The 72089-nt window shown below is 41.2% G+C and overlaps 2 protein-coding genes and 1 pseudogene across 2 annotated transcripts; 2 read left to right on the plus strand and 1 right to left on the minus strand.

The window, feature by feature from the left end:
- The first annotated feature begins 7300 nt into the window (after nucleotides 1–7300).
- LOC132871854 (cilia- and flagella-associated protein 206-like) lies at nucleotides 7301–12608 on the plus strand. The gene is made up of 8 exons (XM_060906413.1): nucleotides 7301–7454; nucleotides 8877–9082; nucleotides 9254–9373; nucleotides 9452–9650; nucleotides 9872–10012; nucleotides 11629–11822; nucleotides 12137–12280; nucleotides 12387–12608. Exons 1-8 carry the CDS (start codon nucleotides 7340–7342, stop codon nucleotides 12606–12608), a joined length of 1341 nt encoding a protein of 446 aa, XP_060762396.1. The 5' UTR covers nucleotides 7301–7339.
- A 13721-nt stretch (nucleotides 12609–26329) lies between these two features.
- LOC132868753 (E3 ubiquitin/ISG15 ligase TRIM25-like) lies at nucleotides 26330–33166 on the minus strand. Its single transcript, XM_060901901.1, has 2 exons — nucleotides 32530–33166; nucleotides 26330–29328 (listed from the first exon to the last, which is right to left on the minus strand). Exons 1-2 carry the CDS (start codon nucleotides 33130–33132, stop codon nucleotides 28687–28689), a joined length of 1245 nt encoding a protein of 414 aa, XP_060757884.1. The 5' UTR covers nucleotides 33133–33166; the 3' UTR covers nucleotides 26330–28686.
- Nucleotides 33167–36696: 3530 nt separating this feature from the next.
- LOC132871861 (cilia- and flagella-associated protein 206-like) lies at nucleotides 36697–51644 on the plus strand (annotated as a pseudogene).
- Nucleotides 51645–72089: the final 20445 nt, after the last annotated feature.

Raw genomic sequence — 72089 nt, forward strand, 5'->3', positions numbered from 1 at the left:
GCCGGTGAGGGCCTTTCTGTGCGGAGTTTGCATGTTCTCCCCGAGTCCACGTGGGTTTCCTCCGGGTGCTCCGGTTTCCCCCACAGTCCAAAGACATGCAGGATAGGTTAACTGGTGACTCTAAATTGACCGTAGGTGTGAATGTGAGTGTGAATGGTTGTCTGTGTCTATGTGTCAGCCCTGTGATGACCTGGCAACTTGTCCAGGGTGTACCCCGCCTTTCGCCCGTAGTCACCTGGGATAGGCTCCAACTTGTCTGCGACCCTGTAGAACAGGACAAAGCAGCTAGAGATAACAAGACGAGATGTTGCTGTTAGAATGTGTCTGGATTTCTACAGCGTTTTTCTGTTTGTGAAGAAGTGAATCAAAATGTGTGTAAAAGGCGCCCTCTGGTGATCTGTAAGGGAAATATCCAGGTTAAATATTCCACTGTTCAGAGACATCCATCCATTATGTGTAGCCACTTATCCTGTCCTACAAGGTCACAGGCAAGTTGGAGCCTATCCCAGCTGACAATGGGCGAGAGGCGGGGTACACCCTGGACAAGTCGCCAGGTCATCGCAGGGCTGACACATAGACCCAGACAACCGTTCACACTGATGGTCAATTTAGAGCCACCAATTAGCCTAACCTGCATGCCTTTGGACTGTGGGGGAAACCAGAGCACCTGGAGGAAACCCATGCAGACACAGGGAGAGCATCCGAACTTCAAACAGAAAGGCCCTCGTTGGCCGTTGGGCTCGAACCCAGGACCTTCTTGCTGTGAGACGACAGTGCTAATCACTACACCACCATGTCACCTGTTCACAGAGATGTTTCTTTCATTTTTATTTGTGAACACACAGATCTAAAATAATTTCAGTTCAATGGACTGTTACGATAGAAATGAGAACGTATTACAATGAACACATTAATATAAACCTGTACAACTGTGAGAGCTGCTGCTCAAGAAAATTAATCAACACCTTCTGACCAATCAGAATAGAGATCTGTAACGGGTTTGCTGCTTTATTTGATTGAAAATGAAAAGGATTTTAAGAAAATAGGCGGCACGGTGGTGTAGTGGTTATTGCTGTCGCCTTACAGCAAGAAGGTCCTGGGTTCGAGCCCCGTGGCTGGCGAGGGCCTTCTGTGCAGAGTTTGCATGTTCTCCCCGTGTCCGCGTGGGTTTCCTCCGGGTGCTCCGGTTTCCCCCACAGTCCAAAGAAATGTAGGTTAGGTTAACTGGTGACTCTAAATTGACCGTAGGTGTGAATGTGAGTGTGAATGTTTGTCTGTGTCTATGTGTCAGCCCTGTGATGATCTGGCGACTTGTCCAGGGTGTACCCCGCCTTTCGCCTGTAGTCAGCTGGGATAGGCTCCAGCTTGCCTGCGACCCTGTAGAACAGGATAAAGCGGTTAGAGATAATGAGATGAGATGTTCAGGATGGGTGGCACAGTGGTGTAGTGGTTAGCACTGTCGGCTCACAGCAAGAAGGTCCGGGTTCGAGCCCCGTGGCTGGCGAGGGCCTTTCTGTGTGGAGTTTGCATGTTCTCCCTGTGTCCACGTGGGTTTCCTCTGGGTGCTCTGGTTTCCCCCACAGTCCAAAGACGTGCAGGTTAGGTTAACTGGTGACTCTAAATTGACCGTAGGTGTGAATGTGAGTGTGAATGGTTGTGTCTTTGAAGATTCTCAGTCATCCAGGTCATAGTAACTGTGGGTGGTAAAAGAGAGCAACTGGACTTGCTTGAAGATTCTTGAAGATGTTTCACCTCTCATCCGAAAGGCATCTTCAGTACTGTCTGACTAGTAGGGAGTATCAGGTATTTATCCTCTCATGGATGAAAAGCTCATCTAAGGTGTCGTTGAGTCATCCTGTTGGTGTGGGTCACTGGGGGCTGGATGATATCAACATTAATTTCACTCGGGAGGATGTCAAGGGGAATAATCTAGCCTTCTTGGATTGTGATGTACACATTAGACAAGAAGAAGCCTTAGCATCGAGGTCTACCGGAAACCCACACACACAGACCAGTACCTACTCTTCGACTCTCACCACCCACTGGAACACAAATTGGGGGTCATTAGGACCTTGCAACACAGGGCTCAGAACATCCCTACAATGGTAGAGGGAAAAGAGAAGGAGCAGAATCACATCAAGAAAGCACTTCAGAACTGCGGGTATCCCAACTGGTCTTTCTTCAAGAGCAGAAAAAGGAACATAACGGACAAGGAGGATAACAGGAACAAATGCAAGAACATTGTCATTCCCTACATTTCTGGTCTATCTGAGAAACTCAGGAGGATCTTCTACAAACACAACATTCCGGTACATTTCAGACCCAGTAACACCCTGAAGCAGAAACTGGTCCACCCTAAGGACAGAATAGCCAGACACAAACAGGACAACGTAGTGTATGCAATTCAGTGCAGTGAGGAATGCACGGAGTCGTATATTGGGGAAACAAAACAACTGCTTCACAGGCGCATGGCTCAACACGGGAGAGCCAGTTCCTCAGGCCAGGACTCTGCTGTCTATCTTCATCTTAACAACAAAGGACACTCATTTCAGGATTGCAACGTACGCATTTTAGCCAGAGAGGATCGTTGGTATGAGCGAGGAGTTAAAGAAGCCATTTTTGTCAACCTGGAATGGCCATCACTGAACAGAGGTGGGGGTCTAAGACATCATTTATCAGCCACCTACAATGCAGTCCTTGGCACACTTCCCAGACAACTGAATGCACACCAAAACCCAGCTGTTTTCAGTGACTCACAAGAGGACAGAGAGAATCAGCATTCCATTGATCACCCTAACGACTCTCGAGGCCGTTCACATCCAGCCCCCAGTGACCCACACCAACAGGATGACTCAACGACACCTTAGATGAGCTTTTCATCCATGAGAGGATAAATACCTGATACTCCCTACTAGTCAGACAGAACTGAAGATGCCTTTCGGATGAGAGGTGAAATGTCTTCAAGAATCTTCAAGCAAGTCCAGTTGCTCTCTTTTACCACCCACAGTGAATGGTTGTCTGTGTCTATGTGTCAGCCCTGTGATGACCTGGCGACTTGTCCAGGGTGTACCCCGCCTTTCGCCCGTAGTCAGCTGGGATAGGCTCCAGCTTGCCTGTGACCCTGTAGGCTAGAGATAATGAGATGAGATAATGAGATGAGATAATGAGATGAGATGAGATGAGATGTGATGTTCAGGATCTCAATCACATTGTAATATTTGAATAAAAATCCCAAACTCACAGATGAACCTGGATTTATAAGGTTCTATCTGCGGGCCAATCATCATCCAGGCTGAATATGGGATGAACACGACATCAGCAGCCTGAACCAATCATGTACTGCATGTTCTAATGGAGTTTAAATATTGTTCAATATTTTACAATCAAATCTCAGGGTTTAGAAACAACTTCAGATTTGAAAAAGTGAATGTGGATTTTACATCTTAGAATACAAGCAGAAAAATCAAATTCATTCCAAAAGTGATGTTTTATTTTTATATAGTGTGACCTGAACAGGTTTAAAATGTTGTTCTGTTCTGGCTTTATTACTGTTTATTAGTTATTTAATGAGACGCTGCTTAATATGAAACAAACAGAACTTTATAATGCGAAGGTCATGAGATCATTTTCTTTTTAAATTTGACGAGTTTCTTGTCTGACAGTTAATTTTTAACATTTCCTTTTTAATTATTTTAAATTATTCATCTGTTTTAATTTAAATATTAAAATGAGTGTTTTTGTGCAGCTGGATTGTGTTCTAGTGAAACAGACGAGTGAGCAACAACGTGGCAACGTGCAGGAATTTTACAGAAAACACTACACACTTTTATTCTGGATCACACAATCTCACTGTAGAACCAGGAGACGCTAAGCCTGACGATACCCGCTGTCTAAGTTAAAGTCATAGTCTAACTTGATGAAACCGGCTGCAGGATTTCACGATGTTGCGATTTGCAACTTCAACGCAAATTCAACCAATCCCTGCGAATTCATGGCGGTGCTGCAATTATGTCCAATCACCACAACTTTCCTGCAAATTTGACCAATCATTGGCGTCGTCTTGAGGTGACGTCGACAAACTACCTTCCGCCTTAGCAGCATGTGCGAGCAATGTTGCCAGATTGGGCGGTTTTAAGTTCATTTTGTATTCCAAATTTGTATTTAGTATTTAGATATTATAGCAAAATTATTAGCACCCATAGGATTCCTGTAGGTGGGTTGCATCCGACGTCACAGCCGCCTCATTAGATAGTGTATGTACTGTAAGACATGAAGTGGTGGTCAGCTGAGCTCACTGTCCACAAAGCGTTACTATCGCTGGGGCGCTTTGCTAGTCGTTAAAATGCCCTACGCTTGTGTTCTTTTGGGCTGCTTGAATCAAACAAAGCGTGAAACTCATAAAAGTTTCTTCCGGGTTCCTTGCGAAGTGATAAAGTGTGAAACGGCAAAGGATTTTACCAAAAGATGACAAGAAAGGTGCGGAAGGGAGCTGAGTTGAAGAACGTGCGAGTTTGCAGTGATCACTTTGTGAAATCTTTGTAAATTCCTCTGATTTGTTTGGTTTGGATTCGCAACTCACCAACTTTTCTCGCGTTATTTCGTAACGTTTTGAAGTTCAGGAGACGCTTCAGTCTTCAGATGTGTTTTTGTTTACTGGTTGATCGTGGTCACCATATTGTAAACTAACGCGTATATTTTCACTTTATTTATCACGATGTCCCAGCAATCTTTACAAGGACGTAAAGGATGATGTGGATTGGGCTCCTACACTGAACTAGAGAGATAAGATAATTGAAACGATCCACGGAAACACAAAAGCAGAGTTCACGAGTTAAGAGTGAGCGTGGCAGTTACAGCGAGCCGTGATAACTTCTCCGTCCTGTTTCGCCACTACCCAGGACTTTAAAGGAGAACTGAAGGCAAATTTTTTATTATCAAAATTCTATTTCTCATTTTATTAAATATAGGAATGCATTTTTGATCGCTATTTTGTCACTGCTATAGCAAGTTATGAGTTTTTGAAATATGCTCTGTAATATATCAGTCCATATGTGAAAGCAATGAGATTCGTTGAGACCTGTGTGAGACATCATAGGATGGAAGTAAAATGTACAGCGGAAATCAAAGTGACAAACATCTGCCAATGTTCCCTGTGTCCAAAATCGCTGACTCGGTCACTACTCCCTATATAGGGAATTGCTGTATAGAGGACTATATCGTGAGCTCATTGGTAAAATGAAAAAACTCTTTCGGACACTACTCCTTCACGCTGGTATTTACGTCATTACGGTTGCACAATTAAAATGTGCCAGATCAGTCAGCTGGTGGGTTTCAAAATAATAAACACACGCATGTGTTTTTGTGATAAATCCATATTATACTGAGCGCATTTCACACATTAATCAATACAAAGTCCCTGCAGCTTTCAGTTCTTTTAAATCAAGGCTGAATACTTTTGTTTCTTCTTCGCCGCTGCCTTTTATTAAATCAAATTTGAGACTTTGATTTCTTTCAGCACGACCGCAATGCATGATGGGATATATTGCTTTGGTTAGTCCCCATCGTTGTTCGCTACTTTTCGTGATGCATTGTCAGATACTTTGAGTGCACTGTATAGGGTGTAAATAATCCTCACTAAGGTTTCGGACAGCACTACAAAATGGCGTCCTCACTATATAGTGCCCTATATAGTGAGTAGGGAGCGATTTCAGACACAGGGGTTGTCAAAAGACGTGCGCGCCCTCTTTCGAATGCTGACGTAATCAAGCCGGAAGTTTTGTTTGTTTTGATAGCAATCAGGAAAGTTTGAAAAAAGTAGGCAGTAATCGTCATTTCAACTAATTTGGAAAACAGTTTTCAAAATGGCGGCACTGACACCTGGTTGAAGCTTCAAGTCTCGCACAAGTCTCGTGAAGATCGCGCGGATAAGCGACGCCTGCCATGGACCAAACGAACTCAATTCAACATGGTTAAAAACTGAATAGGCTGATAAGTATCATATTTAATTGCGATTAGCTGCCAATACGGGTCACGATATAAGGTTACTAAAACCGAAAACGTCATTGAATAGCACATTAATTAAGAAATAAAGCAAGTTTAAAAATGACTTCAGTTCTCCTTTAAAGGGGTTTCTGTGGATCTTTGTGATTGATTTATCTGGAAGAGAAGAGCAGGGAAGATTGCGAATCGAGTGGCTGTGGTTTGCTTTCGGCCGATACTAAACCGTGTAGCGTCCTAGCGATCATTGCAAAGACGCGTACAAAAAGCCTGAAACTGCCTCCTTACCCAGGAAAAAATGATACAGGATTTATCTTGTAGTGTCCTGATCCCCTGGGTCCAGTTGTTCAAAACATGGTTATCTTTTAACCAATGGTTCAATCACTATTTAACATGATGTTAAATATAACCTGCTGTTAAACTGTTGTTCAAAACTCCGTTAAAGTTAACGCACCTCCCAGCCTCCGTTATCTTTTACCCAAGTGGTTATGTACAACTCAAAAGGCAAACACGCATGTTCCTGATTGTTAATGCGCACCATCCAAAACAATTCAGACGAGGACCAAACGAGCTACTTTTATACAGTGAGGCAGAACTTCGACATCGGTACTGATTTGATAGAGAATCTCTCCGTTATATATTTGATTTGTTTCAAGAAGATTTGGAATGCCCAACGTGAAGAAGCCATGCATTGTCCGTTGAGGTGCTCATTGCCCTTAGATTTTATGCAAGCAGCAGTTTTTTTTCCAAGTCAGGAGACTTGGTAGGCGTGGCACTGTGGGATTGATTTTGACACGGTGTGATGTTGGTTAGGGCTAAACCAATTGGTTTGCTCATGGTATGGTTCAATTAGCTTCAAGAAACGATTTTTTAACTAACGGTAAGTTAAAATTTTAACGGAAATAACTGTTTTGAACAACTGAACCCAGATCTTTAACCCAGCTGCATATAAAAAGTTGTACGCCTCCATGATCTTCCAGGTTTTCATTTATTTGTCTGTCTTGAATGATGTCTGTAGCACCAGGTAGTTTGAGATGTCAGGGAACTCAACAGATGGATAATTTTCCAACTCATACGGAAAATCCTTCTTTACTAGCATTAAAGGATCTAATCCCATCGCAAAGATCAACTTTCTGAAGGTGTCTTGACCATGCGTTGGCCTCTAAACTGTGAAAATAGTCGGAGACAGTTTTACTATCTTTTTTGCAGAACGGCAGCCAAATTGGTTTCTCGGACCACCATTTCACCATAGCACAAGACCTTCCTCTTCTTACAGTATGTCTGTGTGTTTGTTCTAGCCGCACTGCAGAGTGTGTTCCCTCCATCAGAGCTGGCCGCCTTCATGTCTCTGCTCAGGCGTGATAAAGAACAGCAGCTGAACGAGCTCACCATGATCGTCACCGGGATTCGCCTCTTCAACAAGGACAGCGGGAAAGGAGGAGAGAGCATCGAGGACCGTGAGTGCATCTCACCTCGCGTTCTGATAAACGCTCGCCATCGTGATTCATTTTATAACAGCAGCTCTGACAGTCATGCAGATTTACGTTAACGCGCTCGTTTTGGGACATTAACATTCTGTTAAATGACGAGATGCTCCACGTAAACTGAATTGAAAATCATTGAACGGTTCTCGAAGGTAAGGAGACGTTTATTCAACTTTCCCTCATCTTCAGGACAGAAGAGTTTACGATGATGTTTTTTGACGTTCATTATCCGCAAAGGCAGGAATGTGAGTGAGAACGGGAACTCACTTGTTTCCCACAAGTTCAAAAATGTAAATAGAAATGGATAGAAAGTATGGTGAATTGTTCTGTAAGACATTTATTGATGTAATCGTCAATAAATTGCTGTGGTGTAAGACAGAAGGGAACCGTCAGGGCCTTCTCGGTGTTCAGAGAAGCCCAAACGTATCAGCGTTTCAAATGTTATGTTTAATTTCTTTCATAATTTAATTATAATTATTCTCTCTTAATTCTAATTCGGCCTCATTTTCTATCACATTTGCTTCAGAAGTGAAAGGGTTACTGTCCTGAAAACATTAAAATCGAGTTCTCCAATGAGATTGTTTTGCTTGTTGTGTCTAGGCTGAGAACAGTTCAGAGCTGCTCACTCATTGGTTAGGACTTCATTGCCGGGACAGAAGGCCATGGCAGTGTATGTTTATGTAGGAAGTGACAGATGAATTAATTAACCAATCAGATTTTGATTTATAGTTGGAGGGACTAAAAATTTATCACCCTCAGCCTTCTCGAAGGCCAATGCGAGCTTAACTGTGAGTCGGCGCAGCAGTGAAGTCACCTTCCAGCCAGTGTAGCGTTCATCAGTAGTGTTAGCGAATGCTAATAAAGCAGTCAAGCCAGTGCTATCTATCGAGAGCTACAGGCTAACAACCGAGAAACTAAGATTTCTGTCTCCAGACTCTTCTTCCATGCTGCACGCTCGCTACAGTATTTTTCACTCATACTTAAGTGTAATTTACTTTGTTACTTTTAAAATCAACATCGACAGCTACACACAACGGAGTGACCTGGCAGCCTGCCACTAATCCCTTACAAAATCTTTTGCCCTGTTGCTTTTTTGGTGTGTTTGGTTAAGTTTTGGCTGAGCTCAAGTCCTATGTCTAATAGTAATAGTTCGCCGCAGGTCTAAGAGGAACTCGGTCAGGTTTATGCATTTTTGTGACACACTGTACATTTATAATTAGGATTTAACTTAATTATTGTAACAAATGTTCAGAAATCCACACATATTGACAGAATACAGGCTTGTAAGAAACTATACATGTTTATAGAGCAAGGTTTTTTTGAAGTAATCGTGGTAATGTCTTCTGTGTTACATTGGTGATGTGCAATCCTGGTCGTCGTGGCTCTCTCGTGAAGTGCTGGCCGTCCTGAACGAGGCTCTTCCTGCTGCCAGCACAGATATAGAGCGTGAACTGGAAGGGACGCAACGTTTGGCTTGGCGCTACACCACTCTGCTGGAGAGACGCTCTGAATCCGACACTGACGCTGAGCTAAACAGGGAACTGCTCACACAGGCCCTGTACAACGTACGCCAACATGAAGCCTTCCTCAAAATCATACTGGTGAGTTACAGAGATGTCTAAATGTTCAAGCCAATGATTAGAATAAAAGTTATTGGAAAACATTTAAATTTCTGTTACTATTTTATTCTTATTATGGCTAACTTTCGCTAATAATCATTAAGAGTAAAAGTCACGTAACGTAATAAAACGTAGTTCGTTTGTCTCCGCCAGGCGGATGTGATCACATGTGCAAAGCAAGTGGAGGCTCTTCACACTGACCTCATGTCGAGGATGAAGGTGCTGAAGGCCACAGTTCACGCCAAAACTGCAGTACCAACCTCCCAAGTGTTCGTAAGTGTTCCTTTGCTCTGTCAAAAGCTCTTTGCTAGCATCATTTTCAGTCTGATCATTTTAAATCCCTCCCATTAGCCTCATTTCACAGCGTTGGCCAGGCTGTGGGCAGGGCTTCAGGATGAGATGGTCTTGTTGAACATGCTCCGGAGCATGGCGCTCAGCCTGAGGCCGTTCCTCTCGGCTCAGTCGCAACTTCTCGAGAACGTTCAGTTGGATCAGATGCTCCGCGGTGAAACCGTCAAATCTGACGCAGAGAGAGCTGCTGAGAGCTCAGGTACGTTCTGACATCACGAGCTTTTTATTCATTACAGAACAGCATCTTGTGAGTGGGCAGCTTGTTATGTCCAAGAAGTGTAGCGTAAACTCCTCTGGCCTGAAGACATCGGAAAAAACTTGAGCATTACAGCTTTACGTCTTTGAGCGAGCGCATTTCATTTCTACATTATCACTCATCATGTGTAGTGTGTAGTGTAGCGCTCATTTTCTCTTTTTCAGAGGAGCGGCTTGATCCAGAGGAGATGAAATCGTCCGAGTGGATTCTGCCCGAGACCACGGCGAACTTTGAGCAGCTCTTCCTGCAGTACAGGGGTGTGTGTGGATACACTCTTGTCGAGAAGAACGGCCTCTTGCTCCCAGGTTCATAGTGAAGCTTTTCTTTCTCCAGTTTTACACTCTGCTTTTTTTAGAGTCCGAATATTAGAGCGTTCATACGACTAGACAGTGTTTAGACCAAGACATATTCAGCTCCCCAAAAGAAACAAATTTGTGATGTAAAGTGACACTACAGCATTAAAACACTGAAAGTGAAACATCTCTGGCTGAAGCTCCTCGTTCTTCAGTCATTAATTCGACCTACTTTGTTTGTTTCCATATTTGCTTTTGGTGTTCGACGAAATCTTTTTCAGGGAAGGCCTTCCTTATTTCAGCAAGACCGCTTTCTGCACATATTAAAACTGCATGGCTCTGTAGGAAAAGAGTCCAGGTGCTAAACTGGCCTGCTGCAGTCCAGATCTGTCTCCCATGTAAAACAGTTGGTGCATTATGAAGCGCAAAATACGACAAAGGAGACCCCGAACTCTTGAGCAACTGAAATTGTACGTCAGGCAAGAATGGGACAACGTTTCTCTTTCAAAACTACAGCGGTTGGTCTCCTCAGTTCCCAAACATTGATAGAGTTTCGTTAAAAGTAGAGGTGATACACAGTGGTAAACACGCCCTTGCCCCAACTTTTTTTTAAATGTGTTGCTGACATCAAATTCGAAATGAGCATAGATTTTTCAAAAAACAATAAAATTTCTCAGTTTCAGCATTTGATATGTTGTCTTTGTACTATTTTCAATGAAATACATGGTTTCCATGATTTCCAAATCGTCATATTTTGTTTTTATTTATGTTTTACACAGTGTCCCAACTTTTTTGGAATTAGGGTTGTAATTAAACTGACTTTTAAATATAATTAATAAAGGACACGCTTTAAAGGAACAGTCCACCGTATTTCCATAATGAAATATGCTCTTATCTGAATTGAGACGAGCTGCTCCGTACCTATCCGAGCTTTGCGCGACCTCCCAGGCAGTCAGACACGCTGTCACTCCTGTTAGCAATGTAGCTAGGCTCAGTATGGCCAACGGTATTTTTTGGGGCTGTAGTTAGATGCGACCAAACTCTTCCGCGTTTTTCCTGTTTACATAGGTTTATATGACCAGTGATAATAAACAAGTTCAGTTACACAAATTGAAACGTAGCGATTTTCTATGCTATGGAAAGTCCGCACTATAATGACAGGCGTACTAACACCTTCTGCGCGCTTTGGCAGCGCATTGATATCTGAGCTCCGTATCAATGCGCTGCCGAAGCGCGCAGAAGGTGTTAGTACGCCTGTCATTATAGTGCGGACTTTCCATAGCATAGAAAATCGCTACGTTTCAATTTGTGTAACTGAACTTGTTTCATATCACTGGTCATATAAACCTATGTAAACAGGAAAAACGCGGAAGAGTTTGGTCGCATCTAACTACAGCCCCAAAAAATACCATTGGCCATGCTGAGCCTAGCTACATTGCTAACAGGAGTGACAGCGCGTCTGACTGCGTCTGACTGACTGGGAGGTCGCGCAAAGCTCGGATAGGTACGGAGCAGCTCGTCTCAATTCAGATAAGAGCATATTTCATTATGGAAATACGGTGGACTGTTCCTTTAAGGCAAGACGTCCATATTTCTGAAGCTCAGTCTGCTGCTGTTCCTTTCCAAAGGCAATCCGAACATCGGCATCCTGAAGCACAGGGAGAAATATTACAGCTTCAGCTCCAAGCAGGCCGCGTATCAGTTCGCCTCAAACGCAGACGAGTACATCGAACTGATCGCGGAAAGAGCGAAGAGATCTCCGGAACTGATCCAGCTGCTCGAGCTTCATCAGCAGTTTGCCAGCGTCACTCCGTACTCTCAGGTATCATGGACGTGTGACTTACTTGCATCTTCTCCTTCACATACTTGACCTACTCGCTGATCTCCACCACAAACTCCATTCCCCATGAACACTCTTAGCCTACAAATATGGCTGATCCAGCACCTACATACTGATCCAACACAATCAGTTGCGGCGTATGAAGACTCCACACACACTCTGCACATTAAAACTGCTCAACTGCAATCCCATCCTTGTCCATCTCATCTGTGAGCCTGAGAGTGACAGGAAAATAATCAGCAACAATGCGGTGAGCCAGTGCAAAGCAGCGTTTCTTAGAAAGTTTGTCTTCACAGATGCAGTCAGGTGAGAAATTGTTGGTGAAACCCATCAGCAAAAGTGAGAGCAGCACACAGACGGACACACACCTGCTGGAGAGCAGCATCGTCAGATCTTACGAGTGGAACGAGTGGGAGCTGAGACGGAAAGCCATCAAACTGGTAAGCAGCTCCACCTGAAATACACTGGCATGATTAGATTACGCTCAAGCTGTCCGAAAAGCCCTGAAATAAGTTTAACACGTTATTTTGTTGAATGCACTCCAAGGCGAACCTGCGCCATAAGGTAACCCACTCGACGCGGACTGACCTGAGCCACATGAGGAGACACAACACCACGCAGACGTTCCTTCCGAAAGAAGCCGCCTGCCAGACGAAGAGAGACGGACAGAGTAACGTACCAAGACCTCAAGTCTACCTGGCTGGGCTGAGAGGAGGACCAACCACTCCCATGACCAAACTCGATTTAACTCCAGATGTGCATGAATAGTTAATTTGTTTGTTTGTTAGTTAGACCTAGTATTGAATGTTTGTATTGAATTGTTGCATTCTGGTTTCTGATTGGCCAGAAAATACTGATTAATTTTCTCTGAAAGTTTTGCAGGCGTATATTAATGCACTCGTTCGAATTTATGGTTTTCATAGTACCAGCTCGTTCCCAGGGATTTCTATGATGGACGCTAGACATAAACCGATTTAAAAAATCATTTAAATGGTGATGTTTTCGTAACTGAAGGGAGATGTTCATTTAGCATTTCTGGAAGGAGTCTCCAGTGTAACAGTCAGAGGTAAAGTTTTGTGACACCTTCAGGACAGAGGAGTTTATGCTTCGCAGTTTCTTGGTTACAACATGATTTTTTTTTGTCTTATTAACTTTAAGAGAAGGATAATAGGCAGGCTGGTGAGGGAACGACTGTTAATGTAACTATAAATGGATAAAAAAAACTATGATGTGAAATTTGTAATTGTTGGCAAATTGCTGTGGTAAAAGAGGAATTGTGGGAGATGCTACTTTGGTACCGAATGTCAGTCAAAGCAGCGCGCACACAATTATGAAAATGATCTTATTGGCTCTAATAATATTAAATATTATTATACATACAGGAGACTTTTTCAATGGAATAAAAATATGTGTTCTATTCCCTTCTAGTGGGTTTCATTCATTCGGTTTGGTAGCATGCAATATTGTTAGCGTATCGCTTATCCTACATGTATTACGTCACTCTACCCACTGGAGAATGAGCGTTGAATATGATTTACGATATTGCATGGTTGTCAAGGCAACATGACGTCACACGTCGGAGACGTAAAACTTCCACGTGAGCGAGCGAGCAACTGTGACAATTTGTGAACAAACATAGCTTCTACGATTGCTTTGTTAAATACAGAAGATTTTGAGAGAATTTTGAAAGAGAAAGATGCGTTGAACACCCGGAAGGAATTAATAATAATAATAATAATAATAATATTGACTGGCTTTTTTGTGGTCTATCAGATATATTCCACTCAGCTACTCGTCTTTGACTCATTCATTATCATGCTAGCTGAATGGAATATATCTGATATACCACTCAACGCCAGACAATATTATTTAATTATCCTGAGGAATAACACAGCAGACTGTGAGGTTACACAAAAATAATCCACGCCAGCATGGATTTACCACTTTACCATCTTTGATTTATTAAAAAGTAGCAGGTGTATAAAATGAGATTGAAGCTTCTGCACACACACACACACTGTCACACAGCCACACCCCTTTTACAGTCTGCACTCCTACTCTTTTTAAAGCTCCACCCACTCTGGCTCTGTGATATCGTATCTCACAGTGCAGCAGGACGCTCATTTCAAAGCACACAATTCCGATCTCTACTGTATGTGTCGCTCTCTGGAAAAATGGCTGAGGCCAGTATTTCAGTAGCTCAGGACCAGTTCATGTGTCCAGTGTGTCTGGATCTCCTGAAGGATCCGGTGACTATCTCCTGTGGTCACAGTTTCTGTAAGGCGTGTATTAATGGCTGCTGGGATCAGGAGGATCAGAAGGGCGTCTACAGCTGTCCTCAGTGCAGAGACACTTTCACTACAAGGCCTGTTCTACGCAGAAACAACATGCTGGATGAAGTGGTGCAGAAACTGAAGAAGAAGACTGAAGTCTCATCCTGTTTTTGTGAACACAACACCGAGTCAGGTGCATCAGACAAAGAACAGGTGAGAAGGAGAAATGGTTTCAGACTGAATCCTTCGACATTTTGTTTCTAATCCTGCTTTACTCAGGTCATATGGTGTAAAAATGTCATGACTTCTATTGATTATAAATAATAAATATGTTCCATGTATCCTGTAGATGTGAACAGTTTTACAAGCACATACTGAGTACCTTTGACCTCACTCAGAGAGAGCCAGGATATGGATGATCTTTAACTTGAATTGCAGTTAATAATCTCCCACCTTCGACCTGTCTTTGAGTGAACACTTTACAGTTAGTAAAGTTAGTAATTAACTCAGGATGTAACATCATTTCATTCATTCTTGTCAGAGTGAGTTAAAGTTGAAGGAGGAGCAGATGAAATCCCAGCAGAGAATCCAGGAGAAGCAGAAGAAGGTGCAGGAGCTGAAACAGGCTGTGAACACTATAAAGGTGAGCAGTGAGCAGAGACAGAGCTGCTCCTAGAAACACACACAACATGGACAACGAGTCATTTACAGTCCCAGTAAGAGAGGGAATGATAGATGAGCTTTACATCTTGTGTGTGTGTGTGTGTGTGTGTGTGTGTGTGTGTGTGTGTGTCCCCTAACAGCTCAGTGCACAGACAGCAGTGGAGGACAGTGAGAGGATCTTTACTGAGCTGATCAGCTCCATGGAGAAAAAGCGCTGGGAGGTGACGGAGCTGATCAGAGATCAGGAGAAGGCTGAACTGAGTCGAGCTGAACGACTCCTGGAGCAACTGGAGCAGGAGATTGCTGATCTTCAGAGGAGAGTCACTGAGCTGGAGCAGCTTTCACACACCCACGATCACATCCATTTCCTCCAGGTAACACTCATTGTCTGATATCACTTGCACTGTGGTCTGAGAATATTCGTCCATCTCGTACACCACTCCGTTTCCAGTCTCTCAGTGTCTCTTCTGGACGTGGTGACTCATCCATCATTACTGTCCATCAACATGTTTCATTTGATGGAGTGAGGAATTATCTCTCAGAGATGAAAAAGCAATTCAACAAAATCCCTTCATATGGTGAGAGGAAGTAAAATGTTATAAATCCACGCATATACATAAAAAAAGATTTATTGTACTTATCTGAACTTAACATTGTCGCAGCTACCATCTGAAAGATATTGCACTTATACAGTTCATCAGTCATATTAAGATCATTTATTTTGCCAATATTCATAAATTCAAACATCGTGTTTCCTAAAATCACACTCTGATCATTGTATATTATTCCACCTCCATTTTCTCTCCGTCACAGCAATTTGGATGAATTTACCTTCAGAGCTGAAGACTCGAGAAGATTTTCTACAATGTATGTATGCATCTCTCTCTCTCTCTCTCTCTCTCTCGCTCTCACACACACACACACACACACACACACACACACACACACACACACACACACACAGTGCTGCCAGATCATTAAGAACATATGTTGTTTTTGGAGACGTTTCCTTCCACAATAAAGAGAAGTGAAGAATGGAGGTGTCATGTTGAGTGTCGCTGACAGCACAGCGCTGGTGAAGTTCGATATGTTTGATCCATGAATGTATATGAAGGTTAATAACATTCTAGTCATTTTCTTTCCTGAAGTTTATACAAGAAGCAAGTCAAGTTTATTTGTATTGCACTTTTAACAACAGACATTGCCACAAAGCAGCTTTACAGAAAATTAAAGACTTTGACCATGAGCTAATCCATCCATCCATTATCTGTAGCCGCTTATCCTGTGCAGGGTCATGGGCAAGCTGGGGCCTGGCTGGGTACACCCTGGACAATTCGCCAGATCATTGCAGGGCTAACACATAGAGACAAACAACCATTCACACTCACACCTATGGTCAATTTAGAGCCACCAATTAGCCTAACCTGCATGGAGCACCAAGAGAACATGCAAGCTCCACACATAAAGGCCCCCATCGGCCACTGGGCTTGAACCCAGAGCCTTCTTACTGTGAGGCGAGAGTGCTGTACCACTGTGCCACCACATGAGCTAATTTTATCCCTAATTTATCCCCAATGAGCAAGCCTATGGTGACGTTTGCAAGGAAAAACTCCCTCAGGCGACACGAGGAAGAAACCTTTTGAGGAACCAGACTCAAAAGGGAACCCATCCTCATTTGGGTGATAACTGATAGCATGATTATAAATAACTCTCTTCCATAACTGTGTCCTACAGAGCCACAAATTATAACTGTGTAACCAGGAACTTCATTATAGTTTTAACACGGTCTGTTTTGTTGAAGTTATAAACTGTTCATTGATGGAAACTTGAGTGCAAAACTGTTCAAGACAACTGCAGTCCTAAAGTTAGCAAGTCAACTGTAGTTCTCAGACATAAATATATTACTGTAAGTGTCCAGAGCGTCTTCTAAGTATGACTTTCGACTGTCCATATGGGACCATCCTCCACAGGAGTGATGTGATGAGACTCCAGCCAGAAGTAGGGCATCAGGATGGATCAGGCAGGTCCGAGGAGCAGAAGAGGTCAGCATCACTGGTTTCTCAGGATTGACATGTAACTCAACAGAGACAGACAGAAGGAAGATATGAGAGAGAGAGAGAGAGAGAACAAAGGTTGTGAGGTATGCCCAGTGTCACCTTATGAATAAGAACAGTATATATTTTGCTCTGAGTGCAAGCAGGGACTCTGGCAACACTAACCATGACAGCATATTTAAAAGGGAGAGCCAGAAGGTAACACAGGCATGAGGGAGCCCCGGGACATAAAGCAGCAGCCACTCCACCATCAACAAACCTGAGTGAGTGAGTGAGTGAGTGAGTGAGTGAGTGAGTGAGTGAGTGAGTGAGAGTGGGGGACTGACAACATCCATATATCCCAGTTTACCAAAACACTCTATGCCTGAGGACTCACCAGAGTTACTCCTTTACCGAATAAAAAACTATCTTGACTGAAAAGATATATTTTCAGCCTAGACTTAAACACTGAGACTGTGTCTGAGTCCTGAACACTACTTGAAAGGTTGTTCTATAACTGTGGGGCTTTGTAAGAAAAGGCTCTGCCCCCTGATGTTGCCTTCACTATATGAGGTACCAACAAATAACCTGCATCTTTTGATCTAAGTAGGCATGGCGGGTCATAAAGGACCAGAAGTTCGTTCAGGTACTGTGGCGCAAGACCATTCAGTGCTTTAAAGGTCAATAGTAGGATTGTATAATCAATACGAAATTTGATTGGGAGCCAGCGCAGTGTGGATAAGACAGGGGTGATGTGGTCATATCTTCTAGTTCTAGTAAGGACCGTTGTTGCTGCATTTTGAACTAACTGGAGCTTGTTTATGCACTTATTGGAACATCCAGACAGTAAGGCATTACAGTCATCCAACCTGGAGGTAAGAAAAGCATGAACTAGTTTTTCTGCATCTTAGTGACATTAAATTTCTTATCTTGGCAATATTTCTGAGATGAAAGAAACCTATCTGGGTAATGTTATCATTATGAGTTTCAAATGAAAGACTGGAGTCGATGATCACACTGAGGTCTTTTACTGCTGCACATGAAGAAAAAAGCAGTGGACCTAAGACAGAACCTTGTGGAACACCAAACTTTACCTCAGCATGCATAGAAAAATCACCATATACATCAAGAAACTGATAGTGATCAGTTAAATAAGAGCTGAGTCAGGAGAGGGCCGTTCTCTTAACTCCCACAACATTTTCTAGTCTACCCAGGAAAATGGAATGATCAATAGTGTCAGAGTCTGCACTAAGGTCAAGCAACACAAGCAGCGAGACACAGTCCAGATCAGATGCCAACAACAGGTCATTTACTACTTTAACCAGTGCTGTCTCTGTGCTATGATGAGGTCTAAATCCTGACTGATACATTTCATGGTTGTTATTCCAATGTAAATATGAGCATAACTGCTGTGCCACAGCTTTTTCTAGGATCTTGGAGATAAAGGGGAGGTTTGATAATGGCCTTTCATTGGGCTGACAGGGGTCGAGGTCAGGTTTTTTAATCAGGGGTTTGATAACTGCAAGTTTAAAGGATTTGCATATGTAGCCAATTCTAAGGGAAGAATTGATTATTTCTAGAAGAGCTTAAATTGCTTCTGGTATTATCTGTTTGAAGAGACATGTAGGTAAGGGATTAGTACACAAGAAGAAGATTTTGATGTGGAAATTAATTTGATTTCTCGAAGAGGAGTAAAACATTCTAATTGCTTAGCTTATACAGTTATATTGTTAACAACTGGGTTATTTAAGTTGTCTGGGCTTAAATGAGTAGTTTGAATTTTTTTTGTTGGATATTTTCAATTTTGTGATTGAACAAAATTATGACGTTGTTGCTGCTGCATATTGCAGGTGCATGTGTGTCTGTAGTGGTCTTTTCTTAGTTAATTTTGCTGCAGGATTAAAAAGGAATCTAGGATTATTTTGTTATCTTTGATTAGGGTGGAGAGATACATTGATCTTGCAGCACGAGGAGCTTTTCTATACTTCAGGAAGCTCTCCTTCCATGCTAATTTGAATACGACCAATTCTACAAGGAATATCATCTAATTGTGTAATCTCCTGCGCTCTCTCTCTCTCTGATATAATGTGTAAGAAACTGAGGGTGTGAGAGAGTGTCAATATGAGGCACTAATGAATTACTGGTTTCATTATGACTCATTGTACCCCTGTGTTTACAACCTCGATTCCAAAAAAGTTGGGACAAAGTACAAATTGTAAATAAAAATGGAATGCAATGATGTGGAAGTTTCAAAATTCCATATTTTATTCAGAATAGAACATAGATGACATATCAAATGTTTAAACTGAGAAAATGTATCATTTAAAGAGAAAAATTAGGCGATTTTAAATTTCATGACAACAACACATCTCAAAAAAGTTGGGACAAGGCCATGTTTACCACTGTGAGACATCCCCTTTTCTCTTTACAACAGTCTGTAAACGTCTGGGGACTGAGGAGACAAGTTGCTCAAGTTTAGGGATAGGAATGTTAACCCATTCTTGTCTAATGTAGGATTCTAGTTGCTCAACTGTCTTAGGTCTTTTTTGTCGTATCTTCCGTTTTATGATGCGCCAAATGTTTTCTATGGGTGAAAGATCTGGACTGCAGGCTGGCCAGTTCAGTACCCGGACCCTTCTTCTACGCAGCCATGATGCTGTAATTGATGCAGTATGTGGTTTGGCATTGTCATGTTGGAAAATGCAAGGTCTTCCCTGAAAGAGACGTCATCTGGATGGGAGCATATGTTGCCCTAGAACCTGGATATACCTTTCAGCATTGATGGTGTCTTTCCAGATGTGTAAGCTGCCCATGCCACATGCACTAATGCAATCCCATACCATCAGAGATGCAGGCTTCTGAACTGAGCGCTGATAACAACTTGGGTCGTCCTTCTCCTCTTTAGTCCGAATGGCACGGCATCCCTGATTTCCATAAAGAACTTCAAATTTTGATTCGTCTGACCACAGAACAGTTTTCCACTTTGCCACAGTCCATTTTAAACGAGCCTTGGCCCAGAGAAGACGTCTGCGCTTCTGGATCATGTTTAGATACGGCTTCTTCTTTGAACTATAGAGTTTTAGCTGGCAACGGCGGATGGCACGGTGAATTGTGTTCACAGATAATGTTCTCTGGAAATATTCCTGAGCCCATTTTGTGATTTCCAATACAGAAGCATGCCTGTATGTGATGCAGTGCCGTCTAAGGGCCCGAAGATCACGGGCACCCAGTATGGTTTTCCGGCCTTGACCCTTACGCACAGAGATTCTTCCAGATTCTCTGAATCTTTTTATGATATTATGCACTGTAGATGATGATATGTTCAAACTCTTTGCAATTTTACACTGTCGAACTCCTTTCTGATATTGCGCCACTATTTGTTGGTGCAGAATTAGGGGGATTGGTGATCCTCTTCCCATCTTTACTTCTGAGAGCCGCTGCCACTCCAAGATGCTCTTTTTATACCCAGTCATGTTAATGACCTATTGCCAGTTGACCTAATGAGTTGCAATTTGGTCCTCCAGCTGTTCCTTTTTTGTACCTTTAACTTTTCCAGCCTTTTATTGCCCCTGTCCCAACTTTTTTGAGATGTGTTGCTGTCATGAAATTTCAAATGAGCCAATATTTGGCATGAAATTTCAAAATGTCTCACTTTCGACATTTGATATGTTGTCTATGTTCTATTGTGCATACAATATCAGTTTTTGAGATTTGTAAATTATTGCATTCTGTTTTTAGTTACAATTTGTACTTTGTCCCAACTTTTTTGGAATCGGGGTTGTAATACACGATAAACTTTATTGCGCAACATCTCTTTTCTTTCAGATTTCTGTTATCTGACTCTGGATCCCAACACGGCACATGGTTCCCTCCGTCTGTGTGAGAAGGACAGAGCGGTGAGACGCAGTTATAAAGAGAAGCTGTTCCCTTATCACCCTGAGAGGTTTACCTCCATCGCTCAGGTGTTGTGTAAGGAGAGTGTGTGTGGACGCAGTTACTGGGAGGTGGAAAGGAGCAGTGAGGGATGTGTGTACATCTCAGTCTCATATAAAGGGACCAATGAAAAAGAGCAGCCCAGACGGACCATATTTGGGTACAACGATCAGTCGTGGAGTCTGGTGTGTTCTCGGACTCCTCTTCATTTCTATCACAACAACATTAAGACCGAGTTCGGAGTTCCGTCACCTTCCAGAATAGGAGTGTATGTGGATCACAGTGCAGGAACTCTGTCCTTCTACAGTGTCTCTGACAGGATGAAGCTCCTCCACAGAGTCCACACCACATTCACTCAGCCTCTATACGCTGGGTTTACTCTGTGGGCTCCTGAATCAGTTGTCAGGTTTTCTGATCCACAATAATGGATCATTAATTTATAGTATCCTGTACTGAGTGCTGCAGAGTTCTGGTCTGAAGGTGATTAATTCCCTATAACAGCAGCTCTGACAGTAGTGCAGCTGCAAATCATTAGTGTTTCTATAGTAACAGCTCGTGTGTGTTTCTCACAAGCATTTCACCTAAAATACTCTCTTACTGCCACTCGACATGAACATGGTGCTCTCTGAAAGACTATACAGGCATCTGCCCAGGAGGTTGTGCCAGTTTTAAGGCTTGAGCAGTTTTTCGTCTCGTGTCTCTCATCCTTTGATTTCCGTCGATTGGATTCAAAGGTCTCAACTCCATTGCAGACCACACGCCTCCAGAGCAGTCCATCAGTTGATGCTGTAGCCCAATCAATAATCCCACACTCTTTAAAAGTTCTTTTTAGGGCATCCTTGTATCTCTTCTTAGGAGCACCAATGCTTCTCATTCCTGTGGATCGCTGACTGAAGAAAAGCTGTTTTGGAAGTTGTTTTGCATCCATTTTAACAACATGTCCATACCACCTCAGCCTATTTTGCTGAAGCATAGCCTCGATGCTTGTTAAGGAGGCTCTATCAAGAATTGCAGCATTGGTAACACAATCATACCATTGGGCGTTCATGATGGATCGTACCGTAGGCATCTTCAGTGAAATTTCTCAAGTTGTTTTACTTGATATTGGTACGTAGTCCATGTTTTTGACCCATACAGGAGCATTGGTATTATAGTGGCATTATGGACTCTTATTTTAGTTTTCAACTCAAGTTCGTGATGATCAAAATCATGCTTACGTAGCTTGCCAAAAGCTGTTGCTCCAGCACTGATGTTGTTATTAATTTCATGGTCAAGGGAAATATCACCTGACACATAGCTGATGAGATATTTAAAGTGTGGGATTACCTTAAGAACAGTTCCATCCACAGAAATTTCAGGTTGGGTGGTGATTGGGATGGAGGTGTCAGAGGCAGGTCGACACACAACCTCTGTTTTAGTGCAGTTCAGTGACAGCCTGAGTCTTTTGTAGGCTTCTGCAAGGCATCTGTGATCATAGGCGCCAACTTCATGTCAACATTGGGGGGGTCAGAATTATGTTCTTGCACCGTGACGTCATGACGTCGGCAGTGTATGTAGTTGAATATCAAAGACTCAGTTGTAAGTCATTTTCATTCATTACTATTCACCATTGCAAGTGGGAAGCGCCCATTTTAACGATAACTTATTATGATGCATTAAAAAATCTCACGACTTTAAACATTGTATGAAACACAATTTATTCAATAAACAAATTTAGTTTCATGCAATTTTCTTTGAGATGAATTCGGCAGACAACTGTACATGAATGTAGTTTCTGTTAAGAGTTAATGGATATGACAAAGTTAATTTTAATCTTACTTACAAACTTTAACAACACATCTCTTTCATGGCGACGGAAATTAACAAGTAGGCAGTGAGAAAATCATATTCACCCTAATAGCCCATCAGCCCTAAAACTTCGCAAAAACATCACTCCTTCTGTCACAAGCGCTGAACTCATTGGTAATTTTTTTCAAATCAATGTGGTCTGTATATTCCTTGTGTGTGTAAAGAACAGCCAAGTAATTCAGTCTCGGAGCAGTCATGGTGCTCCGCAGGTAGGTCTTAAGTCTGCGCAAAGCACTAAAGGACGTGTAAATTTTGCGTAGTGCAACCTGTCAATCACTCACTGCCAACCATTGGAATATTGCAAGTGGAAAAGGGGGCGGGTCATGTCCGATCATAACATTTTAGGTGACGTTTCTATAGATTACTTATTTTGCATTCAAAGCTAGGCTATTATTTGTTTAGGTGGTTTCAATCGTCAGTTAACATGAGTTCATCTGTACTGTTTACTACTTTTTTCATTATTGGGGTGTTTTTGCCCCCCCAACTTTATCTTTGGGGGGTCAAAAAGGTCCGTGCCCCCCGCAGATGGCGCCAGTGTCTGTGATTCTCTGCAAGCCAGCTTCTGAGTATGAACAGAGCGCAGCATCATCAGCATACTGAAGTTCCACAACTGAGGCTGTAGACACCTTACTTTTAGCTTGCAAATGATGTAGGTTGTACCATTGTATTGATAAACTATCTGTATTCCATGATAAGAAGAAGAACAACAACAACTTTATTCATCACATGTACACTTGTGAAATTCCTCTCTGCATTTAACCCATCTGAAGTAGTGAATGCACACGTGAGCAATGAGCACAAACACGTACTCAGAGCAGTGGGCAGCTGTGCTACAGCAGCCAGGGAGCAGTTAGGGGTTAGGTGCCTCGCTCAAGAGCACCTCAGCCTAAGGGCACCCCATGTTAATCTAACGACATGCCTTTGGGCTCTGGTGGAAACCAGAGCACCTGGAGGAAACCCACGCAGACTCCACACAGAAAGGCCCCCGTCAGCCGCTGGGCTCAAACCCAGAACCTTCTTGCTGTGAGGCGACAGTCAAGTCAAGTCAAGTTTATTTGTATAGCGCTTTTAACAAACATTGTCGCAAAGCAGCTTTACAGAATTTGAACGACTTAAAACATGAGCTAATTGTATCCCTAATCTATCCCCAATGAGCACGCCTGTGGCGACGGTGGCAAGGAAAAACTCCCTCAGACTACATGAGGAAGAAACCTCGAGAGGAACCAGACTCAAAAGGGAACCCATCCTCATTTGGGCAACAACAGACAGCATGACTATAATATTAACAGTTTTAACATGAGGACAGTTTCGTTGATGTTATAATTCTTCATTGATGGAAACTTGAGTGCAAAACTGTTCATGATAACTGCAGTCCTAAAGTTAGCAAGTCAACTTTAGTCCTCAGCCATAAAAGCATTACTGTAAGAGTCCAGAGCATCCTCCAGGTATAGTCCAGTAACAGTGCTAACCACTACACCACCGTGCTGCCCAGATAATGCAGATTCGGCTTGGCTACATGCAGGACAGCACCTGTGAAGAGAGCAAACAATGTAGTGGCTACACAGCTTTGTATTACACTAACTTTCACAGGAAAAGGTTCCAGTTCTTCATCTTCACAGAGAACAGAAACAGTCATCCCATCATGGAGAAGACGAATCATTGTGATCAGTTTATCTGGGCACCAGGAATTCTCCAAAGAACCTCTCTATTCACTGAGAGCAAGAGATACTAAGAAATACTGAATAACGTAGAACTCCAACATCATGAAGCTGAGAAATTTACTGGACTTATTGTCTTTTTTTTTTAACGAGACTAAAAAGCTGCTGTTCCATTAAACCCAGTTACAGTATAACACACAGCAGGGACCGAATAAGCCATTCATCTCATCATGAATCAATATTGTTGATTATATTTATGATAAGATAAGTTTTCAATCTATTCTGATGTGAGTTCAGCAAAAATATTGAAAATGGTTCATTTCTTGCAGCGTCACGTGTCTATGAGCGTCCTCTAGTGGTCAGAAATGATAAGACAAGTTTAAATTGCAGTCATTTAAATTTAATGAATAAATCACTCAATTTTTCATTTTCTGAAAATTTATAAAGAAATAAATGGCTAAAGTGAGATAAAGGAATTCTTTAAAGTGAATTTGATTTTATTGTCGCCTACACATGAATGTTAAATGGTAAATGTGGCCAGAGATCGATTTCTGTACTTCAATAGAAAGTATCATGTATGTCATTTATGTTCTTTTCCCATTTTGTCCTTTCTTTCTGTCCATGAAGTGTATGCGGTGAAATCACATTTTAAAATCAGAACTCCAGATAGAATTCTATAATATGCGAATACAATCGAGTTATTTGGAGGCTCAGTTTTACAGAGTAGCACCACATCACTGAAAAACAACAACAACAACAACAAAAAAAAAACCCCAGCAGCCTTTCAACATCAATTCTGTATCTTCACTAAAAGACACACAAGAGGATTTACAGCAGGACCGTGTCTTACTACAAGCACTAAAAACTACCACATTGTGTTCATTAAGGATGGAAATAAAGCAGAAATATTTCACTGTCATCTGCACTTCAGTGTCATTTGTTCTGCTGAAATATTTTCCTCATTCTGTCAGTTTGGAATTTAGTGAGGAGTGAAAATGAATCGGAATAAATGACTCTTTATTACCACAAGGGGAGTCAAAACCTGATTTGATTTATTTTGCATTGTTTATTGCTAATAGAAGTCCCACTTTCTCATGAACAGATTGTTGAGATGGAAATGAAGTTGGTAGATGAATATGTTTGAGATCAGAGATCCTGAGTCGCCTCAATCAGTCATTAGACGTGTCTTTGAGAAGTAGGAGAACACTGGAGAACCAGGAGGAAACCCACACTGACATGGGTCATTTTACCTTTGGGTCATTTTAACATTGTTAACAGACTGAAATGAATCTCCTGAAAGGCAGAAGAAAGAAATCTGCGAGTAGTGTTAACACAAGACTTTATCTAATCCCAGTCAGTGCAGGGTTCAAACCCCATCCACCAGAAATATCATTAAAATCAAAGGGAAAGGCAGAGACGAGGCGAGATCATCAACAGGAGATCTATCCAGAATAAACACGGCTCACAACTGAGGAGATTTACTAACACACTGGAAGAGTTCACAGTTACTGTAGGATCATTGTGCATTTTTCAACAACAGACAGGAAATGAGTGGAGGAAGTGAAGTTATTCAAAATGTGTAAAGGCGCCCTCTGGTGGTCTGGAGGAGAAATGTCCAGGTTAAATATTGCAGAGTTCATCCACGTTTCTTTTATTTTTATTTGTGAACCAACAGGTCTAAAATAATTTCACTTCAATGAGCTGTTACTATAGAAACAAGGACGTATTAGTGCAAGTCCATTAATATAAACCTGCATTACTGTCAGAGCTGCTGTTATAGAAAAATAATCAACAACTTATGACCAACCAGAATAGTCAACTGGAACAGAATTATTTTTTTTGTTTTATTTGATTGAAAATTAAAAGGATTTTTAAAAAATGTTTTTCCAACAATCATGTTGAGAATCTAAATCAGGAGTCAGAGCACAGACAGATCCAGTTCACAGAGACAGATTTATCATTATTCACACAGACAATATATGACAACATTAAAAGAGATGTTTTTTGGAGGAAAAAGTCAGTTGTAGGTTTACAGTGATTTTCACAAACACATATTTAAGACACTGTAGTTATTTCCCACAGATTAAATCATCTAAAAATATCCATCCAAAGTGGAGAAAAACCCCGTTGCGTATCAATACAGCAGCTTGCTGACATCCTGACCTCAGTATTAAAAGCTTCTGTCTGAAAATGAGTTCAGCACAGAAACTCCATCACTGGGGGAAACTTTATTCTCCTGTGCTCTTATCTTTTATTCTGCAAAGCTTTGATTGTAATATTTGCATGGATTAAAGCAAAAAAAAAAAAAATTTGACTGAAAATTTATGGGGGCGTTATGGGTGGATTTCGATGAAATTCTGAGAATGGTTAACTTAGAACTGATAACTTTATCAATTAATTAATGGATTAATATATTCAATTTATTGTTGAGTGATTCTTCACCATTGTTTGTTTTTGAGATAAAAGCACAGACACGTATTTTCTGTGCACAGACACGATCAGTCATAGATGGACTGACCTCCGTTGAGGTGAGATTTGCTCCTGGGAAAGAAGAGGTGTGCTGAAGACCCCTTACATTGGCCTTGTGGCTGGCTTCCAGTTGATGGCACGACAGCACTTTCTTTCTATTGCTTCCGTATATTATTTTTTTGTGGCAAACTGCACAAATGTTTAGTTTTTTTGCACCATGAACTAAATGGCTTTCCGTTTTCACCTATTTCGTACAGCCAAGCCCACCTCCACTTGTTTTTTACACCTTTATCAATGGCAGACACATCAGTGCCTTCTTTCATGCAAAGCGCATCCATGCTGCCGAAACCGAAAGCAGAATGACATGCTCCTCTGTGCCGAACGTCAATATAGAAAAATTTTGGATCTTCGCTTAAATTAAAATTGGGGTTTGACCTAACTGTGTTGAATACGACTTCAAAAACAATTCAAGATTTTATTAAGAGAAATATTGTGGCCAACACGAGTGTTAATTACCTAAAAGATCGTGTGAAGTTGGCTGCTATCTACTTTGCGTTCGTTCTCATTTTCCTCCATCATTTCATAGGCCAGAAACAGATGTTTTGACGTAATTTAACTTAGTAGGCTATGATTATTATTTAACCGTAGTCTTCTAGACATTTTGACTGTTTGGGGCATTGAACGCTGGTGTATGATTTTCAGGGAATAAAGTTTAGCGCATGTCGGAACATCATTGCGCTTGCAGCCTCCAACTCCTCAAACGTCCTTTAAATTGTGATATAACGTAGGCTATAAGGCACGGTTCTAACATACCTTACACATTGGCCTAATGAAAATAATAATTGTTGGGGCATCTGCTGATTTGTTAGCTATAAATTTAGGTCTGGGCGGCACGGTGGTGTAGTGGTTAGCGCTGTCGCCTCACAGCAAGAAGGTCCTGGGTTCGATCCCCGGGGCCGGCGAGGGCCTTTCTGTGTGGAGTTTGCATGTTCTCCCCGTGTCCGCGTGGGTTTCCTCCGGGTGCTCCGGTTTCCCCCACAGTCCAAAGACATGCAGGTTAGGTTTACTGGTGACTCTAAATTGACCGTAGGTGTGAATGTGAGTGTGAATGGTTGTCTGTGTCTATGTGTCAGCCCTGTGATGACCTGGCGACTTGTCCAGGGTGTACCCCGCCTTTCGCCCATAGTCAGCTGGGATAGGCTCCAGCTTGCCTGCGACCCTGTAGAACAGGATAAAGCGGCTAGAGACAATGAGATGAGATGAAATTTAGGTTTAATTACTTCTGACAGTCTGCAAGCATTGCACCGTCGGGTCTTCAAGTCTGGCTGAAGCAGAGGAGCGGGCTTTCCGGGGTTTATTTTTTCGTTTTTTTTTTAACATGCTCTATTTCTATATGTCCAGGTTTGAACTAAGTAATTTTGGCAAGATTTAATTTAATACAAAACAGAAATGGTCAGACACAAGCACGCCAAGCACATGGGAATGTATTTTGCCAATTTTGACAGCGCATGTTTTTTTTAATGCCGCACTCTAGACAGCAAACGTTTAAACATGATCAAACATAGGAAATGAACGACACAAAGCATGGCTCAAAAACAAAAAAAAGTTAAATAAACCCTACTGATAGTTGATGGTGTTGCAACACATCAGTGTTATAACCCAATCTCTACCCACCCACCCGTCATTTTAATTCTCCTCAGATCAGCGCCGACCTCACGTTTGGCCTTATTTTTATCCAAATAATTTGAATAAAAATCCCAAACTCACAGATAAACCTGGATTTATAAGGTTCTATCTGCGGACCAATCATCATCCAGGCTGAATATGGGATGAACACGACATCGGCATATTTTATAATCTAAATATTAAAATGAGTGTTTTTGTGCAGCTGGATTGTGTTCTAGTGAAACAGACGACTGAGCAACAACGTGGCAATGTGCAGGAATTTTACAGAAAACACTACACACTTTTATTCTGGATCACACAATCTCACTGAACCAGGAAACCAGAAGAGCCCGAACCTGAACCCAAACCCAGCGTATAGAGTCTGAGTGAATGTGGTGTGGACTCTGTGGAGGAGCTTCATCGTGTCAGAGACGCTGTAGAAGGACAGAGTTCCTGCACTGTGATCCACGTACACTCCTATTCTGGAGGCTGATGGAACTCTGAGATCAGTCTTAATGCTGTTGTGCCAGAAAGAGAGAGAAGAAAAAGAAGAACAGCACAGACTCCAGGACTGATTGTTGCATCCAAACCGACACTCTTTACCCCGTCCTTTCCTGCTGATGTCTTTATATGAGACTGATATGTACACAACATCATCACTGCTCCACTCCACCTCCCAGTAACAGCGTCCACACACACTCTCCTTACACAACACCTGCTGCCAGGAATCAAATCTCTCTGGATGATCAGAGTAACGCTGCTCTCTCTCACTGCGTCTCACCGCTCTGTTCTTCTCAGACAGAATGAGGTGACGATGTGCCGTGTTGGGATCCAGAGTCAGATAACAGAAATCTAAAATAAAAGAGAAAAACAAACTGAACAATGTGAACATGAATATCCGCGCTGGGGGCGTGGTCACGAAAACAGCAGTTCGGTTGCAGTGAAAACTTTTCTCTGTAGAACCCTGTCACTCCCCCCTCCCCCCACTCTGGGCTCAACAACACAACAAAAGGGCAATAATATAACAACCAATCTGAATCCAGATACAACAACCAATCAGAATTCAGACACAACAACCAATCAGAATTCAGATAGATTCAGTTGCCAAGTAAAATTGTAACCTGTCAAAGTTCTCGAGCCCTCGTGCTGTTTTACCGTTAGGTCAATCACATATCAGCTTAAACTAGCATTCTAAAACTAGTTAAAGATCCCACAGAAGAGAGCGACTCCCCCTGCCAGCCTCATGGAACTGAATAAATTGACTTAATTAAAAAGTTTACTGTTCTATGAAAGGGTGTATTTGCATGATCATTATTATTTTACTCGTGGCATAAAATTGTCTTGAAAAGACGTCAAGAATAATGTTTATCGCAATAATTTCTGACACAATATATCATCCAACAAAATGTATCATCATGACAAGCCTAGCAGTGTGTGTGTGTGTGTGTGTGTGTGTTTTAGATTTACATTTCAGAAACTCTTCTCTGCTCTGTGGTTCTGGTTCTGAAATGATCTGAACTGCTGCAGCTGTGGAGAGAAAAATAGAAACATGAGTTTGTGTAAAAGATGGAAAGAGTTTAAAGTGATCCAGTCAGTTTATTCATTTTAAATCAGTGTTTTAGTTCAAAGTGTCGGGTGAATAAAGTGTCTGCAGAAAAGAAAGCAGGAGCATCGCTAAGAAATAACACATCACTGTGTTTCTCCAGCAGGAACAGCTCCTCTTACCATGTGGAGGGATTTTGTTGAATTCCTCCTCACAGAATTCCTCGAGTCTCTTTTTCAGATCTGAGAGAGAATTCCTCACTCCATCAAATGAGAGATGTTGATGGACAGGGACGCTGGATGTGTGAAAGTCTGTTCTGTTCCACTGAGGAGAGCGACGTCCAGAAGCTAAAACCTACAGAAAGCAAATGAAATGTAAAACCCACTTGTGATGTCAGACAGGGACATTTATTGTTCCCTTAATGAGAGGTGTTTTAGAGAGTGTGTGAGGAACAGCTGGCTCTGTAGATCAGACAGTGAGTGTTACCTGGAGGAAATGGATGTGATCGTGTGTGTGTGAAAGCTGCTCCAGCTCAGTGACTCTCCTCTGAAGATCAGCAATCTCCTGCTCCAGTTGCTCCAGGAGTCGTTCAGCTCGACTCAGTTCAGCCTTCTCCTGATCTCTGATCAGCTCCGTCACCTCCCAGCGCTTTTTCTCCATGGAGCTGATCAGCTCAGTAAAGATCCTCTCACTGTCCTCCACTGCTGTCTGTGCACTGAGCTGTTAGGACACACACACACACACACACACACACACACACAAGATTTAAAGCTCATCTATCATTCCCTCTCTTACTGGGACTGTAAATGACTCGTTGTCCATGTTGTGTGTGTTTCTAGGAGCAGCTCTGTCTCTGCTCACTGCTCACCTTTATAGTGTTCACAGCCTGTTTCAGCTCCTGCACCTTCTTCTGGTTCTCCTGGATTCTCTGCTGGGATTTCATCTGCTCCTCCTTTAACTCACTCTGAGGACAAATAAAATACATTCAGCTTTTTATACAGTACGAGCAAACTGGTTCCATATTAATGTCAGTTCAAAGTACATTCATGTTTCGCTCTGAAGGTTATGTACTCTGTGTGTGTGTGTGTGTGTGTGTGTGTGAGAGAGAGAGAGAGAGAGAGAGTGAGAGAGAGAGAGAAATGTTCACTAACTGATCTGGGCTGGGTTTCCCGAAAGCCTCTTAAGGCCAAGAGAGTTTTAAATGACCTCTTAAGATCCATCATCAAGCTAACGTGGTTTTCCTGAACAACATCGTAGCACAAGTCGTCCTTTAGTTTGCTCGGAATTTACGAGAGACCCGGAGCACTCGTTCAAAACAAAGAGCGACTCGCTCGCTGCCGAATCCACAGAATGCGCATGCGGCTCTGAGGGACTCTCACAGTCAGCGGGGGAAACTGGGGTTGAATCTGCTGGTGGTGTTCAATTAGTTTTCTTCTACATTGCAAGTACATCGAGTTAATTATCAGAAGTGGACAGTAACGAAGTACATTTACTTGAGTTCTGTACTGAAGTACACTTTTTGAGTATCTGTACTTTACTTGAGTATTTTTTTTGGAAACTTACGACTTTAACTTCACTCCATTTGAAAGACAAATATCGTACTTTTTACTCCACTACATTTCTATCAAGGTCCTCGTTACTCATTACTATGAAGCTGCTTTGAAAGTGGATGTTTTTTTCTTTTCTAAAACGTGATTGGTTTTTCCGCAGGTGACACTGAGACAGTCTATCAGTAATCACTAGGGTCACGTCACGTCCATAGACTGGATAAAATCAAGATCAATGATTTCTCCGCAGCATTATTTAACACGATCAGTTGATGGCAGAATGGAAGGAGGCGGTTCTTCTGGGGAATGCACACACCCACGGTTCTATAGCTAGAGCCCATGATTCAGTTTTCTGAAAGGAATAAAGAGTCATTTTGCTTTAAATGTTTGCTTTGTTTGCCTAAAACAGAGCACATCACAGCCTACAAAAACTTGCCATCCCACCTGTGGAAGCATATTGAGGGATATAAACGTTTTATTAGCTTGCAGTGAAGTTGTCTGTGCATTTAGAGTTAGTGATAATGTTGAAATAGCTATGCAGTCTGATTAGTCAAATGATTTTCTGTGGATTTGCCCGCCAAGTTGCCATAGTCTTGTCCATGGCTAATGTTTACACACAGCTAGTTAACTTGGACACTGTTAGTTATGTCCAATACGATTGCCTTTAGCAGCTACTAATGCCTATATCGGGGACGCGAACTGCAAAGACCCACTTTGTCCTGTTGCTCTTTAGACTCCTTCTTATGAGTGAATTCCGGAAAACCACACACAGAGACAACGTTCATTCTTTAAGAGAGTCTCTCAACTCTCTCTTTAGGTCTAAAGGGCAACGTTATCAGGAAACCCACCCCGAACCAGATTACAACCATCACTGAAGATAAATTTAACACTCTGTTCACCAGAACACAGACAATTTTAATCAGCTTTTACAGAATCCTTCTGATTGAGACACACATTGAAATTAAAGTTCAAATCATATCACTGACTAAAGCACCTGTTTCTAGATGGGAAACTATAATTAAGATGATTTAATTCTGGAAAGATTTCTAGTTCTCACCTGTTTTTCAGCTCTTTCTGTTGCAACTGAAACAGCGTCATGGTTTTTATGTTTCTCCAACATGCACAAATAACAGATGCAGGTTTGATCAGTACGACAGTAGATCTCAATCAGCTTGTTATGTTCAGAGCAGATCTTCTCTTGGAGTTTTGCTGAGGCTTCAATTAATGTGTGTTTTTTCAAAGCAGGACGTTCAAGATGAGGTTTCAGATGAATTTCACAAAATGAAGTCAAACAAATCAGACAGGACTTGACGGCTTTGTGTTTTCTCCCGGTGCAGAAATCACACTCCACATCTCCAGGTCCAGCGTAACAGTGAGCAGGAGAAGCAGCTTGGACTTCAGTCTTCTTCTTCAGTTTCTCCACCACTTCATCCAGCATGTTGTTTCTGCGTAGAACAGGCCTTGTCGTGAAAGTGTCTCTGCACTGAGGACAGCTGTAGACGCCCTTCTGATCCTCCTGATCCCAGCAGCCATTAATACACACCTTACAGAAACTGTGACCACAGGGGATAGTCACCGGATCCTTCAGGAGATCCAGACACACTGGACACATGAACTGGTCCACAGAAAGCTGATCTACTGAAATACTGGCCTCAGCCATTTTCCTGAAATCGCAATGAGAGAGAGAGAGAGATCAGTTTTGTTTTCTCTGAAATGACAAGTTACTTCCTGGTTCTGTGTGTGAAAAAGAGAGAGAGAGAGAGAGGAGGATCACAAACACAGAGAGATCATGAACACTCCTCTATTAACCATTTCATCTCCCTTCAGTGCAGAAATATAACCCATGTAGCTGCACTGATTAGGATTAATTTCATGAAATACTCACAGAATGGATCTTAATTTTCTGGACTTTTCCACCTACTGACACCTCAAGCACAACTTTCAGCCTTGTTGATAAATTACAATTGTTTCACTTCAACAGCTTTTTCCTCGTGACATCGTTAAACTGATCTTCATCCCTAAAGAATGTTGGAGCCATTTTAAAAGTGAGGAGGACGCAGCTGTCGGGAAGGAAAACCATATTTTATTGATTTCGCATTGTTTATTACGAAAAGAAATCACAAAAGTGGACCTTTTTTTCAACATAATCTCCATTTCACTCAGTATGAGCGCTCCAGGCTTAACAAGAGCCTGAACTCTTCATGACCTGCTGTTTGTGGAAACTAATCCACTTTGTGTTGATTCACATCCCACCACCTCATCACAGATTAATTTCCTGGAGCAGCATGCCTCATCCTGTTTTATTCCTTACATCATGATTTATCAAGAACATTATTCCTGGTCGATGAAGAATTCTTTCTCATGAACAGATTGTTGAGATGGAAAGTTGTTAGGTGAATATGTTTGAGATCAGAGATCCTGAGTCGCCTCAATCAGTCATTAGACGTGTCTTTGAGAAGTAGGAGAACACTGGAGAACCAGGAGGAAACTCACACTGACACAGGTCATTTTACCTTTGGGCCATTTTAACATTGTTAACAGACTGAAATGAATCTCCTGAAAGGCAGAAGAAAGAAATCTGCTAGTAGTGTTAACACAAGACTTGATCTAATCCCAGTCAGTACAGGGCTCAAACCCCATCCACCAGAAATATCATTAAAATCAAAGGGAAAGGCAGAGATGAGGCGAGATCATAAACAGGAGATCTATCCAGAATAAACACGGCTCACAACTGAGGAGATTTACTAACACACTGGAAGGGTTCACAGTAACTTCTTCTTTCTTGTGTTGAAAGGCAGTCAGCATCCTTATTGTTGCATTGCTGCCACCTTCTGGATCAATTCCTTGCACCATTATACAGTGTCTTGCAAAAGTATTCATCCCCCTTGGTGTTTGTCCTGTTTTGTCGCATTACAAGCTGGAATTAAAATGGATGTTTTGGAGGGTTAGCACCATTTGATTTACAAACCATGCCGACCACTTAAAAGGTGAAAATTGTTGTTTTATTGTGACACAAACAATATTTAAGATAAAAAAGACAGAAATCTGGAGTGTGCATAAGAATTCACCCCCAAAGTCAATACTTTGTAGAGACACCTTTTGCTGCAATTACAGCTGCAAGTCTCTTGGGGTATGTCTCTATTAGCTTAGCACATCTAGCTCCTGGGATTTTTGCCCATTCCTCAAGGCAAAACTGCTCACACTCCTTCAAGCTAGATGGGTTGCATTGGTGTACAGCAATCTTCAAGTTATGCCACAGATTCTCAATTGGATTGAGGTCTAGGCTTTAATGAGGCCATTCCAAGATATTTAAATGTTTCCCTTTAAACCACTCTAGTGTAGCTTTAGCAGTATGTTTAGGGTCGTTGTCCTGCTGGAATGTGAACTTTTGTCTCAGTCTCAAACCTCTGGCTGACTCAAACAGGCTTTCCTCCAGAATTGCCCTGTATTTAGTGCCATCCATCTTTCCTTCAGTCCTGACCAGCTTTCCTGTCCTTGCAGATGAAAAAGATCCCCACAGCATGATGCTGCCACCACCATGCTTCACTGTAAGAATGGTGTTCTCAGGGTGATGGGTTTGCGCCACACAGGGTGATGGGTTTGTGTTTCCCATGATGGCCAAAAAGATCAATTTTGGTCTCATCTGACCAGAGCATCTTCTTCCATGTGTTTGGGGAGTCTGCCACATGCTGTTGGGCAAACTCCAAACATGTTTTTTATTATTATTTTTTTTTTCTGTAAGTAATGGCTTTTTTTTCCTGGCCACTCTTCCATAAAGCCCCGCCCACTCTGTGAAGTGTATGACTTAAAGTGGTCCTATGGACAGATACTCCCATCTCCGCTGTGGATCTTTGCAGCTCCTTCAGTGTTATCGTTGGTGTCTTTGTTGCATCTCTGATTAATGCCCTCCTTCCCCGGTCTGTGAGTTTTGTTGGGCGGGGCCTTCTCTTGTCAGGTTTGTAGTGGTGCCATATTCTTTCCATTTTGCTATAATGAATTTAATGGCACGCCATGGGAAATTCAAAATTTGGGATATTTTTTATAACCCAACCCTGATCTATACTTCTCCATAACATTGTCTCTGACCTGTTTGGAGGCTCCTTGGTTTTCATGTTGTTTGTTTTGTCATGTTACAGAGTCAGGGTCCTTCCAGAATAGGTTGATTTATATAGACACCATGTGACAGATCATGTGACACTGTGATTGCACACAGGTGGCTCTTAATCAACTAATTATGTGACTTATGAAGTGAATTGGTTGGACCAGCTCTTATTTAGGGGTTTCATATGAAAGGGGTGAATACATATGCACACTCCAGATTTCTGGGGTGTTTTCATCTTAATTATTGTATGTGTTACAATAATACAACAATTTTCACCTTTAAAGTGGTCGGCATGTTGTGTAAATCAAATGGTGCTAACCCTCCAAACATCCATTTTAATTCCAGCTTGTAAGGCGACAAAACAGGACAAACACCAAGGGGGATGAATACTTTTGCAAGACGCTGTCCAGCAGCTTGCGGACATCCTGACCTCAGTATTAAAAGCTTCTGTCTGAAAATGAGTTCAGCACAGAAACTTCATTGCTGTGGGAAACTTTATTCTCCTGTGCTCTTCTCCACGTTGCTACCCCTTCTTGCTCCCTCCGATCCTCCTCCTCCATCATCTTTTATTCTGCAAAGCTTTGATTGTAATACTTGAATAAAAATCCCAAACTCACAGATAAACCTGGATTTATAAGGTTCTAAAAAAAGTAAATTTTATTCAATGAAACACAACATGCATTTAATACAATTCAATACAACCTCTCTCTCTGTCTCTTTCTCTCTCTCTTTTCTCTCCAAGTCTTCATAACGGATCACCACCAGAACATTAGTGCATCGATGTTAACTGGACTTCCTGCATGTTTGCACCACCTTGATAACTGAAGCTTGATTGTGCATTTTCTGAATCATTTAATGAAACGATGTCAGCTGTATGTAATTCGGCTAAAAAGGAGCAAAAAACAAACAAACAGTGACGAGCCATTTGGGAGCTGAACAAGTCAATTCTGACTGTAAATAGATGTTCAGTCCACATTATGTAGAACATTTTGGAATCATTGTTCAATTCACTGCTTATTCATGCAGTGTGACATCTTCACGATACACAACAAGATCTGTTTTTTGTCTTGTTAACTTCAAGAGAGAGAAAAAAGGAGGCTGGTGAGGGAACAACTCACTTATAGCTGCTATAGAGAGCGTGCACGTGACATCACGAGGTCACATGATATTTGTTTATCCGCCATTTTGGACGGCAAGGTCGCGCATAGAACTTAGACAAACCCGTTCTAATTTTCAAGTGTGTGGGAGTAGATCTTTCAAGAATGGTTATATCTTGTTCAGCATTTGGTTGTACCAATAGACAGGGCCAAAAGGAGGGCCTGTCATTTTATAGATTCCCCGCAGACGAGGAGAGACGCGCAAAATGGGTGTCCGCTGTGCGAAGAGAAAACTGGAACCCCAGTTCTACCAGCCGAATTTGTAGTGAACACTTCATATCAGGTAGGTGTAATCTTCTAATTCAATACTCCTAGTACATCTGTTAAGTTGATTTTCGTATTGAATGATAACTGCATACTTAGAAACTAGACAGTCTCTAACGTTTAAAATGGCTATGCCTAGCCCTACTACCCTGGCCTAGTCTATGACAATGTTTTATCTTTTTGGCTCATATATGCCTTTGAAAGGCCAATCTATAGTAGGGATGGCGAAAACTAAAAAAAATCTTGACCGACCACCGAGCCTCATTAGCCGGTTAAAGTAGGTTAACCTTTGAGTTTAAACAGGGATGCAAACGGCGGATGCGCCTTTTGCACGGCTGAATCGCGCAGATCCGATTTGGGGGGGGGCGTTGGAGTGTCTGAATAATTTCATCAAAGTAAATTATATATTAAAATTACTAAATGAGCAAATGCTGTTACAGTCCATGAAACATAGGAAGTATTAGTATGAGAAGAAGGCAGTTGGTTAGAAAGCTGCGCACATTTGCGCAGCTTCCGCGCAGGTGCGCGCAGCTGTTTTTCAGACAAAAACATACATATTTACAACCCTGTCATTATCTGGAACTGAGTTTAGATTACGAACATTCTTAAGATAAAACGTCCTGCATAGTCTCTTTATGATAAACGTCTTAATGCCACTTACCCGTGAGGTTATCAAGTAGACTTCTTTCTTCGGAACCTTCCAGAGGTATAGTTGGGATACCCATCCCACAACAAAATATTTATAAGCTTCCAGGCTCTTGTAAGCTTTGAGGGCTTTGCCAGTGTAACACGATTAACAAGAAAATTGTAAATGTCGTGGTAGGCCAGATCGGGCAAATCGCCGGCACCGCAGCTCCGAATTTCCCTGAACAAGGATTGCGGCAAGTTGTACGGATCTGCAATCCCCAACCTGGAACACTTTTCCACGTAACGCTGCCTCACGTCACCTTCAAGATGCTGAACAAACTTAGACAAGTAATCGCGCGATGTAGATGGGGTATTTTCCGAATTTTCTTGGGGATTACTCCCTGGATCCATTACGCTCGCGCAAGGTAAACTATCCTGATGCCGTCCAATGTGGCGGAGTACACACGTGCGGGTCACGTGACTGCACATCCTCTATAACGATAGTGACGACAGGCTCTAACTCGTTTCCTGGACGTTCCACAACATTAAATGTAGTTATAAATGGATAAAGAGTATGATGTGTCATTTTGTACACTGAAAAATACAACGGCAATTCCAGAAAAGTTGGGACGCTGTGTAAACTGGAAATAAAAAGAGAATGCGATAATTTGCAAATCATGGAAACCCGATATTTCATTGAAAATAGTACAAAGACAACATTTCAAATGTTGAAACTGAGAAATTTTATTGTTTTTTGAAAAATATACACTCATTTTGAATTTGATGTCAGCAAAATGGTTCAAGAAAGTTCAAGAAAGAACGGGGTGTGTTTACTACTGTGTTGCATCACCTCTACTTTTAACAATTCTCTGTTAACATTTGGGAACTGAGGAGACCAATTGCTGTAGTTTTGAAAGAGAAATGTTGTCCCATTCTTGCCTGATATACACTTTCAGCTGCTCAAAAGTTTGCGCTCTCCTTTGTCATATTTTGTGCTTCATAATGCACCAAATGTTTCCAATGGGAGACAGGTCTGGACTGCAGCAGGTCAGTTTAGCACCCAGACACTTTTACTACAGAGCCATGCAGTTTTAATATGCGCAGAAAGCGGTTTGGCGTTGTCTCGCTGAAAGAAGGAAGGCCTTCCCTGAAAAAGATTTTGTCTGGATGGCAGCATATTGCTCTGAAACGTGTTTATAGAGGAGCTTTCGCATGGGCCGAAAATCTGGAAACCCATCGAGTACACACAGGGATCCCAGCCGTGTTTGTCCAAAATAAGTAAACAAATTTTATATATGTGCAAATACAATGAAGGAACAGTAATGGTATGAGTGTCAAATTAATGAAAATTATTTAACATGAGAACAAACGAAGAAGACATTTTAACATTTTGAGTCATATGATTAGCACTGTAGTGCTGCCTGTTTTTAGTCTACAATGCTCGTTGTCAAATCTCACATCAGTCAATATAAATCTTTTTTTTGTTAGAAAATCAGTAAAAATAACATACAGTGGTGCTTGAAAGTTTGTGAACCCTTTAGAATTTTCTATATTTCTGCATAAATATGACTGAAAACATCATCAGATTTTCACACAAGTCCTAAAAGTAGATAAAGAGAACCCAGTCAAACAATGAGGCAAAAATATTATACTTGGTCATTTATTTATTGAGGAAAATGATCCAATATTACATATCTGTGAGTGGCAAAAGTATGTGAACCTTTGCTTTCAGTATCTGGTGTGACCCCATTGTGCAGCAATAACTACAACTAAACGCTTCCGGTAACTGTTGATCAGTCCTGCACACCAGCTTGGAGGAATTTTAGCCCATTCCTCCATACAGAACAGCTTCAACTCTGGGATGTTGGTGGGTTTCCTCACATGAACTGCTCGCTTCAGGTCCTTCCACAATATTTTGATTGGATTAAGGTCAGGACTTTGACTTGGCCATTCCAAAACATTAACTTTATTCTTCTTTAACCATTCTTTGGTAGAACGACTTATGTGCTTAGGGTTGTTGTCTTGCTGCATGACCCACCTTCTTTTGAGATTCAGTTCATGGACAGATGTCCTGACATTTTCCTTTAGAATTCGCTGGTATAATTCAGAATTCATTGTTCCATCAATGATGGCAAGCCGTCCTGGCCCAGATGCAGCAAAACAGCCCCAAATCATGATACTTCCACCACCATGTTTCACAGATGGGATAAGGTTCTTATGCTGGAATGCAGTGTTTTCCTTTCTCCAAACATAACGCTTCTCATTTAAACCAAAAAGTTCTATTTTGGTCTCATCTGTCCACAAAACATATTTCCAATAGCCTTCTGGCTTGTCCACGTGATCTTTAGCAAACTGCAGATGAGCAGCAATGTTCTTTTTGGAGAGCAGTGACCTTCTCCTTGCAACCTTGCCATGCACACCATTGTTGTTCAGTGTTCTCCTGATGGTGGACTCATGAACATGTAGGTGTATTATGTTTATGTGTATGTAGATTGGTGTTAAGTGATCAATCTTTAATAATTAAATTGAATCAATCCCATTGAATCATTTAATTTGAATCATTTGAATTTAATCATACCATTGAATCAGTCTCATTGAATTGTTTAAATTGAATCGTTTAAATTGAATCATTTAAATTGAATCATTTCGTGAATCACTTACCAAGCTGCAGCTAATAGTATTCATATACACCTTAAGAGCTCTTTTGAGATATGGGCAACTTCAAGAAGTATCGGAACAGCAGACAAACACACACAGTTTCAATAATAATGGAATTTATTATAACAAAGATAAAAATTGAATAGCAGCAGATGAAATCTTCTGTAAACAGTGTGTGTGTGTGTGTGTGAGTAGACAAAAGATTAGCTTTGTAGGCTAATTAGACAAAGGAAAGCTAGCTAGCATGTGTTTGTGTGTAAACAAATGATTAGCTTTGTGTGCTAACTAGACAAAGGAAGGCTAGCTAACATGTGCTTTTGAGGCCCAGTAGCCACATGGTGTTTTGAGGCCTAGTAGCCACGTGGTGTTTTTGAGGCCTAGTAGCCACGTGGTGTTTTTGAGGCCTAGTAGCCACGTGGTTGTGTGTGAGCGTGTGTGTGATAACAAAATTAAATGTTAACAATTAAAATGCATTCAAATGGTCATCCGTGATATATGTAGATTTGAATGTGGGCACGGGAGAGTGTGCTATAAAGGTTGAATTGAATCAGGACTTAGAATATTATCTAAAGTTGAGACAAAAGACCTCGTGATAAAGAACAAGGGGGTTACCACGTGTCTCCTTACAGAACAAAGAGAGTTAGCTCTGGTTTGCTAGCTAAAGCATGTGTGAGGCCTAGTGTGTGTGACCACGTGGTGAATCCTGGTCCCTGGAGAAAAAAAGGGTTTCCCTAGACAGCTAACCCACTAGCTTTATAGTATTATTCAATTTACTGAAATCTTAATGAGGTCAAAATATGGGTAAATAATGAAATTAAAATGTTAGGAAGAAAGAGAGGGCATGCAAAACCTATCTATTAAACAATTGAGACCAAAAATAGAACAAATGATAGAAAACCAAAATCAGTGTGCACACTTAAACAATCCCTGAGTGTAAATTCACACTAAGTAAACAAACTAATTCCTAAGACTAGTCTTCTTGCCCAAACACCAGTCTTACTTCAAAAATCTCGCCTTTTTGTAGAAAGCAGAGAATCCTGGGAGAGGGTAAGTTCACAGGAGCTTGGAAAAACTTCTGTGGGAAACAGAGGAGAGGCTTCGTAGCTCGTGGGAAGGAAAACTCTGATCAAACAACGTGCACTAGTTAGAAGGGTCCAGCCGCTTCTTAACTACAAATTAAACTGCCTTGGGCTGCAGTTTCGTACGTACTCATAAGGAATAACTGAAAACCGGTTATAACTCGCTTGAGTTAAAGATCGCGTGTTTCCGGAGTCTACCGTGATCAAGGGTAAACAAAAAGGAAAACGTGCTGAAACGTAGATCTTGCAAGAAAGAAGTCGTGGTTTTGGACGGTCCGATAGTGAGTGCCTCCTTTTAGGTCTGTTCTGTGTGGTTTCAGATGCCAAAGAGAAAGATATGGCGGACTTCCAGGTCCTTTATGGAATCATGGAGGATGTGATGCAAGCGATCCCGCACAGGCGTGACGTAGGTCAACGCGGAAGTTGGCTGGGAGTTGTAGTTCTTAGACAGTAGGTGGCAAACTGTACCTACAGACATTAACATTAGCCAATGTGAGAGAGGCCTTCAGTTGCTTAGAAGTTACCCTGGGGTCCTTTGTGACCTCGCCGACTATTACACGCCTTGCTCTTGGAGTGATCTTTGTTGGTCGACCACTCCTGGGGAGGGTAACAATGGTCTTGAATTTCCTCCATTTTGTTCACAATGTGTCTGACTGTGGATGGGTGGAGTCCAAACTCTTTAGAGATGGTTTTGTAACCTTTTCCAGCCTGATGAGCATCAAAAACGCTTTTTCTGAGGTCCTCAGAACTCTCCTTTGTTCGTGGCATGATACACTTCCACAAACATGTGTTGTGAAGATCAGACTTTGATAGATCCCTGTTCTTTAAATAAAACAGGGTGCCCACTCACACCTGATTGTCATCCCACTGATTGAAAACACCTGACTCTAATTTCACCTTCAAATTAACTGCTAATCCTAGGGGTTCACATACTTTTGCCGCTCACAGATATGTAATATTGGATCATTTTCCTCAATAAGTAAATTACCAAGTATAATATTTTTGTCTCATTTGTTTAAGTGGGTTCTCTTTATCTACTTTTAGGACTTGTGTGGAAATCTGATGATGTTTTCAGTCATATTTATGCAGAAATATAGAAAATTGTAAAGGGTTCACAAACTTTCAAGCAGTACTGTAGGCTACCTGTAGTGTCTATAGGTCCAAAAAGCTTCACTAATCTTTTTCCCATTATTCAACATCAGTAGTAAACATACATTCTGTATTTACAATGGCATAGCTGCCAACTACTACGAATAAATCGTATTTATTACGATTTGTCGTTTTGATTACGAAAATACGAATTTACTACAATAAAATACGATTTTGCCAATTTTCATGGGTCATTTTCAAAGTCTATCACCGGTGGGATTCGTATTTGATAAAACACCGCTTCGTTCCAAGCGGCAGATACTACGCCAAATTTCATTGGCTATTGCTTGTTCTCTCAGCCAATCAATGATGCTATAGACCCCTTCGCAGTAAACGTCATTCTTACGTAAGCGGAAATTGCGCGCGCAGCCTGGACTCAAAAAAGCCTAGTTGTTGTGTTGTCGGGTGTCAGAATCGTAGCAGTGATGGGGTTAAAATGTACAGAATTCCAGCAGGATCTCACCCATTCCAAAAAAATCGCCGACGTCTATGACTACAAGCCATCAAACGTGTAGACTGGGATGAAAGCACTATCAAAAATGTGTGGGTTTGCAGCGCCCACTTCATCACAGGTATGATCAGGCTATTTATTAAATCTTTCTTTTTTATTCTTTCTAGTCTTCGTTTATTGATGTAGCAAAATACTTTGGTAACGTTTGTCTGATTAGCTGGGTCATAGTTACACAATGTAATGAATATTGTTAGCATGTTAACTTAGCTTTGGCCAAACAAAATAATGTGTTTCCGGTTACCCGACCGACCCTGTAAAAACACTGCGACCCTTCAACTGCTTATGACCATGATAAACAAACTATTTCTCGCGCCCAACCCTACCTGCTTGGCAGCCACCTGGCGAGTCAAACGAGAACCGCTAGGGCGTGTCATATAAACCACTCGGTATTTGCTGAAAGACACGAGGCCCGTCAGGAGTAAATTGGAGAGGCTGGGACCTCCCCTGCCTGAGTTACGAGCGTCCAAAGTCGGGCAGGAGCCGCCGATAGAAAAACGAAACTAAAGCCGAGCACCGTGGCTCTTCGTCCCGAGGCGCGGGGCTAGCCCGCCCTGCCCGCGCTGGTTCTTTGTGGGCAGGCAGAGGTCTCATGCGGGGAAAATAATTTAGTGTGGATATGGCTAGATAGTGATTGAAATAATGCATACATCACAAAGAACTGTTTGCTCAGGGTATAAATCAGGTATTCAACACGTCCAATGCTATTCTATACTCAACTTAAGATATCTGAATTGATGATAAATCTGAAATTGCAGGAGTTTGTGTCAGTGAAATGATACATTCCTTGATTTCCTCCTGATTTAAACCTTAGAGCAAATATCATGGACTAACAGGGCTGAAAAATGAAAGCATTTGCATTTATTTTGCAACACAATTTACAAACACAGAATAGGAAACTTAAATATAGGAAATTTTAGTTTCTTTATTTGAAAAGAAAATGGCACGGAGCAGCTGTATTCATTAGAACAATATAAGTGAACATTGCTTTCATAGACAGAATAAGAAAAAAACATGAAGCAAATATAATGTCATTAAGGCCGAGATGTTAGGCATGCACCCAATTTTGATAAACACACAAGAAATCAGTTTTAAGCATGAAAGTCCCCACTAGTATATAAAAATATATTTTGGAAATGTTCAGAACTGAAGGGATAGATCTAGGTACTGGACCACAACCACCACTCTGGCCACCACCAAATAGATCATCCACCAAAACATTCCCATTTTACCTGGAAAATGAAAGTATGCCATCATTATTAGAACAATTTATATACAAGTGCATCCTTATATCATCAACGATATCTGATGACTAGGTTTAGTTTTGAACGAGTATTTTGCAAAAAAAAAAGTTTTCAAAGGAAACTTCTCACTTTTTCCTGCCTACCCTAGAAAATTTGTTGTAAACTTTTGGGATAAACACATTTTTTTTTTTCCCTACCTACCTACCCTATTTTGAAAACCCAGGAAACACACATTATTTTGTTTGGCCTTTGCATGCAATTTTGTTTGTAGGAGAGGTCTCACTTGACTCAAGCAGTCCAGATTTTGTGCCATCATTATTTGTGTATGCCTAAAATCATAATTTTAAAGCAAGGATGGAAAGGTAAAATTGTGTGCCCTCACTCTAAATGCCAACTTGCGTTGACTGCTCTAACCTAGCTCCCGCTCAGTTTTGATTTGTAGTCATGTGAAGAAGCAAGTTGAAATTGACACTTTTTTGAGCTGTTTCACTTAGTATTTTTAGCTACTGTAATTTGCTTTGGGCTCAGCTTGTTTTTTATCTTTGAAGTGCCATATTCATTGCCAATTTTCACATTTTGTTGTATATTTAATTTTGATGACAAAGTTCATAATATTTTTTTGTATCAACTTTCATTGATGTAATATTCTTAATTCATTTTTGTTTGTGACTAATGAATGAATGGTGTTAGATATTGCCAAGTTTGTGGTGCAATAACATCAACTGTTGACTGAGTAAGCTCTGGTCTATTTCTCTAATGTGTACTTTGTCAAAAGTTATATCTGCTAATTGCATTGTTTGAAGTTTTTGCCTGATTCACTGACTATTTTCATGCATTGTTGAAAAGAACTTTGCAAATTAATGTAAGATGATAGTTTAGTTTGTAGAATAAATTTTGTCAAACTATTTTGTTTGTGTGATTTTTTTTTTTTTTTCAGGGTAGTTTTGCTAGAAAGCTTTGGTGGCGGGGGGCAAAGCCCCCCGACCCCCCACCAAGACTCAGTACCCAACCTTGTATTACTATTTACAATTTCGGAATGTTGGCAGCTATGAAATTGGTTTCTCGGACCACCATTTCACCGTAGCACAAGACCTTCCTCTTCTTACGGTACGTCTGTGTGTGTGTTCTAGCCGCACTGCAGAGTGTGTTCCCTCCATCAGAGCTGGCCGCCTTCATGTCTCTGCTCAGGCGTGATAAAGAACAGCAGCTGAATGAGCTCACCATGATCGTCACCGGGATTCGCCTCTTCAACAAGGACAGCGGGAAAGGAGGAGAGAGCATCGAGGACCGTGAGTGCATCTCACCTCGCGTTCTAATTAACGCTCGCCATCGTGATTCATTTTATAACAGCAGCTCTGACAGTCATGCAGATTTACATTAACATGCTCGTTTTGGTACGTTAACATTCAGTTAAATGACGGGATGCTCTACGTAAACCAAATTGAAAATCACTGAACGGTTCTTGAAGGTAAGGAGACGTTTATTCAACTTTCGCTCATCTTCAGGACAGAAGAGTTTACGATGATGTTTTTTGACGTTCATTAACCGCAAAGGCAGGAATGTGAGTGAGAACGGGAACTCACTTGTTTCCCACAAGTTCAAAAATGTAAATAGAAATGGATAGAAAGTATGGCGAATTGTTCTGTAAGACATTTATTGATGTAATCGTCAATAAATTGCTGTGGTGTAAGACAGAAGGGAACAGTCAGGGCCTTCTCGGCGTTCAGAGAAGCCTAAACGTATCAGCATTTCAAATGTTATGTTTAATTTCTTTCATAATTTCATTATAATTATTCTCTCTTAATTCTGATTTGGCCTCATTTTCTATCACATTTGCTTCAGAAGTGAAAGGGTTACTGTCCTGAAAACATTAAAATCGAGTTCTCCAATGAGATTTTGTTTGTTGTGTCTAGGCTGAGAACAGTTCAGAGCTGCTCACTCATTGGTTAGGACTTCATTGCTGGGACAGAAGGCCATGGCAGTGTATGTTTATGTAGGAAGTGACAGATGAATCAATTAACCAATCAGATTTTGATTTATAGTTGGAGGGACTAAAAATGTATCACCCTCAGCCTTCTCGAAGGCCAATGCAAGCTTAACTGTGAGTCGGCGCAGCAGTGAAGTCACCTTCCAGCCAGTATAGTGTTCATCAGTAGTGTTAGCGAATGCTAATAAAGCAGTCAAGCCAGTGCTATCTATCGAGAGCTACAGGCTAACAACCGAGAAACTAAGATTTCTGTCTCCAGACTCTTCTTCCACGCTGCACGCTCGCTACAGTATTTTTCACTCAGACTTAAGTGTAATTTACTTTGTTACTTTTAAAATCAACATCGACAGCTACACACAACGGAGCGACCTGGCAGCCTGCCACTAATCCCTTACAAAATCTTTTGCCCTGTTGCTTTTTTGGTGTGTTTGGTTAAGTTTTGGCTGAGCTCAAGTCCCATGTCTAATAGTAGGGGAGAGTGGGGTAAGATGAGCCAGGGGGTAAGATGAGCCACCCCCTGTTTCTAAGAAACAGTAAACAAATGTGACCATGTGACCACATTCAAAGGGGGGCGGGGCCATTTACTTACACTTGTGGAGAGGAGCACCACATGTCAAACTAGGTGAGGGAGATATTTATAAAAATGTGTTTTTGTGCTTTCTAAGTCAATTCCATGTTTGTCCACAGTGAAGATGATTTAGAGAAGACAAAAGTAGAATAATATTTAGACACATTAGGGTTAAGTTAGTGGCTTTCTAAGCTATGATATAAATGCTAATAAAAATAATTTTGATTAGCCTAATCCCCTTTATTAGCATTTTTCTACAAAATGGTGGCCACGGGGTAAGATGAGCCATTAGATATGGGGCAAGTTGAGCCATTGGCTCAACTTACCCCATTGGTGGCTGAGCTTACCCAATATGGATGACACTTAAGTTTTCATATTTACTGGTCATATATGACAACAACAACAACAAATAAACAAATAAATAATATGTTAATATAAATAATGTGTTTAAAAGGTTTTTAATAAATAAAATAATGCCCTCTGTTATTACAGGTGTGCATGATGCCACACTCATACAAAAGAAAAACAGACAGGGCCGCACAATCCCGTGCAGTTTTGGAGAGAGCCGCAGAGGAAGTCAGGAAAGGCAGGCCTATTCGGGCTGTGGCGAGGGATATGCATTTGGACAGGATGACTCTGACTAGGTTCATTGAAAAGATAAAGAATGGAGAGGTAGAGACCAAGTTGGTGAAAGTGCATTACTTCATTGGCCAGATAATCAAATTGGATGTCTTCGAAATAGAGGCAAGATTTCTCAAAAGAAGCCGGTCATGCCATGGCTCTGCAAGAAAGCCAACCTTTGTCTTCAAAGAGAAAGATGAGGCTGTCCTGTCAAGACAGGATATTGTGAAAAAATTGCCCCGCCCCTTTACTGTTGGGGGGACAGCACGGAGGGAGAGGCAAATGGTGTTCCCTTGCAATTTGAATGCTTGGAACATTGAATAATGATGAAATGATTGATGGAATGATTGCTGCATGTTTTAGCAATGTTTTAACCTACTGAAAGAAATAAGATTTTTTGGCACTGCTCTACTGTTTTAGTAATTTCTATAATATAGTATATCTCTCATTCCCTCTCTAACCATCCCTCTTTCTATCTATCTACGCATATCTCTCTCTCTGTCCATCTATCTATCCCTCCCTATCCCATCTCGTTCTATCACCTCTCTCTTCATCTCCACTTCTCTATGCAACGGCCCTATCCCCCACTTGCTTGACTTGACTTGATTCATTGATTGCACTTCAAATAATAAAAGCTGTTTACTTTGTTAACCTAACATGTTTTGTGTTGGCTCAATTTACCCCACACAGTGGCTCATCTTACCCCGTGCATGGGGTAAGTTGAGCCACTTGACATTTTTTTTTCAAGAGGTAATATCACTCTAACCATAAGAGCTTATCAATTATTTTTTGCTCAGATAGTAACAGTACACTTTGAAATTTGGTATGGTGTGTAGACTGGAAGCAAAAATGGCTTTAAAATGTAGTTATGATGAAAAATGTAAAAAGTGGCTCATCTTACCTCGCTCTCCCCTAATAGTTTGCCGCAGGTCTAAGAGGAACTCGGTCAGGTTTATGCATTTTTGTGACACACTGTACATTTATAATTACTGTAGGATTTAATTTAATTATTGTAACAAATGTTCAGAAATCCACACATATTGACAGAATACAGGCTTGTAAGAAACTGTACATGTTTATAGAGCAAGGTTTTTTTGAAGTAATCGTGGTAATGTCTTCTGTGTTACATTGTTGATGTGCAATCCTGGTCGTCGTGGCTCTCTCGTGAAGTGCTGGCCGTCCTGAACGAGGCTCTTCCTGCTGTCAGCACAGATATAGAGCGTGAACTGGAAGGGACGCAACGTTTGGCTTGGCGCTACACCACTCTGCTGGAGAGACGCTCTGAATCCGACACTGACGCCGAGCTAAACAGGGACCTGCTCACACAGGCCCTGTACAATGTACGCCAACATGAAGCCTTCCTCAAAATCATACTGGTGAGTTACAGAGACATCTAAATGTTCAAGCCAACGATTAGAATAAAAGTTATTGGAAAACATTTAAATTTCTGTTACTATTTTATTCTTATTATGGCTAACTTTCGCTAATAATCATTAAGAGTAAAAGTCACGTAACGTAATAAAACGTAGTTCATTTGTCTCCACCAGGCGGATGTGATCACATGTGCAAAGCAAGTGGAGGCTCTTCACACTGACCTCATGTCGAGGATGAAGGTGCTGAAGGCCACAGTTCACGCCAAAACTGCCGTACCAACCTCCCAAGTGTTGCTCTCTTCTACCAACCACAGATTGTTCGTACAGTAAGTGTTCCTTTGCTCTGTCGAAAACTCTTTGCTAGCATCATTTTCAGTCTGATCATTTTAAATCCCTCCCATTAGCCTCATTTCACAGCGTTGGCCAGGCTGTGGGCGGGGCTTCAGGATGAGATGGTCTTGTTGAACATGCTCCGGAGCATGGCGCTCAGCCTGAGGCCGTTCCTCTCGGCTCAGTCGCAACTTCTCGAGAACGTTCAGTTGGATCAGATGCTCCGCGGTGAAACCGTCAAATCTGACGCAGAGAGAGCTGCTGAGAGCTCAGGTACGTTCTGACATCACGAGCTTTTTATTCATTACAGAACAGCATCTTGTTAGTGGGCAGCTTGTTATGTCCAAGAAGTGTAGCGTAAACTCCTCTGGCCTGAAGACATCGGAAAAAACTTGAGCATTACAGCTTTACGTCTTTGAGCGAGCGCATTTCATTTCTACATTATCACTCATCATGTGTAGTGTGTAGTGTAGCACTCATTTTCTCTTTTTCAGAGGAGCGGCTTGATCCAGAGGAGATGAAATCGTCCGAGTGGATTCTGCCCGAGAGCACGGCGAACTTTGAGCAGCTCTTCCTGCAGTACAGGGGTGTGTGGATACACTCTTGTCGAGAAGAACGGCCTCTTGCTCCCAGGTTCATAGCGAAGCTTTTCTTTCTCCAGTTTTACACTCTGGTTTTTTTATAGTCCGAATATTAGAGCGTTCATACGACTAGACAGTGTTTAGACCAAGACGTATTCAGCTCCCCAAAAGAAACAAATTTGTGATGTAAAGTGACACTACAGCATTAAAACACTGAAAGTGAAACATCTCTGGTTGAAGCTCCTCGTTCTTCAGTCATTAATTCGACCTACTTTGTTTGTTTCCATATTTGCTTTTGGTGTTCGACGAAATCTTTTTCAGGGAAGGCCTTCCTTATTTCAGCAAGACTGCTTTCTGCACATATTAAAACTGCATGGCTCTGTAGGAAAAGAGTCCAGGTGCTAAACTGGCCTGCTTCAGTCCAGATCTGTCTCCCATGTAAAACAGTTGGTGCATTATGAAGCGCAAAACACGACAAAGGAGACTCCGAACTCTTGAGCAACTGAAATTGTACGTCAGGCAAGAATGGGACAACGTTTCTCTTTCAAAACTACAGCGGTTGGTCTCCTCAGTTCCCAAACATTGATAGAGTTTCGTTAAAATTAGAGGTGATACACAGTGGTAAACACGCCCTTGTCCCAACTTTTTTGAAATGTGTTGCTGACATCAAATTCAAAATGAGCATAGATTTTTCAAAAAACAATAAAATTTCTCAGTTTCAGCATTTGATATGTTGTCTTTGTACTATTTTCAATGAAATACATGGTTTCCATGATTTCCAAATTGTCATATTTTGTTTTTATTTATGTTTTACACAGTGTCCCAACTTTTTTGGAATTAGGGTTGTAATTAAACCGACTTTAAAATATAATTAATAAAGGACACGCTTTAAGGCAAGACGTCCATATTTCTGAAGCTCAGTCTGCTGCTGTTCCTTTCCAAAGGCAATCCGAACATCGGCATCCTGAAGCACAGGGAGAAATATTACAGCTTCAGCTCCAAGCAGGCTGCGTATCAGTTCGCCTCAAACGCAGACGAGTACATTGAACTGATCGCGGAAAGAGCGAAGAGATCTCCGGAGCTGATCCAGCTGCTCGAGCTTCATCAGCAGTTTGCCAGCGTCACTCCGTACTCTCAGGTATCATGGACGTGTGACTTACTTGCATCTTCTCCTTCACATACTTGACCTACTCGCTGATCTCCACCACAAACTCCATTCCCCATGAACGCTCTTAGCCTACAAATATGGCTGATCCAGCACCTACATACTGATCCAACACAATCAGTTGCGGCGTATGAAGACTCCACACACACTCTGCACATTAAAACTGCTCAACTGCAATCCCATCCTTGTCCATCTCATCTGTGAGCCTGAGAGTGACAGGAAAATAATCAACAACAATGCGGTGAGCCAGTGCAAAGCAGCGTTTCTTAGAAAGTTTGTCTTCACAGATGCAGTCAGGTGAGAAATTGTTGGTGAAACCCATCAGCAAAAGTGAAAGCAGCACACAGACGGACACACACCTGCTGGAGAGCAACATCGTCAGATCTTACGAGTGGAACGAGTGGGAGCTGAGACGGAAAGCCATCAAACTGGTAAGCAGCTCCACCTGAAATACACTGGCATGATTAGATTACGCTCAAGCTGTCCGAAAAGCCCTGAAACAAGTTTAACACGTTATTTTGTTGAATGCACTCCAAGGCGAACCTGCGCCATAAGGTAACCCACTCGACGCAGACTGACCTGAGCCACATGAGGAGACACAACACCACGCAGACGTTCCTTCCAAAAGAAGCCGCCTGCCAGACGAAGAGAGACGGACAGAGTAACGTACCGAGACCTCAAGTCTACCTGGCTGGGCTGAGAGGAGGACCAACCACTCCCATGACCAAACTCGATTTAACTCCAGATGTGCATGAATAGTTAATTTGTTTGTTTGTTAGTTAGACCTAGTATTGAATGTTTGTATTGAATTGTTGCATTCTGGTTTCTGATTGGCCAGAAAATACTGATTAATTTTCTCTGAAAGTTTTGCAGGCGTATATTAATGCACTCATTCGAATTTATGGTTTTCATCGTACCAGCTCGTTCCCAGGGATTTCTACGATGGACGCTAGACATAAACCGATTTTAAAAATCATTTAAATGGTGATGTTTTCGTAACTGAAGGGAGATGTTCATTTAGCATTTCTGGAAGGAGTCTCCAGTGTAACAGTCAGAGGTGAAGTTTTGTGACACCTTCAGGACAGAGGAGTTTATGCTTCGCAGTTTCTTGGTTACAACATGATTTTTTTTTTGTCTTATTAACTTTAAGAGAAGGATAATAGGCAGGCTGGTGAGGGAACGACTGTTAATGTAACTACAAATGGATAAAAAAAAACTATGATGTGAAATTTGTAATTGTTGGCAAATTGCTGTGGTAAAAGAGGAATTGTGGGAGATGATACTTTGGTACCGAATGTCAGTCAAAGCAGCGCGCACACAATTATGAAAATGATCTTATTGGCTCTAATAATATTAAATATTATTATACATACAGGAGACTTTTTCAATGGAATAAAAATGTGTGTTCTATTCCCTTCTAGTGGGTTTCATTCATTCGGTTTGGTAGCATGCAATATTGTTAGCGTATCGCTTATCCTACATGTATTACGTCACTCTACCCACTGGAGAATGAGCGTTGAATATGATTTACGATATTGCATGGTTGTCAAGGCAACATGACGTCACACGTCGGAGACGTAAAACTTCCACGTGAGCGAGCGAGCAACTGTGACAATTTGTGAACAAACATAGCTTCTACGATTGCTTCGTTAAATACAGAAGATTTTGAGAGAATTTTGAAAGAGAAAGACGCGTTGAACACCCGGAAGGAATGTATAATAATAATAATAATAATGATAATAATAATATTGACTGGCTTTTTTTGTGGTCTATCAGATATATTCCATTCAGCTACTCGTCTTTGACTCATTCATTATCATGCTAGCTGAATTGAATACATCTGATATACCACTCAATGCCAGACAATATTATTTAATTATCCTGAGGAATAACACAGCAGACTGTGAGGTTACACAAAAATAATCCACGCCAGCATGGATTTACCACTTTACCATCTTTGATTTATTAAAAAGTAGCAGGTGTATAAAATGAGATTGAAGCTTCTGCGCACACACACACACACACACACTGTCACACAGCCACACCCCTTTGACAGTCTGCACTCCTACTCTTTTTAAAGCTCCACCCACTCTGGCTCTGTGATATCGTATCTCACAGTGCAGCAGGACGCTCATTTCAAAGCACACAATTCCGATCTCTACTGTATGTGTCGCTCTCTGGAAAAATGGCTGAGGCCAGTATTTCAGTAGCTCAGGACCAGTTCATGTGTCCAGTGTGTCTGGATCTCCTGAAGGATCCGGTGACTATCTCCTGTGGTCACAGTTTCTGTAAGGCGTGTATTAATGGCTGCTGGGATCAGGAGGATCAGAAGGGTGTCTACAGCTGTCCTCAGTGCAGAGACACTTTCACTACAAGGCCTGTTCTACGCAGAAACAACATGCTGGATGAAGTGGTGGAGAAACTGAAGAAGACGACTGAAGTCTCATCCTGTTTTTGTGAACACAACACCGAGTCAGGTGCATCAGACAAAGAACAGGTGAGAAGGAGAAATGGTTTCAGACTGAATCCTTCGACATTTTGTTTCTAATCCTGCTTTACTCAGGTCATATGGTGTAGAAATTTCATGACTTCTATTGATTATAAATAATAAATATGTTCCATGTATCCTGTAGATGTGAACAGTTTTACAAGCACATCCTGAGTACCTTTGACCTCACTCAGAGAGAGCCAGGATATGGATGATCTTTAACTTGAATTGCAGTTAATAATCTCCCACCTTCGACCTGTCTTTGAGTGAACACTTTACAGTTAGTAAAGTTAGTAATTAACTCAGGATGTAACATCATTTCATTCATTCTTGTCAGAGTGAGTTAAAGTTGAAGGAGGAGCAGATGAAATCCCAGCAGAGAATCCAGGAGAAGCAGAAGAAGGTGCAGGAGCTGAAACAGGCTGTGAACACTATAAAGGTGAGCAGTGAGCAGAGACAGAGCTGCTCCTAGAAACACACACAACATGGACAACGAGTCATTTACAGTCCCAGTAAGAGAGGGAATGATAAATTAGCTTTAAATCTCGTGTGTGTGTGTGTGTGTGTGTGTCCTAACAGCTCAGTGCACAGACAGCAGTGGAGGACAGTGAGAGGATCTTTACTGAGCTGATCAGCTCCATGGAGAAAAAGCGCTGGGAGGTGACGGAGCTGATCAGAGATCAGGAGAAGGCTGAACTGAGTCGAGCTGAACGACTCCTGGAGCAACTGGAGCAGGAGATTGCTGATCTTCAGAGGAGAGTCACTGAGCTGGAGCAGCTTTCACACACACACGATCACATCCATTTCCTCCAGGTAACACTCATTGTCTGATATCACTTGCACTGTGGTCTGAGAATATTCGTCCATCTCGTACACCGCTCCGTTTCCAGTCTCTCAGTGTCTCTTCTGGACGTGGTGACTCATCCATCATTACTGTCCATCAACATGTTTCATTTGATGGAGTGAGGAATTATCTCTCAGAGATGAAAAAGCAATTCAACAAAATCCCTTCATATGGTGAGAGGAAGTAAAATGTTATAAATCCACGCATATACATAAAAGATTTATTGTACTTATCTGAACTTAACATTGTCACAGCTACCATCTGAAAGATATTGCACTTATACAGTTCATCAGTCATATTATGATCATTTATTTTGCCAATATTCATAAATTCAAACATCATGTCTCCTAAAATCACACTCTGATCATTGTATATTATTCCACCTCCATTTTCTCTCCGTCACAGCAATTTGGATGAATTTACCTTCAGAGCTGAAGACTCGAGAAGATTTTCTACAATGTATGTATGCATCTCTCTCTCTCTCTCTCTCTCACACACACACACACACACACACACACACACACACACACACACACAGTGCTGCCAGATCATTAAGAACATATGTTGTTTTTGGAGACGTTTCCTTCCACAATAAAGAGAAGTGAAGAATGGAGGTGTCATGTTGAGTGTCGCTGACAGCACAGCGCTGGTGAAGTTTGATATGTTTGATCCATGAATGTATATGAAGGTTAATAACATTCTAGTCATTTTCTTTCCTGAAGTTTATACAAGAAGCAAGTCAAGTTTATTTGTATCGCACTTTTAACAACAGACATTGCCACAAAGCAGCTTTACAGAAAATTAAAGACTTTGACCATGAGCTAATCCATCCATCCATTATCTGTAGCCGCTTATCCTGTGCAGGGTCGTGGGCAAGCTGGGGCCTGGCTGGGTGAAAGGTTGGGTACACCCTGGACAATTCGCCAGATCATTGCAGGGCTAACACATAGAGACAAACAACCATTCACACTCACACCTATGGTCAATTTAGAGCCACCAATTAGCCTAACCTGCATGGAGCACCAAGAGAACATGCAAGCTCCACACATAAAGGCCCCCATCAGCCACTGGGCTTGAACCCAGAACCTTCTTACTGTGAGGCGAGAGTGCTGTACCACTGTGCCACCACATGAGCTAATTTTATCCCTAATTTATCCCCAATGAGCAAGCCTATGGCGATGTTTGCAAGGAAAAACTCCCTCAGGCGACACGAGGAAGAAACCTTTTGAGGAACCAGACTCAAAAGGGAACCCATCCTCATTTGGGTGATAACTGATAGCATGATTATAAATAACTCTCTCTTCCATAACTGTGTCCTACAGAGCCACAAATTATAACTGTGTAACCAGGAACTTCATTATAGTTTTAACACGAAGTCTGTTTTGTTGAAGTTATAAACTGTTCATTGATGGAAACTTGAGAGCAAAACTGTTCAAGACAACTGCAGTCCTAAAGTTAGCAAGTCAACTGTAGTTCTCAGACATAAATATATTACTGTAAGTGTCCAGAGCGTCTTCTAAGTATGACTTTCGACTGTCCATATGGGACCATCCTCCACAGGAGTGATGTGATGAGACTCCAGCCAGAAGTAGGGCATCAGGATGGATCAGGCAGGTCCGAGGAGCAGAAGAGGTCAGCATCACTGGTTTCTCAGGATTGACATGTAACTCAACAGAGACAGACAGAAGGAAGATATGAGAGAGAGAGAGAGAGAGAACAAAGGTTGTGAGGTATGCCCAGTGTCACCTTATGAATAAGAACAGTATATATTTTGCGCTGAGTGCAAGCAGGGACTCTGGCAACACTAACTACGACAGCATATTTAAAAGGGAGAGCCAGAAGGTAACACAGGCATGAGGGAGCCCTGGGACATAAATCAGCAGCCACTCCACCATCAACAAACCTGAGTGAGTGAGTGAGAGTGGGGGACTGACAACATCCATATATCCCAGTTTACCAAAACACTCTATGCCTGAGGACTCACCAGAGTTACTCCTTTACCGAATAAAAAACTATCTTGACTGAAAAGATATATTTTCAGCCTAGACTTAAATACTGAGACTGTGTCTGAGTCCTGAACACTACTTGGAAGGTTGTTCTATAACTGTGGGGCTTTGTAAGAAAAGGCTCTGCCCCCTGATGTTGCCTTCACTATATGAGGTACCAACAAATAACCTGCACCTTTTGATCTAAGTAGGCATGGCGGGTCATAAAGGACCAGAAGTTCGTTCAGGTACTGTGGCGCAAGACCATTCAGTGCTTTAAAGGTCAATAGTAGGATTGTATAATCAATACGAAATTTGATTGGGAGCCAGCGCAGTGTGGATAAGACAGGGGTTATGTGGTCATATCTTCTAGTTCTAGTAAGGACCGTTGTTGCTGCATTTTGAACTAACTGGAGCTTGTTTATGCACTTATTGGAACATCCAGACAATAAGGCATTACAGTCATCCAACCTGGAGGTAAGAAAAGCATGAACTAGTTTTTCTGCATCTTAGTGACATTAAATTTCTTATCTTGGCAATATTTCTGAGATGAAAGAAAGCTATCTGGGTAATGTTATCATTATGAGTTTCAAATGAAAGACTGGAGTCGATGATCACACTGAGGTCTTTTACTGCTGCACATGAAGAAAAAAGCAGTGGACCTAAGACAGAACCTTGTGGAACACCAAACTTTACCTCAGCATGCATAGAAAAATCACCATATACATCAAGAAACTGATAGTGATCAGTTAAATAAGAGCTGAGTCAGGAGAGGGCCGTTCTCTTAACTCCCACAACATTTTCTAGTCTATCCAGGAAAATGGAATGATCAATAGTGTCAGAGTCTGCACTAAGGTCAAGCAACACAAGCAGCGAGACACAGTCCAGATCAGATGCCAACAACAGGTCATTTACTACTTTAACCAGTGCTGTCTCTGTGCTATGATGAGGTCTAAATCCTGACTGATACATTTCATGGTTGTTATTCCAATGTAAATATGAGCATAACTGCTGTGCCACAGCTTTTTCTAGGATCTTGGAGATAAAGGGGAGGTTTGATAATGGCCTTTCATTGGGCTGACAGGGGTCGAGGTCAGGTTTTTTAATCAGGGGTTTGATAACTGCAAGTTTAAAGGATTTGCGTATGTAGCCAATTCTAAGGGAAGAATTGATTATTTCTAGAAGAGCTTAAATTGCTTCTGGTATTATCTGTTTGAAGAGACATGTAGATAAGGGATTAGTACACAAGAAGAAGATTTTGATGTGGAAATTAATGAAATTAATTTGATTTCTCGAAGAGGAGTAAAACATTCTAATTGCTGAGCTTATACAGTTATATTGTTAACGACTGGGTTATTTAAGTTGTCTGGGCTTAAATGAGTAGTTTGAATTTTTTTGTTGGATATTTTCAATTTTGTGATTGAAAAAAAATTATGAAGTTGTTGCTGCTGCATATTGCAGGTGCATGTGTGTCTGTAGTGGTATTTTTCTTAGTTAATTTTGCTACAGTATTAAAAAGGAATCTAGGATTATTTTGTTATCTTTGATTAGGGTGGAGAGATACATTGATCTTGCAGCACGAGGAGCTTTTCTATACTTCAGGAAGCTCTCCTTCCATGCTAATTTGAATACGACCAGTTCTACAAGGAATATCATCTAATTGTGTAATCTCCTGCTCTCTCTCTCTCTGATATGATGTGTAAGAAACTGAGGGTGTGAGAGAGTGTCAATATGAGGCACTAATGAACTCCTGGTTTAATTATGATATATAATGATTATGATTATAATAATCATTGTACCCCAGTGTTTAATACACGATAAACTTTATTGCGCAACATCTCTTTTCTTTCAGATTTCTGTTATCTGACTCTGGATCCCAACACGGCACATGGTTCCCTCCGTCTGTGTGAGAAGGACAGAGCGGTGAGACGCAGTTATAAAGAGAAGCTGTTCCCTTGTCACCCTGAGAGGTTTACCTCCATCGCTCAGGTGTTGTGTAAGGAGAGTGTGTGTGGACGCAGTTACTGGGAGGTGGAAAGGAGCAGTGAGGGATGTGTGTATATCTCAGTCTCATATAAAGGGACCAATAAAAAAGAGCAGCCCAGACGGACCATATTTGGGTACAACGATCAGTCGTGGAGTCTGGTGTGTTCTCGGACTCCTCTTCATTTCTATCACAACAACATTAAGACCGAGTTCGGAGTTCCGTCACCTTCCAGAATAGGAGTGTATGTGGATCACAGTGCAGGAACTCTGTCCTTCTACAGTGTCTCTGACAGGATGAAGCTCCTCCACAGAGTCCACACCACATTCACTCAGCCTCTATACGCTGGGTTTACTCTGTGGGCTCCTGAATCAGTTGTCAGGTTTTCTGATCCACAATAATGGATCATTAATGTATAGTATCCTGTACTGAGTGCTGCGGAGTTCTGGTCTGAAGGTGTTGATTAATTCCCTATAACAGCAGCTCTGACAGTAGTACAGCTGCAAATCATTAGTGTTTCTATAGTAACAGCTCGTGTGTGTTTCTCACAAGCATTCCACCTAAAATACTCTCTTACTGCCACTCGACATGAACATGGTGGTCTCTGAAAGACTATTCAGGCATCTGCCCAGGAGGTTGTGCCAGTTTTAGGGCTTGAGCAGTTTTTCGTCTCTTGTGTCTCTCATCCTCTGATTTCCGTCTATTGGATTCAAAGGTCTCAACTCCATTGCAGACCACACGCCTCCAGAGCAGTCTATCAGTTGGTGCTGTAGCCCAATCAATAATCCCACACTCTTTAAAAGTTCTTTTTAGGGCATCCTTGTATCTCTTCTTAGGAGCACCAATGCTTCTCATTCCTGTGGATCGCTGACTGAAGAAAAGCTGTTTTGGAAGTTGTTTTGCATCCATTTTAACAACATGTCCATACCACCTCAGCCTATTTTGCTGAAGCATAGCCTCGATGCTTGTTAAGGAGGCTCTATCAAGAATTGCAGCATTGGTAACACGATCATACCATTGGGCGTTCATGATTGATCGTACCGTAGGCATCTTCAGTGAAATTTCTCAAGTTGTTTTACTTGATATTGGTACGTAGTCCATGTTTTTGACCCATACAGGAGCGTTGGTATTATAGTGGCATTATAGACTCTTATTTTAGTTTTCAACTCAAGTTCGTGATGATCAAAATCATGCTTACGTAGCTTGCCAAAAGCTGTTGCTCCAGCACTGATGTTGTTATTAATTTCATGGTCAAGAGAAATATCACCTGACACATAGCTGATGAGATATTTAAAGTGTGGGACTACCTTAAGAACAGTTCCATCCACAGAAATTTCAGGTTGGGTGGTGATTGGGATGGAGGTGTCAGAGGCAGGTCGACACACAACCTCTGTTTTAGTGCAGTTCAGTGATAGCGTGAGTCTTTTGTAGGCTTCTGCAAAGGCATCTGTGATTCTCTGCAAGCCAGCTTCTGAGTATGAACAGAGCGCAGCATCATCAGCATACTGAAGTTCCACAACTGAGGCTGTAGACACCTTACATTTAGCATGCAAATGATGTAGGTTGTACCATTGTATTGATAAACTATCTGTATTCCATGATAAGAAGAACAACAACTTTATTCATCACATGTACACTTGTGAAATTCCTCTCTGCATTTAACCCATCTGAAGTAGTGAACGCACATGTGAGCAATGAGCACAAACATGTACTCAGAGCAGTGGGCAGCCGTGCTACAGCAGCCAGGGAGCAGTTAGGGGTTAGGTGCCTCGCTCAAGAGCACCTCAGCCTAAGGGCACCCCATGTTAACCTAACGACATGCCTTTGGGCTCTGGTGGAAACCAGAGCACCTGGAGGAAACCCACGCAGACTCCACACAGAAAGGCCCCCGTCAGCCACTGGGCTCAAACCCAGAACCTTCTTGCTGTGAGGGGACAGTGCTAACCACTACACCACCGTGCTGCCCAGATTATGCAGATTCGGCTTGGCTACATGCAGGACAGCACCTGTGAAGAGAGCAAACAATGTAGTGGCTACACAGCTTTGTTTTACACCAACTTTCACAGGAAAAGGTTCCAGTTCTTCATCTTCACAGAGAACAGAAACAGTCATCCCATCATGGAGAAGACGAATCATTGTGATCAGTTTACTGGGCACCAGGAAATCTCCAAAGAACCTCTCTATTCACTGAGAGCAAGAGATACGAAGAAATACTGAATAACGTAGAGCTCCAGCATCATGAAGCTGAGAAATTTACTGGACTTATTGTCTTTTTTTATTTAACGAGACTAAAAAGCTGCTGTTCCATTAAACCCAGTTACAGTATGACACACAGCAGGGACCGAATAAACCATTCATCTCATCATGAATCTATATTGTTGATTATATTTATGATAAGACAAGTTTTCAGTCTGTTCTGATGTGAGTTCAGCAAAAATATTGAAAATGGTTCATTTCTTCTAGCGTCACGTGTCCATGAGCATCCTCTAGTGGTCAGAAATGATAAGACAAGTTTAAATTGCAGTCATTTAAATTTAATGAATAAATCACTCAATTTTTCATTTTCTGAAAATTTATAAAGAAATAAATGGCTAAAGTGAGATAAAGGAATTCTTTAAAGTGAATTTGATTTTATTGTCGCCTACACATGAATGTTAAATGGTAAATGTGGCCAGAGATCGATTTCTGTACTTCAATAGAAAGTATCATGTATGTCATTTATGTTCTTTTCCCATTTTGTCCTTTCTTTCTGTCCATGAAGTGTATGCGGTGAAATCACATTTTAAAATCAGAACTCCAGATAGAATTCTATAATATGCGAATACAATCGAGTTGTTATTTGGAGGCTCAGTTTTACAGAGTAGCACCACATCACTGAAACACAACAAAACAAAACAAAAAAAAACCCAGCAGCCTTTCAACATCAATTCTGTATCTTCACTAAAAGACACACAAGAGGATTTACAGCAGGACCGTGTCTTACTACAAGCACTAAAAACTACCACATTGTGTTCATTAAGGATGGAAATAAAGCAGAAATATTTCACTGTCATCTGCACTTCAGTGTCATTTGTTCTGCTGAAATATTTTCCTCATTCTGTCAGTTTGGAATTTAGTGAGGAGTGAAAATGAATCGAAATAAATGACTTTATTACCACAAGGGGAGTCAAAACCTGATTTGATTTATTTTGCATTGTTTATTGCTAATAGAAGTCCCAGTTTCTCATGAACAGATTGTTGAGATGGAAATGAAGTTGGTAGATGAATATGTTTGAGATCAGAGATCCTGAGTCGCCTCAGTCAGTCATTAGATGTGTCTTTGAGAAGGAGGAGAACACTGGAGAACCAGGAGGAAACCCACACTGACACGGGTCATTTTACCTTTGGGTCATTTTAACATTGTTAACAGACTGAAATGAATCTCCTGAAAGGCAGAAGAAAGAAATCTGCTAGTAGTGTTAACACAAGACTTTATCTAATCCCAGTCAGTGCAGGGTTCAAACCCCATCCACCAGAAATATCATTAAAATCAAAGGGAAAGGCAGAGACAAGGCGAGATCATCAACAGGAGATCTATCCAGAATAAACACGGCTCACAACTGAGGAGATTTACGAACACACTGGAAGGGTTCACAGTTACTGTAGGATCTATGTGCATTTTATAACAACAGACAGGAAATGAGTGGAGGAAGTGAAGTGATTCAAAATGTGTAAAGGCGCCCTCTGGTGGTCTGGAGGAGAAATGTCCAGGTTAAATATTAGTGTTCATCCACGTTTCTTTTATTTTTATTTGTGAACACACAGGCCTAAAATAATTTCACTTCAATGAGCTGTTACTATAGAAACAAGAACGTATTAGAGCAAGCCCATTAATATAAACCTGCACTACTGTCAGAGCTGCTTTTATAGAAAATTAATCAACACCTTCTGACCAATCAGAATAGACAACTGGAACAGAATTGTTTTTTTTTTTGGTTTATTTGATTGAAAATTAAAAGGATTTAAAAAAAAAGTTTTTCCAACAATCATGTTGAGAATCTAAATCAGGAGTCAGACCACAGACAGGTCCAGTTCACAGAGACAGATTTATCATCATTATTCACACAGACAATATATGACAACATTAAAAGAGGTGTTTTAGGGAGGAAAAAAAGTCAGTTGTAGGTTTACAGTGATTTTCACAAACACATATTTAAGACACTGTAGTTATTTCCCACAGATTAAATAATCTAAAAATATCCATCCAAAGTGGAGAAAACCCCCGTTGCGTATCAATACAGCGGCTTGCTGACATCCTGACCTCAGTATTAAAAGCTTCTGTCTGAAAATGAGTTCAGCACAGAAACTCCATCACTGGGGGAAACTTTATTCCCCTGTGCTCTTATCTTTTATTCTGCAAAGCTTTGATTGTAATATTTGCATGGATTAAAGCAAAAAAAAAAATATTTCACTGAAAATTTACGGGGGCGTTATGGGTGGATTTCGATGAAATTCTGAGAATGGTTAACTTAGAACTGATAACTTTATTATCAATTAATTAATGGATTAATATATTCAATTTATTGTTGAGTGATTCTTCACCATTGTTTGTTTTTGAGATAAAAGCACAGACACGTATTTTCTGTGCACAGACACGATCAGCCATAGATGGACTGACCTCCGTTGAGGTGAGATTTGCTCCTGGTAAAGAAGAGGTGTGCTGAAGACCCCTTACATTGGCCTTGTGGCTGGCTTCCAGTTGATGGCGCGACAGCACTTTCTTTCTCTTGCTTCCGTATATTATTTTTTTGTGGCAAACCGCACAAATGTTTAGTTTTTTTGCACCATGAACTAAATGGCTTTCCGTTTTCACCTATTTCGTACAGCCAAGCCCACCTCCACTTGTTTTTTACATCTTTATCGATGGCAGACACATCAGTGCCTTCTTTCATGCAAAGCGCATCCATGCTGCCGAAACCGGAAGCAGAATGACATGCTCCTCTATGCTTGACGTCAATATAGAAAAAAGTTTGGATCTTCGCTTAAATTAAAATTGGGGTTTGACCTTACTTTGTGTTGAATACGACTTCAAAAACAATTCAAGATTTTATTAAGAGAAATATTGTGGCCAACACGAGTGTGAAGTTACCTAAAAGATGGCGTGAAGTTGGCTGCTATCTACTTTGCGTTCGTTCTCATTTTCCTCCATCATTTCATAGGCCAGAAACAGATGTTTTGACGTAATTTAACTTAGTAGGCTATGATTATTATTTAACCGTAGTCTTCTAGACATTTTGACTGTTTGGGGCATTGAACGCTGGTGTATGATTTTCAGGGAATAAAGTTTAGCACATGTCGGAACATCATTGCGCTTGCAGCCTCCAACGCCTCAAACGTCCTTTAAATTGTGATATAACGTAGGCTATAAGGCACGGTTCTAACATACCTTACACACTGGCCTAACGAAAATAATAATTGTTGGGGCATCTGCTGATTTGTTAGCTATAAATTTAGGTCTGGGCGGCACGGTGGTGTAGTGGTTAGCGCTGTCGCCTCACAGCAAGAAGGTCCTGGGTTCGAGCCCCGGGGCCGGCGAGGGCCTTTCTGTGTGGAGTTTGCATGTTCTCCCCGTGGGTTTCCTCCGGGTGCTCCGGTTTCCCCCACAGTCCAAAGATATGCAGGTGAGGTTAACTGGTGACTCTAAATTGACCGTAGGTGTGAATGTGAGCGTGAATGGTTGTCTGTGTCTATGTGTCAGCCCTGTGATGACCTGATGACTTGTCCAGGGTGTACCCCGCCTTTCGCCCGTAGTCAGCTGGGATAGGCTCCAGCTTGCCTGCGACCCTGTAGAACAGGATAAAGCGGCTAGAGATAATGAGATGAATGAATGAGATAGATAACACCCAAAATAAAACAATTGTTTGTAAATCCAACCTTAAAAGCTCTAAATATCAACTGTAAACGAAAAAGCAAAGAGCCAAGTCTTTCACATTCCACAAAACAATGAAAAACAGTTTCTCTTTCTGCACAAAAAGGACACTTATCAACAGCTGGGTTTATGACAGAAACAAAGGAGTTAACAGCTACTATGCCTTGTAAGATTTTCCACTGCAAATCAGTAAATTTTTTTGTTAATGGTGGTTTGTATAAAGCTCTCCATGCAGGTTTAATATCGTCATCGAGTTCAAATTTCATTCGCCATGATGTGTCAACTCTTGCATTCAACTTTTGCTTATTTAAGACCTTAACACAGGTTTTATAAAAAAAACCTTCCCATCTGTTAATTTTAGGTTAAGTTCAGTTGCCTCTAGGAAGGCACCCACACAGTCTGCATACTCAGGAGTGATATTCAACGTTGGAAAAAGCTCTTCATCTTCAGAAATCAATACATCATTATGAAGAGACTGTAACAGAGCTTTTTCTCCTTCTGTTAAAGTACCCTTGACCTTGTTTAACAATTGCGTAACAATACGCAAAGACCTTATTCCTAGAATTGCTGACAGATTTTCTGCATTATGTAAAGTTGGGCCAGCCACAATCACAAGGTCTCTTAACGTTTTGACACCCTTATTGCTTAGAATGTTATCCAAAGAGGGTATCACTCCTGCTGATGCATCCAAACGTGCCCCTCCAATTAAAGGCTCTTGCAAAAGCCAGCAAAGAGAGGAAGAGGTTTCCCTCTGCATTTTAAACAAAGAAAGCACTTTAAAAAGTCCACAATAAAAACAAGGTAGTCTCTGGGTAAATAGTGTTTTCGGATCCATTAAAAATAGAGAAAGATCCAGGCCCAAACCTCCTAGCCTCCTCAATAGAGTGCAAGCAAGAGGTCTCCACACCAGGTCATTTGATCCATAGAGAAGTCTTTGTAGAAACTGGAGGCGGAAAGCAGCAACTCTGCTTGCCAGATGAACTAGGCCTTCCCCACCTTCTTCTTTTGGCAAGAACAAGACACTTTGGGGTACCCAATGTAACTTATCCCAGAAGAAGTCTACAATTAATGACTGGATGTTTGAAAGCAAACCTGGGGGAGGGTCAATGCACATCAGACGGTGCCATAAAGATGATGCCACCAAATTGTTACAAATCAATATTCGCCCCCTATAAGACATTCGCGGGAGTAACCAAGACCACCTACCAAGGCGCCCTTTAACTTTTTCAATCACACCATCCCAGTTTTTCATTTGAACTTGTTTATCTCCTAGGAATACCCCGAGATATTTAAAGCCTCCTCTAACCACACTCAACCCTTGAGGGAAAGTTAACATTTTCCCCTTATCCCATTTGCCTATTAATAGGGCTTCACTTTTGCTCCAATTAACTTTTGCTGAAGAAATCTTTCCAAAATCTAAAACACAGTCTTAATAAGATGTTCAATATCTTTTTGACTTTTTACAATAACGACTACATCATCGGCAGAGGCAGATATTAACAGTTTAAAATCAGAGCGTGGTACAGTAAAACCAGAAATAAGCGTCCTAAGTTTGTGTAAAAGGGGCTCAATTGCTAAGGAATATAACATTCCTGAAAGAGCACAGCCCTGCCTTACACCCCTTAGAACCTTAAATGGAGGGCATAGACCACCATTAATTTTCAATATACTCTCAGTGTCACAATACAGTACTTTGATCTTATCTATAAATACTGGGCTAAAACCAAAGGCTGCAAGGGTTTTCCATAAATATTCATGTTCAACTCGATCAAACGCTTTTTCTTGATCTAAAGAGATTAAACCAGCATCCAAATTCAGCACTTTTGACAGTTCCAAAAAATCACGAACCAGAGTAATATTGTCAAAAATGCATCCGTTTGGTACACAATAGGCTTGATCAACATGGATTACCTCTCCAATCACCTTCCTTAATCTATTAGATAGGCTTTTTGAAAGCAGTTTATAATCACAGCACAGCTGTGCAACAGACCTCCAGTTCCTAATGTCCTGCAGGTTGCCTTTCTTTGGAAGCAGAGTTAAAACAGCTCATTTACAGCTCTTGGGTAGCTGTCCTTTATCAATGCTATCATTTAATACTTCTAGCAGGTCTTCTCCAAGATCAGGCCAGAAGCATCTGTAGAACTCTACGGGCAACCCATCAACACCAGGCGCCTTCCCACAATCCATGCTCTGGAGTGCACTAGTTAATTCATCCAAAGAAAATGCAGCCTCTAAGTCATTAACAGATTCCTCTGGAATCTTTGGAAGATTTTCAAAAAAATCATTTTCCATGACAGGCTTTTCAGTGTACTCACTGGTATAGAGGCTGGCATAGAAACTGACTGCAATTTTCCAAATTTCTGCTGGGTCTTCTGAAAGACTACCAGACTCTGAAAGGAGGGCATGCATACATTTTGCCTGCCCATTTTCCCGCTCCAAACCAAGAAACAATTGGGATGGTGCATCCATTTGAGCCACATTTTGATATCGGGATCGCACCAAGGCACCTTGTGTTCTTACATCAAGCAAATCAGCCAGAGCCACTTTTTTGTTTTTGCCACCTCAATATGTGCAGAATCTCCTGCTAATTCAGTTATATCTTGAAGTTCTACTACGGTATTTCACATTCAAGTCTGGTCATAGGTCTAATAATATCATTTGTGATGCTGGAAGTATATTGTTGACACAGCTGTTTAATCTGAACTTTCCCAAAATCCCACCATTGCAGTAAGGATTTAAAAGAGGGCTTGGTCTCTCTAAAATTAGGCCAGAAAAAAAGAAAAACATCTTTAAAATGTGCATCACTCAACAAAGATGTATTAAAGTGCCAATATGCACTCATAGGCTTTATGTACTTTATACCTATTACACTTTGCACCATACTATGATCAGACAACATAACAGGGAAGATTTTACAACTTCGGAAAACATTAACATGATGCTTGAACGTATAAACTCTATCAAGCCTGGCCATGGACAAAAAGTTATCCCTGGCGTGTACCCATGTATACCGTCTTTGATCATTAAAATTCCTCCAAATATCACTTAAGTCATGCATATTAATTAGTTCAATGATTTTCTTGCGTGAAGCACTGTGTGGTTCAGGGTGATTTCTGTCGATATATTTTTCTGTACAATTAAAATCCCCTGATAGAATTAAATATTCATCTTTGTTACAATTCTTCAGTGCATTGTGTAATTGGTCTAAAAAGATCATTTGATCAACTCCAGTTGAAGGTGCATAAACACACATGAAAACAAAAACACACTTATCAAAGATGGCTCGCACTTTTAAGAGCCTTCCTTCTACTGCGTTCTCAACAGAGTAAGACTGAAGAACAAAGCTTTTAGAGAATAACAATCCAACTCCTCTACTCACAGATGTTTTATGACTAAGAAAGGTTTTCCCTTCCCACTCTCTGACCCAGTCAACAGCATTTTTATCATTGCTATATGTTTCTTGGATAAACATGACATCCACATGCTTTTATTTCATCAACTCAATTTCGTTATCTTCCTAAAATCTCTTGTACCATTGATGTTTAGGGTTGCTATTTTAAAATCACCCATAAATGAAAGAGAATGAAACTGGGCTGCCAACTCTCACGCAATGAGCGTGAGACACACGCATTTGACTGTTTTCACACGCTCACACGCCATACCTCTGATTTCTCACGCTAGAAAAAAATCTAGTTTATGTATCTGATCTAGGCTACCCATTGCGTCGCGCCAACCACTTGCGATCGATCAGTTACGCCTTACGCATGGCTAAACAGGCAGAGAGGCGTTCCCTTCTGTACACACTCCCCTATGGTAGGCGGCGCATCTAATGATGCTGCACTCGCCAGAAGTTGGATAATTGCCTACCGTCAATTTAGAGGAAGAGGAGGGAGAAGAAGGTGTCTGAGTTGAAGACGGGTGTCTTAGACAGGTTTGTACATATGTACGCCGATGTGTGGTGTTACTGGCGTAATTATGAACTTATATAAAGTTTCTTAATCGTTTTAGCCTATAAGTGTTGTGAGAATATTTAATGCCATATCGAGAGCTGTGTACTAGGCATGCTAAATCATTATAGGCCTACTGCCATGCCACAGCCTCTATCTTCCCCAACAAGCAGCACGGGAGAGCACCTCCTTAGCACACGGTTATTAAGCGCATTTTTAGTTTGTTTACTGTATGTCATCATACTTTATGACTTTATTTGAAGCCATACTGGAAATGTTGTAAAATAAAGCAAGTAAGAGATAATATTACAAATGCAAGAAGAGCCATTAGCCACCATACCTATTGTTTATTTACAGGGTATTTATTTTTAATTATTTATGATGTATGTAATTGCTCAGTTAAAGTAAATAAAGCATGGTCACCTGTAATATCAAAGAACTTGAACTTGTTGTGAATAATTAAAAAAAAAAGACAGAGAACAATATACTAAGGAGACAGGGTTTCAAAGAGGGCAAGACAGCTAGAGAATATTTGTCAGATAACAGGCCCTGACGAGTGCTCTATTACTAATAAGAAACATAGATAAGAAATAAATTAATAAGAAATATATTAATATACCTTATTTAAGTATGACCAAATTTTTTAAGCCCAACTTTGTGTGCACATTCCCACCTATGGCCAAGATTCAGCTTTTTGTGTTTCAATACTGTTCAAACTTAATCATTTTAATGTTTCTTGTAGCACATGCACATTTTGCTGACTGTTTAAGCATTTTATTTGTTCTTTTGCTGTTGATATTTTCCCCATGCCCATCTTCTGCTGAACCCAGTGGTGGGGAAAGCCCTTAAATTCATAATGAATAGTCAGTGAGGGACAATCTTATTTTTGCAACAGTTATTAAAAACTTAACATTTAGTTTCAATTCAGAAGGTGTTTAGGCTTAGCTGATGTAATATTTTCAAACATAAACTTGGCTTTAAATCTGAAACACAGGTCTATAGGGCTACAGGAACATTGGCAGTCATCTGTAGTTTTCTAGTGTGGGGGCTTTTAAGCCAAAACTTGGTGCTTTTGTTGGCCACAAGCTGAAAGCCTGGCAAGTCAGGGTGTGTAAGAATGTAGGTAATGGCACAGCAGGCCACTCCAAAAATCCACCAGAATGCAGGAACATCTACTAAATCCAAAATCTCCCCCCCCCTTCATTGTCCATCTCCAGCTGGACGACCCACAGACAAAACACCAGAATGCAGGGGGACAAGTGAATATCAAACTGAATACAAAATTCCCACTTACTGCGTGGTGTGTGGAAAAATTTTGCCGTTGACCCCCCCCCCCCCAAAAAAAAAAAAAAAAAAATCTCACTCCAAGGAATTTTGAAAAGTTGGCAGCCCTGCATGAAATCAAGTAAACAAACAAAAATAGTAAACACAAAACAATAAATTTACCCTGTCTCATTACCATCATTTTCATCTGCTTGTTGATTAAGCTTTGTCAGTAACTTATTAAGTCTATAACCCTCTTGTTCAGTAAAGTTACCTTTCACATGCTTACAGTAAAATGCTGAACTGCCACGCTAAATTGTTTTGTGTCTGGAAAAAGCTCTTCCACTTTGACCCCTCGGGTATTTTTAGTAGACCCCAGGAAACTTTTGATCATCTTTAGAGTATATACAATAGGAGAAGGGGAGCACAAAGGGGAATCGTCACTATCAGTATCAAAAGCAAGTTTTCATTCACAAATCTCTTTGCATTTTTAGCGGATCCCCTAGTCATTTTCCTCTTAGGTTTCTTAAACGTTGCTTGCTCAGTCTCCATTGCATTGTCAGCACAAAAGTGGCTCGGTGTTCTCACTATTCCCATTCATTAAGTCATTAGTTATTCTATCCATCATCAGATTCATTGCATCTTCTGCATTCTCTATGGCAACATCAAAGTTAGAGATCTTTTCTGTACCTACCGGTATATTGTCAGTTCTCGCAACCCCCGGGTCAGCAGACGGCCTAGTCTCTCCATTATGCTCCTCTGTTCCTCCACTATGATCACGATTACCTTTATCGCCATTAGTCGGTCCGATCTCTTTAGTTCCATCTCCCATTAATCCACTTTGTCCACCATTAACACTGTCTCCTTCTCTATCAACCGGCATATCTCCGGTCACTCCACTTTGACTGTCATTAACACATTCACGTTCTTTATCAACATGCCCATCTTCAGCAGGTGTATTTTTCTCAGGACACGATCTTAAAACATGGCCTTCTCTTCCGCAAAGGAAACACTTCATATTTTCAGTGGAAGCAAAAATCGTGTACTGAAAATTATCCACTTGCAAATTTAGCTTCATATTTAGTTCATCAGAATTACCATTCAAAATCATGTAAACGTGCCTCCTAAATGACACGACATGCTTTAGGAGCGGGGATTTACAGCCAAGAGGGATTTTCTTAAGTGAGGACACAATTTTTCCATGTCATGCTAGTTCTTGCTCCAAAAACTCATCTTTTATAAATGGGGGTACATTAGACAGTGTGATTCTTTTAGCAGGAGTCACAAGTGGAAGAACATTGACAAATTTATCATTGATCATAATGCCCTGACCTACAATCTCATTCACCTTCTCAACGCTGTCCAAAAACAGGACAATGGAGCGATTCATTCTAGAAGCTGAAAGCACACTTCCATAACCAACAACGCTACCTATGGCTAAACTGCATTCCTCAACGGATATATCAGTATCTGTGCCTGTTTTAATCGCATGATGCCGACTCAAACTTTCGAACGCCATTAGGCCAAACAAACAGAGAACACCTGGCAGCATGCTGGGTGCTCACTCCCAAAAGGGAGAAAAACCTAGGAGTCAGTGTAACAAAGACTCAAACAAGAAAAAACAAATCACGAAAAACCAACAAATAAAAAGAGATTATAGAAAAAGTAGGGAGCGAAAACACTCAGGCCACACCGGCACTGTACACACACTCTCACACTCACAAACACCACACCCACTCAGAGAGAGAGAGAGAAATGTTTTGATCTGTGTGTAATGTGTACCTAAGAAGGTTGAATTGACCTCCTTGTATACAAGGTTGAATATACTAGTGCATCTCAAAAAATTAGAATACCATGAAAAAGTTCCTTTTTTTCATAATTTAATTAAAAAAGGTAAACTTTCATATATTCTATATTCATTACATGTAAAGTGAAATATTTAAAGCCTTTTTTGTTTTAATTTTGATGACTATGGCTTATAGCTCATGAAAAGCAGAAATCCAGTATCTCAAATTATTAGAATATTCCCTAAGATCAATCAAAAAAAGGATTTACAATACAGAAATGTCCAACTTCTGAAAAGTATATTAATTCATCCACTCAATACTTGGTTGGGGCTCCTTTACCATGAATTACTGTATCAATGCGGTGTGGCATGGAGGTGATCAGTCTGTGGCACTGCTGAGGTGTTATTGAAGCCCAGGTTGCTTTGATAGTGGCCTTCAGCGTATCTGTATTTTTGGGTCGGGTGTTTCTCATCTTCCTCTTGACAATACCCCATAGATTCTCTATGGGGTTCAGGTCAGGCAAGTTGGCTGGCCAATCAAACACAGTAATATCATGGTCAGCAAACCATTTGGTAGTAGTTTTGACACTGTGGGTAGGTGCTAAGTCCTGCTGGAAAAGGAAATCAGCATCCAAAAAGCTCGTCAGCAGATGGAAGCATGAAGTGCTCTAAAATCTCCTGGTAGATGGCTGTGTTGACTTTGGACTTGATAAAATACAGTGGACCAACACCAGCAGATGACATGGCACCCCAAATCATCACAGACTGTGGAAACTTCACACTGGGCTTCAAACACCTTGGATTCTATGCCTCTTGTTAGGACTTGGACCATCTTGGCCTCTAGAGGCCGCTATTATTTCTGTTGTTGTCATGTTTGTTTTGACTGCTAGAGGCCGCCATTGTTTCTGTATGTTGTGTTTTGTTTTTCCATGTGCCTTGTGCCCCGCCTAGTCCTCATTATTGCCACCTGTGTTCTATTTTAGTTTGTGTATTTATACT

Source organism: Neoarius graeffei, chromosome 2, assembly GCF_027579695.1.
Source record: "Neoarius graeffei isolate fNeoGra1 chromosome 2, fNeoGra1.pri, whole genome shotgun sequence".
NCBI classification, from domain to species: domain Eukaryota; kingdom Metazoa; phylum Chordata; class Actinopteri; order Siluriformes; family Ariidae; genus Neoarius; species Neoarius graeffei.

Bases quoted from the DNA above. Each gene is read 5' to 3' on its own strand.
- LOC132871854 (XM_060906413.1), top strand. From the start codon at position 7,340: ATGTCTCTGCTCAGGCGTGATAAAGAACAGCAGCTGAACGAGCTCACC. The intron at 7,455-8,876 runs GTGAGTGCATCT...TCTCTCGTGAAG, and splicing joins AGGAGAGAGCATCGAGGACC to TGCTGGCCGTCCTGAACGAG. The intron at 10,013-11,628 runs GTTCATAGTGAA...TCCTTTCCAAAG, and splicing joins GAACGGCCTCTTGCTCCCAG to GCAATCCGAACATCGGCATC.
- LOC132868753 (XM_060901901.1), bottom strand. From the start codon at position 33,132: ATGGCTGAGGCCAGTATTTCAGTAGATCAGCTTTCTGTGGACCAGTTC. The intron at 29,329-32,529 runs GTGAGAACTAGA...ACAGAGAAAAGT, and splicing joins CAGAAAGAGCTGAAAAACAG to TTTCACTGCAACCGAACTGC.